This window comes from Leptonychotes weddellii, chromosome 11 (genome assembly GCF_054177405.1).
Source record: "Leptonychotes weddellii isolate Sample4059 chromosome 11, ASM5417740v2, whole genome shotgun sequence".
Taxonomy (NCBI): domain Eukaryota; kingdom Metazoa; phylum Chordata; class Mammalia; order Carnivora; family Phocidae; genus Leptonychotes; species Leptonychotes weddellii.
Window position 1 is genome coordinate 2,071,644 of NC_138379.1, and position 63,004 is coordinate 2,134,647.

Consider the following 63,004-nt stretch of genomic DNA (forward strand, 5'->3'; position numbering starts at 1 on the left):
GACACCGTGGGGTGACGAGGCCTGCACTAAGGGTGTCCCCCTTGCTGTCATCTCAGGGGGTGAAATGGCACGAGGGTCCCCGCCTCAGCTGCTGGGCCCCACGTTCACCTCTCCTGGATCTCGTCTGTCACCACCCCCCGGGCCAAAGCTGGGGGGCTGCCAACAGGGTCGGGGAGAGCTGTCTGTGGGTCCGCACCATCAGCTCTGCCAGCTACCATCCTCGGAGGAGGGAGACAGGCCCCGGAGTCCCCAGGGCCATGTCGGCTCACAGAGCAGCTTTGACTGTTGGGTCTCTATTTCTGGATCCTCGCAGGTGGAGAACTGAATTTTCCTCCAGAGTAAACTGCTTCTTGGCTTTAGGAAAAGCACGCTGACGGTGTCTCGGAAACACCAGGAACGAGCCACGGTTCTGGGGCTGGGAAGCTAGAGATCGGGGCGCTGGCGTGCCCAGGTGAGGCCCTGGCAAGGGGCTCTCTGGGGCCTCTTTCATGAGGCCGGGAACCCTGCTCTTAGGGGTCACCTCCCCAAGGCCCCACCTCCTCATGCCATCACCTTGGGGGTTGGGATTTCGACATCTGGTTTTGGGGGGACTCAGACATTCAGACCGCAGCAATGGGCTTCTGGGTCTCTGAGGCCAAGGCTTTTTGGGAATGAGCAGTAAATGGCTTTGCTTCCCTGTGTAAAAGGCTGTCTTCAGGTTGGCTTAGGTCACGAAATAATGGGCCTCCGGGGCTGTGGGGACGAATGGTTGTTTTGCTCCTGGGTCTGCGGGGGGCCCTGGATTCCAGCAATGGACGCCACCTTATGGGGGCAGCCTTTGGGGAAGGAGAGAGATGTGTCATTCCCTCTGCTTGGGCCCACACCTTCGGCGCAGCCTGATTCGTTTTTAGCGGGCCTTTTGCTGTCACTGTGGGAAGGTGAGGGAAAGGTCTACCCACAGGCCCAGAACCCATGGCAGTGCCCCTGGGAACGGTTGCCTCAGACAGGAAGGCTGTGTGTTGTCTGGGGACCCACCATCCACTCTCCATGCTTCTCTAACACCTCCTGGTCCTCTGTGGGGGCCCTGTGCTGTAGCTAACTGGTTCAGGGATGGGCGTATGACTCAGCAGGAAAACACACACACTCATTTCCTGCTGGGTTTACACCGGGGATTTCGCAGGGCTGGGGCCGTAGCGCCCCGATGTGGAGCATGAAGGGAGCCAGCAGAGACAGAGGAGCTGAGCAGGGCAGGGGGAGGAGAGAACCAAGTTCTAAGGACACGTGCACACCCTGGATCCAGTCAGACCTGAAGCCGTCACAAGCCCTGCACTGTCCCACATGTTAACCAATAAATTCCTTTCCTTGCTTACAAGTTTCTTTTCTTGGGTAAGGCTTTTGGGCAGGGGGAGCAGCACAGACCCCAAACTGACTGTGCCCCTTCCCCAGGGATGGGGGGACTGTGAGTGTGGCCAATCCCATCTCAACTTCACTCTGCACCAGGGAGGCTGCAATCCCCTGGGGCTTAGCCCCCGAGAGAGGATCCTAGGAATTGAGGGGGGCTTAGGAGGGGATGAAAGAGGAGGCTCCTCATCCCCACCACATACACAGACTCCGCTCCCAGAAATCACATTCTCTTTATTTGAGCCTTTTTCTAAGGACCGAGAATGAACAGATCCCTGTCCCGTGACATATGAAACAAGATGTAGGCATGCTGCTCCAGGCAGGGGTGGCTGGGCCCCGCTCACGGTCACTGGTGAGGCCCACGTCACACACGGGACCCTCGCGGGAGGGGCCCTCTGGGCAGGAGCTGGCGTCAGTCCACACCATCCAGGTCCTGACGGCCTCTGCTCTCGAGCTGGAGAACCTGACGGACAAGTCACATGAATGTCTACGCTGTCGAAACACACCGGTTCGCACCGAGCGAGGGTGGCGGTCACGGGACTGGATGAGCAGCCCGTGAAGCAGTCCCCACGACGCTCAAGGATGCGGGAAGGATGCAGAGCACGTGCGCTGGTCGAGTCTGGGAGGACGTGCCTCAGCACATCACGGCCGTCCCTGCTAGACGCAGAGACCACAGCAGACTGTATCTCTGCCTACGTGTGTCTTCCGAGAGGTCTGCATCTGCACGGCCTCCGAACCCCACTCCTGATTTGGGGGAACCCATCGCTGAGTGCAGGTGGGGGAGCCAAGCCCTGCCTCTCACTGATTCCTCGTCTGGAGGGGGGCTGTCCTGGGCACCCTCAGAAGCCAGCAGTGTCCCCGCACTCTGCCCACCGGATGTCCATGACACAGACCCCACCCCAGACGCCATCCCCGGGAACATCTGCAGACAAAGCCTGCTGTCCCTGGGGGCGACCCCTCCCCCGAGAACCGCGGCCCGGATGCGTCGTCTGACTGGGGGTCCGTCCTCCAGAGCCACGTGATCTACAGAGATGCCCTCCTCGGCCAGCAGACGGACGGAGCGCCCGTCCGTCCCGCCGTGATCGCCGGCGCAACACTGCGCGCAGCCCAGCTCATCACGGTCAGTGTACCGAGGGCCCCCCACTGGCCGGCTTCCCTCCCACGGGCGGTGACTACCTGCGCCAGGAAGGGCGGGCCCACGTGCCCTGGGCCCTGGCTCCAGCCCGTGGCCTTGGGAAGGGAAGGCGGGACTTGCTTTTTACACTGAACTTGCTAATCCTTCCTCCGCTGCATTATTAACTAGCAAAGGCAAGGCAAGGCGGGAGCTGGAGAAGACGAGAGCCCGTCTGGATCCTGGATGGTGTGGACGGGCCCCGCGTGCACACGGCTGCTCGGTGAGTAACACGGCACAAAGGGGACGCACTTGGCCCCTCACAGACACGAGGACGTAAACGCCATCGCTGCCAGCAGAAAGCTTTCCGGTCCTCGGCGGAAGCGAGCCAGTGTTTCCCCAATAGACGCCGGGCGCGGGGAAGAGCCGCCTGCGCCCCACTTACCACATCCTCTATGCACCGAAACTGCCAGGGCCAGCCGGCGCGGTACAGAAACGGCCTCAGGTCGAACCTGTTGTCGTCAGGGCTGTAGCTCTCCGCGTGGTACGCGGGCGTGAGCGTGGTCATTTTGTGTCTGTTCGCGGCGTACTTGGAGAAAAAGCGCCTCACTCCATCAGCCACCTGGTGGGCGAGGACACGCGGGGCTGAGGCCCGCGTCACCCAGCGCAGCTGCCGGCCCCCAGCCTCCCCCAGGGCAGCAGCGGACGGATGTGCGCCTGGGGCGGCTGGCTGGGCCGTCCCGCGTGGGCTCCCGCCCCAGCGCCCCAGGATGCCGCATCGGCGGACCCGAGTGGGGCGCACAGGAAGACGCACGGCATGAGGCTTCCAGGCGGACCTGTGGGGACCACCATGTGAGCCCCAATGGGCCCGACCGCGAGCCGGACAGCGGGCAGGGGCCCCACTCGGAGGAGCCGGTGACAGGGCGCCACCGTTCCAGGCCAGGGCACACTGACTCGCTCCCGGCAGCCAGACTATCCCCACGGGCACTGTGTCTGTGGCCCCCTCTGCCGAGCACCACACGCGCCGTACCTGCCGCGGGGAACACACGTCTCTCCACATGGTGACGAGTTTGCAGAACATGCTGTAGGGCCCGGCCTTGGTGATCTTCCGGAGCCTGCCGTAGACGGACAGCTCCGCGTACGTCATGCCCATGTCCGCCTGCGGAGAGGAAGAGGCAGCAGGCCAGCGCTGGAGGAGAGCTTGCGTCCCCAGTGCCCACGGACCTGAGACCCGGGGGGGGGCAGGTCCCCACGGGGCCACGAGCAGGGGCACGGGCTCGCTCCCACTCACCGCCCGGTGCCACGGAGCCAGCATTAGGAGAAAGGACCAGCCTGGTTTTGAGGGCTGTGACGGACCGAGCTCTGTCCATGCTCCAAGCCCCAGAACCCGCAAACTGTGGGTTTATTTGGGAAAATAAAGGTCTTTGTGGATGTAAGTAAGTGAAGGATCTTGAAATGAGACGGCCCTGGATGTGGGGGCTTTTAGACGAGACGGAACAGAACACACGGGGAGAAGCCACGTGAAGACAGGTTGGGGGGCACGGCCGAAGCCGAGGAAGCCCCAGAAGCTGGACGAAGGACCCTGCCCTGGAGCCTCCCGCCAGGAGCGTGGCCTGCAGACGACCTGATTTCGGCCTCTGGGCCTGCAGAACAGCGAGAGGGTATGGGCCTCTCGTTTAAGGCGCCGGCCTGTGGGTTTGGCTCCAGCAGCCCCAGGAGGCCGAAGCCAGGACCAAGGCCAGGCAGGGCCCCCCTGAGACTGGCCCTGCGCCCTGCCCCAGGGAGCCCGCTGTCCCTAAGGACAGACAACTCAGCACAGACACCCGGGTCACGCTGGCCACGGAATGCCCCAGGCCGGCTCGAAAGAGCCAGCCTCACACTGAGGCTCACGCAAGCCCCTCTGCATTTCTCAGTATTCGCTCTCATCCCCCCTCAACTCCCACTGTGCCCCAGAATGTAGAGCCAGAGCCTGATGAGAGAGACCGACGGCGACGCTGACGTTTCGCGGCACGGCAGACAGCCTCACCTCCAACCAGGATCTGCCTATGACCAGGCCCTCCTCCCTGCTCCCCACTGCCCACCCCGGCCTTCCCTCAGGCCTCAGCTCCAATGTCACCTCCTTGGGGTGGCCTGTCCTGACCCCTATCGGAGGGACACGGTCACCTTCGGGTCACCCGGGTCAGTGTGTGGGCAGCACTAGGAGCCACCTGGGGCCCTCGTGGTTACTTCCCGCTTGTGTGACCCGGGGACTCACATAAAAAGGGCAGGACCGGCTGGCTCACTGCTGAGCCCCAGTGCTTAGTGGGTTGTGCCATGGACCTGCTTTACCGCTTTCCTCTGCGTGAGGTGAATATTTTGCAGTGCAACATTTAATTCCCTAGCTTCAACAATAATAGTTGGAAGTTTAATACCTCACTTTCAAAAATGCACAAAACTGGACCAAAAAACCAACAAGAGGAGAGAAAACTCAAAACCTACAAACCGACTAGACCTAACCGATCTCTCTAGAACATTCCATGCACAACTGCAGAGCAAACATTCTCCTCGAGGCTCACGAAACGCTGTCCAGGACAGACCAGATGCCAGGCCATAAAACTGGCCTCCGTGAGTTTCAGACCACACACTCTCAAGTAACCGACAGGTGAGAAAAGAAATCACGAGGAAAATTAGAACATGCCCGGAGATGCACAAAAATGAAGACGTGGCATCTCTGTGTGGGGCCCAGGGGTGTGGCGGTAAGGGAGGAATTTTTTAAAAAAGAAGACCTCACTTTCCACCTTATGCCAAGCGGGGAGAAGTGCAAACTGACCCTCGAACACACGGCAGGGATGAGAAAGAGAGGACAGAAAGGAGCTGCAGAAAGTCAGGTGCTTCTAGACACAGGCAACGAGCCACCCAGAGAGGAAACTTGGAAAACAATTCCATTTACGGGACAACAAAGATAACATGCTTAGAAATAAATAACAAAACAAGTGCATGCTCACGCTCTGAAAGCTATAAAACACTGAAACAGTAAGAAGCCCGAAGCAAAGACGGAGACATGCCACGTCCAGGCCTCAGAATACCTCACATTCTCAGGGGGCAACATCTGCCAAATCAAGCTACGGACTCAGTGCACCTGCCGTGGAAATCCCAGCTGGTGCTGTGTGCGGCAGAAAATTACACCTGATCTCAAAATTCATACAGAAATTCCGAGGGCCCAGAACAGCCAAAATTACGTTGAGAGAGAGTGACGAAGTTGGAGGACTCCCACTTGCCGATATCAAAACTTCCTACCAAGCTGTGGTGACCGAGTGCGTGAGGTATCGGGACAGGGACGGACACGCAGGTCAGCAGAACAGAGTCCGGAAATGGATCCACACACTTACGGTCAACTGATTTCCACCAGGATGGCGAGACACTCCGCGGGAGAACGGTCTCTTCAACAAGACGACCAAGCGGGATCCCTTCCTCACACCACACACACAAACTACCCCAACCAGGTTGCGGCCTTAAACGTAAGACTAAATCTACAGGGGCACCTGGGTGGCTCAGTTGGTTAAGCGACTGCCTTCGGCTCAGGTCATGATCCTGGAGTTCCAGGATCGAGTCCCGCATCAGGCTCCCTGTTCAGCGGGGAGTCTGCTTCTCCCTCTGACCCTCCTCCCTCTCATGCTCTCTGTCTCTCATTCTCTCTCTCTCAAATAAATAAATAAAATCTTTAAAAAAAAAAGATATTTAAAAAAAAAAAAAAAAGACTAAATCTACAAACTCTTGGGATGAGCACGAGTAAATCTCTGTGACCAAAGGCGCTGGTGGCAGGACGGTCAGTTGTCACAGACTCTGCAACGGCTCACGGCCACTCCAGCCTCGACCAGGGAAGCTGCACACCACAGCCTACGGCCCCGGTCGGCCCTCATCGCTTGCAGGCCGGCATGGGACGCCGGGGTCAAGAGTGGTTCTTCTGAGGCCGCGCCCCTGCCACCTGCAAGAGACTTGCCCCACTCACCCCTCCGCCCGGGGGTCAGCCTCAAGAAGGCCGAATCGAAATGTCAAAGGTCAGCAGCGGGACAGGCCCTGAGCCCTGGGCTCCCTGGTTGCTCGGGGCAGAAAGGAGGTCGTGGAAGAGCCCGGCACAGACGTGAGGAAGCAGGGAGGTGGGGAACGGTCACAAAGCCACCAGCACTACCTCGTCTGTCTGGGACACCTGTCCATCGGTCAAGGGTTCCAGCTCTGCGGTGGCCGGTGCTGCCAGGATGCTGCGGCCAAGACACACGGAGGTCAGCCGTGGGCGCTGCTACAGAGCTCATGAGCGTGCGGGGAAGCCCCAAACCAACTGCCCAGGCGCAACGGCCGGCCTCCAGCAACGCCCCTGTCGACCCCGAGCTGGGGCCGGCGGGGCTGGGCTTTCCTGGGGAGACGGACGTGGATGTCGGGGGACTTCGTGACCTGGGGCAGGAACTGACGGCGCCCAAAACGGCAGGTGCTACCCCACGGGCAGGTCAGGCGTCCTTGTGGGGCCGTCCTGGGTGCCGCGGGCCACCTGGGGGCACCTACCCACTGGGTGCCGTGAGCACGGTGCTGCCATCACCAACGGGGTCTAAAGACATCGCCCCAAATCCCTGTGGGGCCCGGGGAGCGCCGGCGTGAAGGGGGCCACCGGGTCACGGCACCCCAGTGCCCGCTCAAGGGCGGGACCATTTCCATCAGGCAGGAGGGAGCTGTGGAAGGGGGCGATGCTGGGTGCAGCCGTGGTCTCGCGGGCGGCACTCACCCCTGCAGGGCGGGGAGCTGGAAGCGCTCCAGGCAGAACTGGATGAACATCTTCAGGTCCGTCTTGCTGATGCCGCCGATGGGGTTGATGTCCGCACTGGAGCAGTCGTACTTGGTCAGGTAGCCGAGGAGACTGTGGGGCGAGAACACGGGATTTCCACGTGGCTAACCTGAGGGGCTGCAGATCCTGCCTGGGGTCCGGGCCCTCGTCAACACCCGGAGCCAGAGCTCGGCCAGCTGGAGGGTCTCGGAGACGCCCAGCACAGCCGGAGCCGTACGCAAAGGGGCGGAGGCGGCAGATGACCAAGGGGAGGTACTTGGCCCGAGAAGGCGTGGGAGTCGGGAGACAGACCTGGGAACGCCCGGCGTCCAGCCGGGAGCGGCGAGTCTGAAGGCCAGGGCTGGCAGAACAGGGGGCTGAGGGCTGAGCCCATGGCAGCCGGGCCACCTCTCCACAGCTGTGTGCTCCCCCTCCCAGACACCTCCTGCGGGGGGGCCGAAGAGTGGCCCCCAAACACACCCACATCCTCTACCCAGATCCTGTGAACATGGGACCCCAAGGGCAAATGGGGCTGCAGACGGGATTAAGTTGAAGACCTTGAGGTGAGGTTCTCAACCTGGATTGTCAGGTGGCCCTAAATGCACTCACAAGCATCCTTACAGGTCTAGGAGGAAGGTGGGGGGCAGAGCCGGAGGGCGCCGTGAGCCGGGAGGAAGGCAGAAATGCTGCCCCGCGGGCTCTGCTGGGGGAGGGAGGAGCCCCGAGCTCCAGAAGGAACCAGCCCTGCCGACAACTTGAGTTTAACCCAGTGAGATCCCTACTGAACTGGGATCGCACAGAACGGCGAGAGGACACTGCTTGGGCCACTGACTCCCTGGTCGTTCGCTACCCACACCATCCAGGGGACGCCTTCCTCTACACCCACCTCTGGACGACAGTTCTCCACCCACATCCCCAGGCCCCCCACCACCCCCACCCTCCCACAAGGTGATTCCCGACCCCGCCACGTGCCCCTGAGCCCCTCGGTGGTGGCCTTCCAGGGCCCGGCCTCTGCCTGTGTCGCCCGGGCCCACACTCCAACACCAGCACCAAACAGCTGCTCGCTCTGCCTGATGTCCTGCGCCCGGTCTGGCTGAAAACACACCGTCCTGCGAGCACGGGGCCCCCTCCACCCGCACAACTGACCTCCTGCTGCTCGGGAGAAAGACCCAGCTCTCGTTCCTCCTCCAGACTCCTGCCACAGAGCAGGCCCTCGGGCGTAAGACCCCCAGGGCACCAAACAGAAGGGCAGGTAAACCTGGTGCCGCCTTGAGCAGGGCTCCTCCCATCCACCCCAAGGTGGGCACTCCACCGGTCCCCCTCCTGTTGAAGAGGCGGCTGAGTGGGGACAGGGACTGCTGGCCAGAGGGGACGATGGGCTCCAGCCCGCTCCGAGAAGCACCGGGAGCTGACCGTGTCCGGCTGGGATGGTCCGCTAACGGGCAGGTTCACAGGTTCCAAGAACCTGCCCCCTCCGCTCCCATGAGCACAGGTAACGCCCGACGGCCGCTGCCTTCCTGTCCTCCCTCAGCCCATGCGCCCCTGCCCCCCAAGCCGAACCTCTCGGGGCCGTGTCCACTCCCCTCCAGCTCTCTCTCGAGCTTCGCCGCCAGCTCCCTGCCCTGGCCTCTCCAGTAAAAAGCCGCCAGTCCTCCCCATACCCGAGCGACAAGCACCAGCCGCCCCAAAACAGGCCCTCTGCATGGCTCTGGGCGCCTGTCCTCCGGGTCCCACGCGCACCGGCTGCGTGCTCTTGTTGGCAGCTTCCTCATGTTGGAATCTGGGCCCCCTGACCCACTCCCTTCTCTGTAAACATTCAGTCCCACAGGCCCAGCTGCCCTCGTAGCTTTAAACGGCATTTCGCCATCTGCAGACTTCCAGATTTGGGGGTGCGGCTCACCCCGGGACTCCAGAATCCCCGTATGACTGCCCACCACACACCTCCACGGGCGTGTCTGGAAGACGTGTCAAAGCCGACATTCCCGACACTGGACCCTGACCTCCCCACCCGCTTCCTGCGCCTCCACATCCGGCCAAACACCAGTCCATCCTTCCGGTGGCTTGGGTCGGCCTGGGCATCCTCACCCCACGTCTGGTCCACCAGCAAATCCTGTTGGTTCTCCCTGTGATGCCAAAATACACCAGGAGCCAAGCATGCCTCGCCGCCCCCCCAGGCCGCGTGAACTGGTTGGTGCTGAGCACTGCTCTCCTTCTGGGACTGAAAGCCCGGTCCAGGCCAGGGGGACGGTGCCTGTGTGACCAGCCCCCGGAGCAACCCCTGGGCACGGAGTCTCTGACATGCTTCCCTGCTGTCACAGGTGTGGCCGGGGAAGGAAGCATATCAGTGACGCTTCCCTGGGAGATGATTCTGGAAGCCTGGGCCTGGTTTTCTCCATCTGCCTTCTGCTCTGCATCCTTTGGCTGTAATCAACCACAGCCATGAGTACCTCCCGATGCTCAGTCCGTCTCCCAGCGGATCACGGGACACGGGGGTGGCAGCTCATTCCTGCAGCCTCCACTGCACCAGGACCCGGGGTCTGTGGCTTACCTGGCCTCCGCCTCTCTCTCTGCCACCCTCACCCGGCTCCCATGTTCCACATGCATACGCAGCTGGACACGGCTGGCTGGAAAGCGCGACCCCACCTCCGGGGCGTCCTTAGGGCTGGCGCTGCCCGCCTGGTTCCCTGACCCGTCTCGCTTGCTCGCCACCACTCTCCTCAAATGCCCACCGCCCGCCCCGCACCCTCGCTCGGCTGGTGACTGCTTCCCGCCTCACGAGGGCAGTTGCAGCCCCGACCCTACACCTTCCCCCACCCACATCTGGGCTGTCTGCTCTGTGGCCTCCTGCTACTCCGTGGACACACTAGCTGGGCTCCCAGTAAAGCCGGCCTCTCGCCTGGCCGCCCGCTCCCACCTCCTTGTGATGGCAGGGCAGCTGTCCACCCACGTCCCCCTTCCTCATCAGCAACTGCTAGACCTCTCTCATCAAACCTTAAGAAAACACCTTTCCCTGTCTCACTGCTCCTGCCAGCTTCCACCCTGCACCTCCCCTCTCCTGCAGGTGAAACTTCTATAAAGAGCTGACCCGCGGTCCCCTCACCCACCACTTTCCTTCGACCTGTCCCAGCTGGGCTCCCAGGACCTCCCTCGGACAAGACGGGGCTTTGCAGACGAGGGACAACTGCTCTCTGTCCTGGTGAGCTCTCATCACAGGACATTTGCACAGACCGTTCTCCTCGCTGCATTTGCCCTCCTCCTTTATAAACCAACTTTTCAGACAGGCCTTCCCTGGCCACCCTACTTACAAGCCCAAATGCCCAAACTCTCCCCGCGCCTACCCTGGTTTTTTTCGTAGACTTTCCACTTCCTACACACGTGATTAGTTTTCCTATTACCTGTCTCCCTCCACTAGAATAAAATGGGAATTACTTTGCTGTTTTATTCACGGCACCAAGAAGACCGCCTGACACGTGGCACATGTTTTATCAATTCCTTGAGGAGGGAGCAAATCAGAACTCAACGGAACCAAAGTTAGGATGAGAAGTAACGTTTAAATGAGAACCAGCACGGCAGAGACTCAGACTGGAGGCTCTACCCTGGGATGTGAGCAACGGGTAGATCGTAGACGGGGACACAGTGAGGGACACTCGTCCCAGTGGGGACAGGAAACAAAGACAACAGAGGAAGCACAACTGAAAAGTTTCTGCGGCTGTAGACAGACTTTTATGTACCCGTAAGAGAGGCCCGGCAGCAAAAAGTGATGAAAACAGATGAATACGTAAATAGACGCCATAGAAAACCTTTAAGCACCCAGAAGCCCATTCCCACCCTGGAAAAAAAATCACTGTTATTTTTTGCTTAAATATTAAATCCCAGAAGACAATGGATAAGAATTATGATGAAAAATATTGCAATAAAACAATTATGGTAGCAGCACCGTATCAAAGATAAAAAGTCAAACTCGTGTTTAAAAGCAAACAGAACAAAATGCACCAATATTCTCAACTACATCAGGTTCAGGATATGCACTAGCCGTCACACCCCTCCTGAAAAATCCTTTCCTTACAGAAGCACCGGGGGTAACAAAAAAAAAAAAAAGCCATGGAAATTGACAAAGTGTGCGTAGAGAATGGGGAGATTTTTTTACCAGCTAATGGGTGCTAATTTCAAATCGTCATAAGTAGAAAGTAGAATCCAAAAGTCCAAAGTAACATTTAACAGAGAACACATTTGCAAATGTGCAAGGATGTAGAAAGATTTAAGACATTCATGATACACCTAGAAAGATGGATGGATGGACAGATGACAGATGAGTGGACAGACTGATGGACAGATGGGTGGGTGAGTGGGACAATGGATGGATGGATGGGTGGAGGGATGCGTGGGTAGGTGGGTGGGTGGATGGCTGGCGGGATGGATGGATGAGTGGATAGGTGAGTGGATGGACAGGTGGACGGAGGGATGGATGGGTGGACAGATGGATGGATAGACTGATGCATAGATGAATAGTTGAATAAATGACAGATACGTTTCTTGACCCCCGCTGCTAACAAGGCCCACCAGAGAGAAACGCAGAAACCAAGGCTGGAGGCGTCCTCCCAGCTTCCACTGCTCACCCTAACAGTCAGCTAAAATTTATCTAGAGAACGATAGGGAGGCTCTGAGTTTTTTCGACCAATATGAGAAAGTATTTCAAGTCCACATCAGAAATGAGGTATCCGCTTGGGAGCGAAACTGGACAGAGCAAGGACCTAGAACGCAGTGAAACTGCCCAGGAGAAAGAGATGGGTGAAGCCAAGCGAGGTGGGGTGGGGAGACAGATTCCAGACCCAGTGCAAAGGAAGAGCCCCAAGGCAGGTGCAGCTGGTCTGAGCTGGGCCGGTGGGCGGGGAGCCAGAAGGAAACAGTGTTGACCTGTCTCCACACCCGAGTCATCGGGAAGGTTTGGAGCAATGACGTCCTGTGGGTACCAGACGTGGCCTGTGCCACGGGGTGATGTGACCCCCACACCGTGTGTCTCGCAGATGCAGTGAGAACGGGTGGGGGTCTGGAAACACTGTCTCGGGGAGCACGCGCCCTTGGAGATCTGGGGCGCTCGGGAGCCAGGCACACGCACCTCTCGTCCACGTTGGCCGATCCGAGCACCAGCAGTCCACCGCGAGCGCCCCGGGCCCAGAGGCTCAGCTGAGCGAAGAGATAGGCCATGACCATCCTTAGCCGCGCCTGGGGGACACAACAGGAAATGTCACCCTGTGCTGGACATGGGAGGACACACACACACTGGCCCCCGCCCCCCGTACAGCTCCAGGGAAAGGGGCTCCAAGTAGCGTAGGAGCTTTCTAGCGTCCAGAGGAAGCAGGGTCCTCCGGGCCTGACAGCGGGCGGCACCGTATCCCAGATGGACGGACCCGGAGCCGGGGAGCCGAGAGAGCTCCGGGGCGGGATGGGGCTGCAAAGAAGTCTAGGCCCCTTTTTGCACCCCCTTCAGAGCCAGCGTTTCCGGAGCAGGGAAGGCCGCTGTGGCCAGAAGAAAAGGGAGAGATGGGACAGAGCGCAGCGGCTGGAGCCCAGGGTCCCTCTTCCCCTCCACCAACCAGCCGGCGTCTGGCTCCCCTGCGGCAGCCCCGGAGGTAGGGCGCGTGGAGCCACTCCCTGAAGATGCAGACCCCTCACACCTGCGTGTGCACCGCGTCTCCCCCACCACCTCTAACGCACACAAGCTTCCACCCACGCGGCACTCTCGGACACCCCTGCGCCCTCTAGCTCTTGCACACTCACACTCGGGTGCAGGCGCACCCTCAGCCTTGTCCACGAGGCCCCCGGGCTCCCTGTGGCTCCCGCGCGGGGACAAGGGCCTGGCTGGGAGGCTCACCTGCACGTTCTGCAGGGCCAGGTTCTCCCTGCTGCTTCCTCCGTGAACCGCGAACAGAGGCCTTTTACCCGTCACCAGGCTGAAGATGCCCATGACGGCCTTCACCGCTGGGTCGATGTTGAGACCGACGTGGTGGCTGCCAGGGAAAGGGCGGGGCGGGTGTGCACGGGGTGTGTGCGTGCACATGCACTAAAACACACGTAACCCCGAGTTCACCATCCCAGCCGCGTGAACGCGCACGCTCAGGGCGAGCTCACGGTGCTATGCAGCTGGCATCTCTGTCCGGTTCCGGAACGCGCCTGCACCCCAGGGAGCCCTGTGCCCGTCTGCACCCGCCCCGCTCTCTGTCCCTGCAGGGCCGCCTATCCTGGGCATTCCCGCGGGCCGTGATGCTTGGTGCCTGGCGGATTTCACCGAACATCACATTTTCCGGGGTTGTCACGAGGCAGCAGGTGACAGAGGTCCTTCCTTTCTGAGGCTGACTGATACCCCATTCTCGGCCCAGAGCTCATCTCGTCTACTCATCCGTCTGTCACCCGACAGCTTGAGCTGCTTCTGTGCTCGGGCTACTGCGTGAGCCTGGGCACAAATGTCTGTTTGAGCCCCTGTTTTCAGCTCCTTGGGGGACGCGGCCAGGAGCAGCACTGCTGGGGGGCTTTAGCTGAGCTCGGCACAGGCAACAGGCAGCTCCGCACTGTTCCCCAAGCAGCAGAAGAAACGAAGAGCCTGAATGGACCGAGGCGCCCCATCGGGAGAGAGGCCGCCCCTCCCCATTCCCCAGGTACAGGGAGCTGGCCGGGTGGGAGAGGGTGGCAGCCGGTACAGAGCCTGCACACTCCCCAGAGCGGTGAGTGGGGTCCCGGGCTCCCACACGGGGGGACCCACGAGCCCTGCTGGCCGGCGCCTGGGACGCAAGGATGATGGGAAGGAGGGGTGGCAATCAGACACAGCTAGGCTCTGGGGGGAATGGAAACAGTCTCCCTAAAACCTGGCTCACGAGAGACCGTAGCAACCTGCTCAACCCTGGACACGCATCTAAGCACGAGTGTCGGCTCGGGCGGGGCCTCGGGTGGCGCGGGTCCGGCCGCAGCAGCCCCCCCAGTGCCGGCCGCCTCCCCTACCTTCCGATCTGCCGGGCCAGCTCCCGGGCTCTGTCACATGTCTCCTGGGACGAGTTCTCACTGGCCATGTAGCAGGTGGTCAGCACACGCCCGCAGAGCTCCCGGGGGTCCTGGGGGGTGTAGCTGAGCTGGTCCACGATGGCCCGGACGTCAGCCAGCACTTCCTGGTCTGAAAACCACCAGACGGCGGGTAGCAGGTAGAGACCCCCGGCTGCACGCGGTGCTCAGAGCCCAGTCCCTCCCTTCGCCCGGGCAAGGTCTCCACCTACAGAGCCTTCCCCTCATGTTTCTGGCGGGCACGCTAAGGGGATGTTCGACACGGGGGAGGATCCTGACCCGGGTCTGCCTGAGCCCAAGGCCGGGGCCACACTGCCGGCGCCCAGCAGCGGGCAGAGGGCTTGATGGACACGGCCACGTGGGCCTGAGCCCCAGGAAGGGGCTTCAATGGCCTGCTGCCCCCAGGTCCTGCTGGGACATCTGAGCGCATCTGCAGAGCCTCCTTCACCCACGATGGCCAGGACCCGGGGCTCTCCTCAGCCCAGCCCCCACCCCCGGAGCCTTGCTCAGACCAGCGGACGCCACCTACTTCCGTGCTTCACGGCCTCGCAGACCTGGTGGCACATGGAGTAGACGAGGCAGGCGGTGGCTGTGCTGTCCACCCCGCCGCTCAGGGGCAAGAAAAACCCGGCCTGGAATGGGCCAACCAAAGGCAGGTGTGAGCAGAGCCTCAGAGAAGCAACGTGCCGCAAACTTAGCCCAGCTCCACCCACAGACGTGGGGGGAACAAAGATGCGCCACATATTTCAGACGGGTTTTCCAGAGGGAAGAGAGCCCTCCCGCTGTGAGGGGCAGTGAAGGGCATCTAGGTACCTGGGCATCTGCCCAGTACAGACGTCAGGTGCATGGGACCAGCGGGGGACGCCGTCTCGTCACTCTGAGTGTCATCAGACAGGGCTCCAAAGATGGAGCCAAACCTCCGTGTGCCCTTTGGCCTCTGCCTCATATAGACTAAGCTCCTGATGGAGGCAGCGTGAAGAAAAGAAAATCCCTAGGCTGCCATGGAATCAAACACAAACACTGGACATCTTACCTGTTGGCTGCGTCTCAGAAAGTCCCAGAGCCAGCACGCGGGTCCGAGGCTGGGGAGCAAGGGGACACGTGAGGCCTGGGAGCTGCTGACCTGGTCTGCAGTTTACCTGGGGGCAGGGGCCCAGGTAGGAGCAGCACCAGGGAGAACTGCCGGGGGGAGGGGCCCTCCCGATTCACCAAATCTCTATGTTAAGCGCTTCATGGGAATTAACGCATTTTTGTCTCCCAACGGCCCTGGGAGGTAGGTGATTATCTTTTGGCCCCATTTTGAAGCAGAAAAACTAAGACACAAAAAGGAAAGGACAGGCAGGGCCCCTGTGCCCAAGGCCCCGGCACCAGGACGCGGCAGGGCTGGCGAGGAAGCCAGGCCGACTGGCTGCGCCCCCCACGCCCTCAACCCCGATGCCGCACGGCCTCCTCCTCACTGAGCGGCCACCCCGGGCGGGTTCTGGGAACCAGCCGCCCGCGCTGCTCCGGCCCCCGCCCCCCGGCACGGCGCCCCGGGACCAGCACCACCCCTCCCTCCCTGTGGGCAGGGGCCGCCCACCTGATCTCCTCCGCGGGACTGTGGTACTTCCACTCGACGGGCTCTGACGGCGGCGCCAGCAGGTCCTCGTGGCACGAGAGGGCAAAGTCCACCTTCACGCGGGGGTAGGGGCTCACCTTGCTGGCCTGCTGACGGAGATTCGTGACAACATGACGCCCCCGCGGCGGCAAGCCCGTGGGAACGGGCGTCAGAGGCACAGTGGTGCTGTTGCTCCAAGCGGGACGGCTGGAGTCGGAAAGACAGACAGGACCCAGCGTTGGAAGCCTCGGACGTGGAGGGGCCTCTGCTGTGGACGGTCTGACAGTCCCTCACAGGTGCACGCACGGGGTGACCATGTGGCCCAGCAGCCCCCCTCCCAGGTGCACGCCCAAGAGAAACCGTCTGCACAAGAACTCGCACACACGTTCGGAGAGCATCATTCATCAGACAGAAAACAGACACGGTCCACGTGCCCTCAGCGGAGGCTGGATCATCACTGTGTAGCGTACCCGCTCCGTGGACCGGTCTTTGGCCGTAAAAAGGCACAAAGCCCTGACAGCTGCTGGACAGGGACCCTGCGGACGCTGTGCTGAGCGACACACGTAATTTCATCTACGTGCAACGCCCACAGCCCAGAGACTGAAGGCAGGCTGGTGGCTGTGCAGGGCGGGAGGGGGCTGCAGAGTGAGGCTAGCGGCTCTGGGTTTCTTTTGTGCTGACGTGCTGACGGCTGCATGAGCCCGTGAGGGTGCCCGAAACCACCGCACCACGGTGTGGCATGGGAATAACAGCTCAATGACGCGGTCAGTAAATACAGGATTTAAGAAGAGAGTCCTCGGGGCATTGTCAGGCACCTGCGTGTGCCTCTATGAACTCACCGCCAAGTTTCGAGATGAAACCTCCGCCCTGTAGCTTCGGACGTCCTCCAGATCCAACGTTGCGGTGAGGACTTCCTGGAGAAGGGGTTTCAAAGAGAAAGCGTGTTTCCTGTTTCCCCCATTTGCACGTGTGATTTGGCTGTTCTCATGGGTGTGCCAAATTGCACAGCGTCCGTCACGCCTTCTAAGGCAGGACTGGGGACCTGTGGGCTCCCAGGGGCCCAGGGAGAGGGCACGGCAGTGTTGTTGCTGACCCAAAGCCCTTCCCTCTCGCCGTTGCCACCAGAGCCTCCGGTGAACTCAGACACGTGGCAGCGGTGCCTCAATCGTGGCACAGGACCCGACTCTGCCAATGCACATCTGCCGCGGACTTCCGAGACAGCTTCTCCCCTCTTAAAAGGACTCTTGGGAGCAAGGGCCCCTTTTCTGCTTCACTTGTGGCTGTGTGGAGATGAGATGGCTGGAGCTGCTGCAGCCACCCTGTGACCAGGAGGAGAGGCAAGCCCAGATCCAAGCCCACACAGAGGAAGGCCGGGTTGGAGCATGGCAGAGAGGTGGAGCCAGAGCCCCGGCGATCCATGCGAGGGGCCTGGATGTGCTGCCTGTGTGATCGCAGTGACACGTCCCTGCCTTCACAACCAGATGAGACAGGAGTATTATGAGTAAAAAATACCACGAGATAGAAAAAGAATAAACTTTCGAAAAACAGCAAAAAAGAGAAGCTTCCAATTCATTTATATTATTCTATCTTCATGAAAAAATACTCCCAGTCAACTGATGTCACTAGAATATCGTGTCATTGCATGCAAGTTGGGGGCAGCGGGAGCTAGTCCTGTGCACCACCGCGTGACACAGGACACTCCTGCTAACAGGCCTGTGGGCATCTGCCGCTGTCAACACCGGGCCCGACCCAGGCTGGACACTTCCACAGAGAGAGAGAAAATAGAGCTCATCTGTCCTTTGGTCCTCCCGTCATTTCCCAAAGTGATGGGCCACCAAAGCCACCGTATTTTCCATGCGACAAACCCAAGGGAAGAGTGAGGCCACAAAACCAAAAACCAAAAACTATGGCATGAATCTTTTCATGAGAAGAAGACCCCATTCCACTTTTCCCCAAAACGGGTTAGCATCAACATAAACGCCCGACCCAGGCATCCACAGTGCCAGGCAGCCCACGAGGTTCGGAAGACCCCGAGGAGCGCGTCCTAGGGCACGGTCAGCAGCTCTGCTGCTCTGTGCAATGGCTCCGTGCGCCTCACGATTTCTTCTGATCATTTTGGGCGGATCACGGAGGACGTGGCAGGAGAGCATGGCCCGAGGACGGCGATGCCCTCTCTCCCTGAATGCTCGGACAAAATGAGGTAATTCCAGCCTGCGAGCCCCCTTGGGGAAACAGGTGGCAATGGTCCTCGGGTTTTCGTGTGCTTATGAATCACCTAGGTATATGCTTAAAATGCAGATCCCCAGGTAACCAACCCTGAGGCCTGGCTGGGGCCCAGAGCCTGCAGGGACCCACATGCCTGCTTCTCCTGGTGCAGGTGACCCCAGTCCACTGCCAATCAGTCCTGGGCAAGGTGCCCGCGGCTCTGACATGCGGCCCAGCGTCTGGGCCACATCGACCCGGCCTGAAGACAGCTAAGCATTCCAGGACGCGGGGGCAGGGTGGCGTCAGGCCGACAGCTGACACGCACGTGCCTGGACACGTGGGCAAGGGCAAGTGGGTCTCAAGTGGCCTCACCGAGCTCCCCTCTGCTCCACTGCTGTGGATGAGGCCCCCCACCAAACGCCCCTCCTCGCTGTGGGGACCGGTGCCTGCTTATTCCCCAGGCGGCTCCAGCTCCACGTCCTCCTGGGGGACCCAGGGGTCCCACGCTCTGCTGTCACCACCACCCCCCCCGGCGCGGTCACTCCCAGGGACGCGCGAGCTCACTCTTACCACGTCGTCCAGGGAGAACTGGGCCCCCTGCGCAAAAATGCGGCCGTTCATCGCGATCAGGGCGCAGCCGTCATAGTAGAGCCGGTCCCCGTCACAGCCCTTCTGATTGGCCAGCAGGTAGATCCCCCCGTTCTGGAAGACGTGAGTGGCAGCGGGACGTCACCTGCCCTTCCTCAGCCCTCCCGCCACACCATAAAGAGCTCCGCTGCAGGGAAACTGCCTGCACGCGGCGGGGGCCTGGGGGTGTGAGCCGGTGGCCACTGGCGGCACGAACCGGGTACCCTGCTCCAGAGGCAGGGATAGCAGCGCCTGCCTCCCTGGGGTGCGGCCAGGGTTAAATGAGGTCAGGCAGGTGGGGCCCCAGCAGAGGAGCCCATGCACATTTGCTGAGCACGGGCCCCAACTACGGGCACCGATGCCCACCACGCGTCCTTGCCGCCTGGGCTCCGGGGACCCAGGCGTGTGGGACGCGGCACTAGCCCGCAACATGCACGTTCCAGCATCGTGGCCCAACGCCTACCTTGGTGGTGGCCATGGTCACCAGATCCACCCTGGCGTGCGCTTTGCGCAGCACGTGGTGGCTGCCCGAGGCGTTGGTGAAGATCTCCACGCCGTCCAGACCCATGTCCACATGCGGGCTGTGGGCAGAGGCGGCTGACAGGAAGCGACGGGCTGTGCGCCCCGCCCTCCCAGCCCCGATGCCTCCACGGCCCAAGGCCTCGCCGCCAGGGCTGCCGCGCACAGGGGGCCAAGGCTGACCTGTGGGGTGTCCAGAGCTCCTCGCAGATCTCGCTCCCAATGCAGGTGTCCCAGGTGGCCAGCACTGCGTCTCCAAAGGGCACAGTCTCCTGCAGTCGGAGGACAAAGCGCACAAGATCCCTTGGCCATGCCCCGTCTGGGCTGCGTCCTGACCTCGCTGCCCTTCTCCTCCCAGCCCCAGCGTGGGAGCGTTCCCAGCCCAGGCGGCCCGGCACCAGAGGGAATCTCACTAGCCGGACGCTGTGCTCTGCATGGCTGCAGGGCTCACTGGGGCCGTGACAAACTGTCACTCTGCTCTTCAAGTTTCTGTTGGCACAAATCCCCACGGTCATCTTCGTTATTAAGAGTAAAGGGTCTCAGGGCGCCTGGGTGGCTCAGTTGTTAAGCATCTGCCTTTGGCTTGGGTCATGATCCCAGGGTCCTGGGATCGAGCCCCGCATTGGGCTCCCTGCTCTGCGGGAAGCCTGCTTCTCCCTCCCCCACTCCCCCTGCTTGTGTTCCCTCTCTCGCTGTGTCTCTCTCTGTCAAATAAATAAATAAAATCTTAAAAAAAAAAAAAAAGAGTAAATGGTTTCATTTAGCTGGCTGTCACACTTTGCACTTTTTTGCGTCACGCACACTCTCACCAGTCTGGCCAGGTGGTCCCACCCCTGTGCCTGGAAGGACCTGAGGATCATTTAAGAAACCTGAGCAAAGTCACCCAGCTCCCGAGCGGCAGGGCCAGAGTGCAAGTGTGTCCATCAGCAAGAACCACATTCACAAGCCACGCATGGTGGGAGCTCCCGGGCAGCGGCAGAGCCACCCTGGGCTGCCACACAGGTCTGAGGAGGCCCTGAGCCTACCAGGCGCTGACGGTCACGCGGGCGTGGGATGCTCCGGCGGGCACGCTGACGCTTCGGCACACGCCAGCCTGGTCCAACTTGGCTACCTCCCTTCATCCCAATGTTACAAAAGAGGCATCCCCTTGTTCAGCCAAAAAATAACCCCGAGGCCTGGAACACATCCTAGAACACTTGGCTCGGGCTCCCTGCGTGTGTGTGAGTTCGACACCCTTTACTCCTGATGGCGAGAGCCAGTGTAAACCTGGCCCTGTCTTCTCTGATGCGTCCTGCCCCGGACAAGGTCACTGTTCACTGTGGCTGTGAGGAGAGCCCTAACCCAGGACCCTCGCTGGCCGCCGTGGGACTGTGGGGCCCCTGCTCCCCTGGCAAACGTGAGCATGTGGGCATGGCTGGAATCCACACATCGTGAGAAAGCTCAGAGCAACAAGCTGGTAAACCACATATCCAGAGCCGTGCTCACTAACTACCCCAGGCCTGAACTGTCCACGTGCAGCGGGTCCTGGGCTGTCCTCGCCTTGTTCCTGGACATACCCCTGAACCTTAATCCCCAGTTACCGGGGCCTTCAATCAACTACCAGGCAAAACCCTTCCAACTGCAGACTCTGTCCCGTGTCAGCCTAGTGCGTCTCCACTGGGATGGATTTTAGGACATACTACGATCCCAGAAGAACGAAATGGGGAGCATCCTACTGTCAGGACTATCGCAGACACGTCTGTTTCAGACACAGACACGGAAACACACACACACACATACACACACACAGAGTCTGTTCTGGGTCATGACGATTTCAAAGTGTGCTCACTGCTGCAGTTCATGGTCAAATGAGTTTCCAGGTCACTTCAGAGGTGACCAGACCTGGCTGAGAGTCCCTGCCCAAACCTCAGCCATGCCCATCCCTGACTGTCCGCGCAGAAGGCGCCGAGCCCAAGCTGGCCTCTGGAAGGGCCTTGCTCACGAATCAAAGCTCGTACCAGAGACACAGTCCGGCTCCCGAGCAGAGGTAGCCTCCATCTGGGGGTAGGGCGGCCACTGTCCTCCAGGGAAAAGGCAGAGGAAACCACTGATGACCAAGAGGCAAAAGGAGCCAGAACCTGGTGGGAATCAGGGGAGAGGGACCCCTGCTCCAGCTCAGGTCCGTCCCTAAGGTCTAGCTGAATCCCTGCGAACCCCTCCACTGGAGAGACTCCGTAAATCGCCATGAACTACCTGGAGTGTAGTCATTAGGGGTACAGAGAACTTGGGGTTGTGGGCTCAACGGTGTCCCGCTCAGATTCCTATGTTGGAGCCCTGACTCCCAGCACCTCAGAACCTGACCGTATCTGGAGCTGGGGCCTTTACAGAGGTGATCGAGGTAACACGGGGTCACCGGGATGGGCTCCGATCCCATATGACCGGGGTCCTTATAAGAAAAGGACATCAGGACATAGACCTGCATGGAGGGACGACCCTGTGAGGACACAGGGAGAGCACGGCCGTCCACACACAAGGAGAGAGGCCTCAAGAGGACCCCGCCCTGCCCGCGCCTTGCATCTCAGGCATCGGCCTCTGGGACTGAAAGTTATCTGTTATTCAACAACATCCCCTCCATCTGAGGTGCTTTTTTATGGCAGCCTGAGCAAATTAATACACCTGGCAACCAGTATGGGAACTCAGGCAGAAACTAGAGAAGTCAGGGCCCCCCTAGAGCACCCCTCTGTGCCCCGGCTTCCAACCACCTGTGGGAAATGGATAGAGCAGGGTTCCAGCTGTCACCGCAGCAGCTTCCCGTAGGAAGAGGGTGGACGCGGCCCCCAGATCAGGCTGGACGATCACAGCTCTGAAGGCCGGGCCAGCCAGATCCAAAAGACACAACAGATGTCCAATGCTGGTTCTTCACAGACTCAATAGGCAGCCACGTAAAGTCTTCCTAAAGTTTTGTAACTAGAACCTCTCCCCCCGCCCAAACTTGGCTTCTTGGGTGGTCCCATGGCCCAGGCAGCAGTCCCAGCAAGAAAGAGCCCACTGGGTTGCCTGGGTGGCTCAGTCGTTGAGCGTCTGCCTTCGGCTCAGGTCATGATCCCGGGGTCCTGAGATCGAGCCCCACATCGGGCTCCCTGCTCAGCGGGAAGCCTGCTTCTCCCTCTCCCACTCCCCCTGCTTGTGTTCCCTCTCTCGCTGTGTCTCTCTGTCAAATAAATAAAATCTTTAAAAAAAAAAAAAAAGAGCGAGCCTGCTAAGGTGGGGTGGGGACCCCTCCCCCAGCTCCCCGGAGTACCCCAGCAGGTGAGCCGGAGAGGGGGAGGCACGAACAGGCAGAGCATCACTGACGTAAGAGAAAGGGGGCGCCCAGCATGCCCCAGGGTTCCAGCCTCCCTACTTGCACAGGAATCTCTCCCCTTGTTTGGTTTTATTCCTTCACCAGTCAGGGCGGGTTCTGGGGCCTTGACCCGAAGAGTCCTGCCCCACGTGGTGCACTGTTAGCCTAGAACAGTGACATGTGGCTGGAAAATGAGATCTACTCCCAGACACTCACCTGCTTTGTCACGTCCTGTATCATCCGGGGGAGAAAATACTCCTCTGTTTGCCTGGGGAGGGAAACACCACAGACTTGAAGATGAGCATCTCGGAAAGCAGGACAGATGGCATCCCAATGTGAGCAAATGCCAACCCGGGAGCTTCGAACCCACGAATAGGCAGAGGGCTGTCAGCTGCTCACACGTGCCTCAACTATCCCCTTCAGAGAAAGGGAAGCATGTAGGGTGAACAGAGAAAGCTCCGGTGCGCTTTCCTCGCGGACACCATGGCACCCAGGGGGCTCCGACCGACTCAGCTTCCCGCGCCTTGCTGTCCAGCACTCCTGAGACACGTCACAGGCATTCTCTCCAGGGTGGTCACGTTGCCCCAGGGAGAAATCTAGCTGGAACTCCTGATCAAAGTTTCTGAGTCCGAAAGATCACATTGCATTAACCCGATGCACAACTGCAAACCCATGTTATCACCGAGATGACAGAATTAGTCTCCCAACGGTACAAGACAGACAGAGTCTGATACACACTTCGGTACAAGGCCTCCCAGGGGGCTGCACGGATGGCTAGAATGTAAGAAATACACGGTTCACAGATCCGACCTCAAATAGGCTGTTACAAGATGCACTACTAAGACCTTTAATTACGTATATTTCTTTTTTCTTTCTGAGAAATTCACAAGAACCTTCCAGAATGACTTTAGCAGCTTTTACTTGAATAAATCGTTAACGCTCGGAAATTGGAGGGTGCTGCCTTCTCTCCTGCGCTAAGGACGGGGACGGGGACACTCGACCCTGCTGACCTCCGAGCCGCCCTGCCATCCCAGTGAGCTCTCTATCCACCATGGGCAGGTTTGCTCTCGTTACTGTGTCAAAATTCTCTTTAAAGGGAAGAACGCCCCCCACCCCAAGGTTTCTCCTTTCCTCTCCTTCCCCTCCACCCCCACCAAGACCCACTGAGTACCAGACCAAAGCAACACCACCAGGAGATGGTATGTGCTCCCCTCCATGTCCACTCTCTGCTCCAAGGCCAGCGAGCACCTCGTACGTGGCCGGTGAGCTTCTCCAGGGTTCATAAAGAGCCAAAATATCATGAGTAAAAGTCCCGCAGTGTAGCCTGTCATCCAAAGCGTGGCTCAGGCTGGTCCAACCTCCTCCCGTGGTCCCCACACCTGACTCCTCTGCATGGCCTAAGCCTTTCTCTAGCTGGATGCCCTTTCTTCCCAGCCAACATCCTCTGGAAAAAACCTAGCTGCGGATTCCTGCCAAGAAACCAGTTTTGGCCATGCTGATTACATGCCTTCTCCACCCCCAAGGAGCTACAAGAGCCCCTGTGATTCCTGTCTCGCTGTGCTTAAATCTGGGGGTACATCTAAGAACATAAGGAAAATGAGCAGATTCTTTTTTTTTTTTTTTTTAAAGATTTTATTTATTTGACAGAGAGAGACACAGCGAGAGAGGGAACACAAGCAGGGGGAGTGGGAGAGGGAGAAGCAGGCTTCCCGCTGACCAGGGAGCCTGATGCGGGGCTCGATCCCAGGACTCTGGGATCATGACCTGAGCCGAAGGCAGACGCTTAACGACTGAGCCACCCAGGTGCCCCAAATGAGCAGATTCTTAAGTTTCCTGCAGTCAAGAGCCAGGTTATTTTTTTCTGTTTTCTTAAGAGGCCTGAACCTGTCATGCGGTCATTACTAAGGTGGGGACAAAGTAACATGCCCAGTTATGGAAACCATACTGGCACAGCGCCCAGAGGGTAAAAATTTCTCGTTTCCACGGTGCCTAAGTGTGAGCCGGCTGCTCCGGCTCGGTGCCTGCCACCACCCCTTCCACAGGCACAATCATGCCAGCGACCGTCTGAAGGAGCCACCATGAGGCCCACACACCCACACGACAGAGACGAGAGATCCTAGACGCCCAGGAAATTCAGAGACAACGTGCCCAGTAAAAGATCTCAAAGAAGAGATGATCAGACAGTGGAAAAAGAAAAAGGGAGCCTGCACATGGTGAAAAGGATCTGAAAAACTGCAAACGTGCACAGATCTGAAGAACAGAGCCTCCCGTGAGCACGGCACAGAGGAAAGATTTAGGGGAATGAACCCCAAGAGAAAATACAGGTACGTGGGTAGAGAGCCGACGAAAGACCAGGACCCGTGATGCCCGACAGCAAAGGCTCCTGGACAAGAAGAACAAAGAACAAAAGCCTCTGAAAATGGGAAATAAGAAAATGTTCCCAAAATTAAAGTCCCAACAGTAGGAGCACCTGGGTGGCTCAGCTGGTTAAGCGTCTGCCTTCAGCTCAGGTCATGACCCCAGGGTCCTGGGATCGAGCCCCGCATCAGCTCCCTGTTCAGCAGGGAGTCTGCTTCTCCCCCTGCTCCTCCCCCTGCTCGTGCACTCTTGCTCTCTCTCAAATGAATAAATAAATAAGTCTTCAAAAAAATTAAAGTCCCGATGGTCAGGTCAAAACCACTGGGCACACATGGTTAGGACAGCAGAGGCCCAGCACGGACGAAGCTCTGCCCATGGAGGAACGGCCCCGCCGACAGCTTCGCACCCTTACGGCCGGCGGTCGGTGCACCTGCTCTCGGCCTCGATGTGACTCACACTGTCCCCACTCTCCACACCCTGCCGCTCGCTGTGGACGTCCCGCCTCACCCCTGCCTCATCCCTGTGAGGTGCCCACAGGCTCACGGCACACGGGGGGCGGGGGGCGCTATCCTTCACAAGACCCCTTGGAGTGGCGCCCTCGCCAGGACCTGGCGCTCTCCAACCTTTTAATTTTACCGCTCGGGTGGCACAGAAAGAAATCTCACCATGGTGCCTGTTCACATCGGCCTGGTTTCTAGCAATATCCAGCATCGATTCACATGTTTGTTTTTTGCTTCTATCAAATTTCTCCCTTGCTCTTTGTACCTTTATTTTTCTGTTTGAGTTTCTCTGAGTATTTTTTCTGTTTTTTATTGATTCAGGAGTCCTTTAAATCCCTGAGCAACAACCTTTGGGCATTCGACAAATATTTGCTGGGTCCCCACCACCTGCCAGCACTCTTCTCAGAACTAAGGAAACCACAAGGACATGGATGCCATGTTAACACCTGCCATGCGCTGTGCTCAGCGCTTTACACACAGACTCTGTCATCCCCACAACCACAGCCCTGCGGGATCACTGCCGTGACTGTCCCCAAGGCAGAGAGAGATCGGGTCGCTCTGCTGGCCCGAAGTGGCCCAGCTGAGTGGCAGAGGCAGGCTCGACCTCCCAACTCCAGAGACACCTGCTCTGTAAGGGCTGCAAACTAACCCCTGTGTGGTTCAGTCAAGGAGGGCACTCAAATAAAGTGCTTTACATAAGAAAGCATGAGAAAACGAGAAAGAGCTCTCAAAACGAAAAATAAGATAGCTAAATGTAAATTTCAGTAGAGCAGGGAGTAAGATGATGGAATCTTCTAGAATGTGGGAAAGAAAAGATAAGATGACTAGAGGAAATGGTCCAGGAAATCGAACCCCCAAGCAAGAGGTGTTCCAGAAACAGAAAATAGAACAGAAACTCGCCCAGAAAGGACAGGACAACCTTTCCCAAGACTAAGGGACCAGGGTCTCCGGGTCACAAGGGCCACAAGAGGGCTTCACACAAGGGCCCAAAGACCCACACCAAGGCCCATATAACAAAATTTTAAAAGACCAAAGATAGTAAGAAGCTTCTCCATGTGCCCAGGAGAAAAGAAAAGAATCACGTGAGAGCTAAAAAGACTCTGAGTAGCACCAGACTTCTCCCCAGCAAGAGCACAAGCCAAAGGCAATCCTACACACGATACATTTAAAACTATGCAGAAAAGTTATTTTTAATCTAGGATTTTTTTCTTTTAATTCTGCAGAACTATTCATCACGTGTAAGAGTCCAATAAAGACATCTGCACGCAGGCAAAATGTTAAAAAATTCACCTTTAATGGATCGTTGCTTAGAAAGTATGATATCATGATTTACCTTAAGAAATATATTTGGTCTTCCTGGCACTGAGCTCTTAAAGCCCTTGGATTTTCCGGAGATAAGAGCCATACAGGTGTTTTTACATTAATGGTGTCAGTGGGAAAGGCCCTCTGGTTGCCAGGGGAGCCAAGCCAGGGATCAGGAAGTTGGAGCTTTTGGACCCACCTCCAGACCTGGGGAGGGAGCCAGACTGGGGGTTGAGTTCAGTGGCCAAAGGCCAATGATTTCATGAATCATGCCTTGTAATGAAGCCTCCAGAAAACTTCCAAGAATGAGGTTTGGGGAGTTCTTGGGTTGGTGACCGCATGGAGATCCGGGGAGAACAGTACACCCCCAGAGCCCGCCCTGTGCATCTCTCCCACTTGGTTCTCTTGATTATATCCTCTTAGAGTAAACCGTGATCTAGAAGTCAACCTCGGAGGGAGTGGTAGGAACCTATGGAATATACTAGAAGCCACATGCCAGCAAATGAGCAACTCGTCAGAGACAGTGATGCAGGGGGCTGGTCAGCCCAGGACGGCGAGAAGTCCCACAGAACTGTGCAGGAAGGGGGTGGCGAAAGTACAGAAAACCCCGAAGTTTTCCTACATACAGCTATGCAGCGTCTCAAGATACAATGTCGGAAGCTGCACCTGCTACAGCCACAGTACCACATAAACGTCAGGAACCCCGGCGAGAACAGCGGACAGGTTTCTCACCCAGGGGTGACCATGCCCCCAGGGGACATTTGCCAAAGTCAGGAGACATCCAAGGCTGTCACAAACAGACTACCTACGGGGGAGGCCAGGGAGGCTGCCGCACCCCTTGCCATGCAGAGGACAGCCCGAGGCCGCGGTGGATACCCCGGCGTACAGGATGACTCCGGACATGAGACGTCCGATGGGCCACGGTCGATGAGCTTTCCGTAATCAATCGGCCGTACTGTAACCAGCAGCCTCAAGACAGCTGTACCTAAAATGGCAGGCACTTGCCCCCAGATTCTCTCGTATCTCCCCCAGGATGCAGACCACGACTCTGCCCAGGGAAGACATGAAACAAGCATCCACAGAGTGGCCACAACCTGTGCTTCCCTGCTCGGGGCGCCGGGGACTCACCGGTTCCGTGACCACGGGGTGAACCAGCGCAGTTCCCGGTAGTTGCCTTCGTTGGCCAAGGCCATTTTGGGTCTGATGAGCAGGATTCTCCTGCAGGGAGGAAAACAGGACGGCTCTTGAGATGAACACCCGTTAACAAGGGGCGGCCCACAGGTCCACCCTCCCCTGACGGTGGACGATGACTGAGCCGCCAAGACCCAGCAGGTGTGCTGAGCTGTGCGGGCAGCTGACGTCCGGGGTCCGCCAAGACAGCAGGACACACTACCCTCCGTCGAACGGCAGCAGCCCACCCTGCGGTCTCTCTCCTTCTAATACCCGAAGGTGAGCGTGGTGGGCAGAGGCCAGGAGAAGCAGTGATGCCTGGGTCACCTGCCCGTATGTGGGCCCTCCCTAAGGACCAGACATTGCCGGAAGCTGCCTCTTAGCACACGGCTCCCAGGGAGCATGCGGTTCCCAGGGCGCATGCGGTTCCCAGAGAGCATGCCGCAGGGCAGCAGAGCCTGGGGGAGGCGGCGCGCGGGGCACTCTCTCCCGGCCACCACCTACCTGTTAAGAAATATCACCCTGCAGTTGTAGCGGACATTCCGGTGCATGACAGGCCTGCGGAGAGAGGGGGCACACACGTGTCTGAGAACAGCAAAATCCTATGTTCGTTTTAGTACGAAGCCTCCTCGAGCCCTGGAGGAGAAGCAGAAGGCTCCCCAGTAGCTTTCTCAGAGGGTTTCTGCCCTGAGATAGGCTCTAAAGCGGGAGAGACTCTTCCAGTGGAGCGTAATCATTCCCTCTCAGGGCTCTTCCTCTCTCCTGGAACATTCTCAGACCTTCCAGTGGCTGCCCCCCCCCCATCTGCACGTAGCCCTGTCACCGTGTCACCTCTCCGTCCCCTACTGGCCTTAAGCACCAGCCCCTGCGCCTTCCTGGTTCTCCTTCAGAGCACCTCCTGACCTGTGGCCTGCGCCCCTTCCATTTGCCCACCACTCTGTCTGGACCCCTCCCACAGATACTGTGCTTCACATCTCCCCACTCATGTCCTCCCCCTCTGCAGGAAGCGGGGCACTCTGCTAGGGGGAAGCTGGCCAGGTATCAAGGACATCATGATATTATTATTGTTTTGTTTAGAAGCTTATAGGTCCAAATAAATGTTAGATGTGAAAAGAAAATATCTTTATAAATATGAGTCTTAATATCTTAAGAGTAAAACGTATAAAAATAAAAATAGTATTATAGGGCGCCTGGGTGGCTGAGTCGGTTGAGTGTCTGATGCTTGATTTCGGCTTGGGTCATGATCTTGGGGTTGTGAGATCGGGCCCCACGCCCGACTCCCAGCTCAGCGAGGCATCTGCTTCTCTCCCTGTCCCTCTGCCCCTCCTCCTTCTCCCTCTCTCAAATAAACAAATAAATCTTTTTAAAAAGTAGGATTATAAACTCTAAGCCAAGAGAAGAAAGTGGAGCACAGAAAAGCACCAAAGCCAAGGGAAACCCATAGGGAGACAACAGGGCCCGAGCAGGACTATGCCCCTGTGGCAGCTGAATCAGGAAGCGCAGGGACGTCCACGTCCTAATTCCTGGAGCCCGAGGAATTGTAATGTAAGCCCCCTCACATGACGACAGGGGCTTTGCACACCCTGAGATGGGGAGATTATCCTGGACTACCTGGGCCGCCCAACGTAGTCACCAGGTCCTTACATGAGGGAGGCGGGGGTCAGAGCAGGAGCAGAGGTGTGGGAGACCACTGCTGGCTCTGAAGGTGGACCAGGGGTCCTGAGGGATGCAGGGGCCTCGCCAAGCAGGACTGCCCCCCAAGAGCCTCCAGGACCCAGCCTGGCTGATCTGAACCATTTTTCAGACTTCTGATGTCCACAAACATAAGACAAAAAACTTGTGTTGCTTTTGTGTTTTACGTTTGTGGTCATTTGTCACAGCAGCGATAGGAAACATCCAGAATCATGATAAACGTGAACAAACTGGGTTAAAAATCCTGTCTGTGACCTGTACCTCTGAAATAAATAATACATTATATGTTAAAAAAAAAAAATAGCAGGAGGGGAAGAATGAAGGGGGAGAAATCGGAGGGAGAAACGAACCATGAGAGACGATGGACTCTGAGAAACAATCTGAGGGTTCTAGAGGAGAGGGGGGTGGGGGGGTGGGTTAGCCCGGTGATGGGTATTGAGGAGGGCACGTTCTGCATGGAGCACTGGGTGTTATACGCAAACAATGAATCACGGAACCCTACATCGAAAACTAATGATGTAATGTATGGGGATTAACATAACATAATAAGGGCGCCTGGGTGGCTCAGTTGGTTAAGCGACGGCCTTCGGCTCAGGTCATGATCCTGGAGTCCCGGGATCGAGTCCCGCATCGGGCTCCCTGCTCGGCGGGGAGTCTGCTTCTCCCTCTGACCCTCCCCCATCTCGTGCTCTCTCTCTGTCTCTCATTCTCTGTCTCAAATAAATAAATAAAATCTTTAAAAAAAAAAAAAAATAACATAATAAAATTGAAAAAAAGAAGAAGAAGAAAAAAAAAACCCGTCTGTGAGCTGCTGAAAGGAGGCCCCAGTAAACACGGGTCACAGGAGGTGGAAGGAAGTGGTGGGCACACGCAAGGCTGCGCTAAGAGGAAAGCAAACAGGGCTCTGCTTCCGTCAGGCAGAACCGACCTGAAGATTTAAACAGGAAGGACACATGAGCCCACTGAGGGGCTCTGGCTTTGCAAGGACGGCACACACAGTAGCGGAATCCCACCCGTACGACCCGCGCCTGGGGACCCGCGCGCTACGTGCCCGCGCCATACGGAACCTGCCCCCTACGTACCCGCACCGTATACACCTGCTCCTCTGGACCCCACCCCTACGTACCCACGCCACATACAACTGCACCATCCGGAACCATATGGCCTGCGTGTTGATGTGGAGTGATGTGGCCTCATCCCAAGACTTACCATTAAGTGAAGAAAGTTCCATATGTGTGACGGGGTGAACACCATGCTCCCACGGTGCACAGTGTGCTCCCACACGGGCAGGAGCTTCTCGGGGAACCTGTAAAAGCTGCTTCCTAGAGCTGCCTCCGTTGGGGGACCTAGGGGTCTACAGGCTGGGGGGCGTACAAAACCCGCTTTGCAACATAAGGCCTTTTGTATCTTTGAAGTGTGCAGATCCCGAATCCCTGAAGGTAGGCCAGCTCGCACCCTGAACCTCCCTTGTTTTCTGAGCTTGCCTTCCCAGATGTGCGTGTTAGCACTTACAGTCCCACGTCGCAGATGATATCCTGAGTGACCGGAGAGTCCAGAAGGGCGGCCAGGACTTGGAGTGAATGCAAGAGGGTGTCCGATTCGTAGTAATGATCCCAACACCCGTAGCCACTGCAGAGGAAGGGAGCAGGCAGGTGAGCCCTGGAGACGCACTGGGGGAGTGGGGAGGGGCGGCAGGGGCCCACGGGCCAATGGGGTCGGAACATGCAGGGCTGCAACCAGCGATTCCACTGTGCAACCGGAGTTAGGATCACTGCTACAAAAGAGGATGCATTTCCCCAAAAATGAAGAAACCTCTGGCCCCAGGCTCTTTTTTCCTAGCTTTAAGTTACAATGAGAAATTCTCTCTTGTGTCAACATGTCTGCCTGTGGATGTTTTTTTAACTTTTAATGCAGCCAAAATCACATTGATCTACAAAGCCGAACCCACAGGAACACGTTCCTCAGACAAGGAAGATCATTAATATCATTCCATTATCACTCACAGAGTGACTCCTACTTCTTGCTATGGTTTGTGCTGGTAGCAGGCTGGATGGTGTCCCCCAAAAAGCTGTGTCCACCTCCTAACCTCCAGAGCCCGTGAATGTGACCGTACTGGGGAAAGGGTCTTTACAGAGGTTATTAAGGATCTAAAGATGAGATGAGCCTGAATGACCTAGGCAGGTGCTGAATCGAACAGGAGGAGGAGAAGACATGGAGGGGAGCGGTGTAAAGACAGAGATAGGCGGGACGCGGCCACAGGACAAGGGGTGGGAGCGGAAGCTGGAGGAGGCAGGAAGGATCCTCCCCTGGAGCTTTTGGAGGAAGCTTCTGGCCTCCGGAACTGTGAGAGAGTCAGTTCCAGCTGTTTGAGGCCACCCAGCTTGTCGATCCTGTAACTAACATCCTCCGCCTTATAAAATGACGGGTCCAGATTTGGGGGCCAGGTGTGGGGAGAGCACAGGACAAAGAAAGGAGTAAGAACCTAACCTGGAGGTGTCTGGACAGCGATTATGCCAGGGGGACTGGGCTGCTGAGGGCAACCCTGCAGTGGGAAGAACAGACAAAATACAAACACTGAGCCAGGACCTCAGGGGTAGAGATCATTTACACACCCCAGGACCCCAGGGGCAGAGGAGTGTCTTGAAGAGCAGGTTAAGTGAGGGTGCAAATGCTCTTGGCTACCACGGGAGACACAGCCCGAGCTGAAGTTGAGATTCCAAAGACAGAAGTCCAGCTCTCGAGGAAAAGGACAGGAGTGGCCTCAAGGGCGAATACAAAGACACCTGGGAGGTGAGACTTTCTGTTTACACAAAGCCCAGAATCTAAGGCAGGGACATGGCCTGAGGAGGAACTTCTGATCCCACAAATGGCCAGGACCTGTAAACACGTGGGAACCCAGAGGGCAGCTGACATCTGTCACAAAAGAACCGTAGCTCATAAGACACTTGCACGCAGCGACCACTTGCTTATTTCTGAATAAGGGACAAGGAGGAACTGGCTTCCCGATCACTTCGAACAGGCAGAGTGGAAGTGATCACTCACACTCACTTGTGGAGAGATGCCGAGACCAGTAAGTGAAACGTGCTTGTGACCAAACATGAGAGGGAGGGCCTGGGGAGGGTGGTGGCCAGCAGAAGCGGCTTGGACATCAGTCCAACTGCCGAGTCCTTGCTCCTCTAGTGACCCGACATGGGGCTCCAGGCTGGCCCAGCCTGGCTGGGCACTCTTGCTCAGAGGCATCAAGCAAGCCTACTCGCGGGCTTTCGATGCCCCTCAACAGGCCCGCCCATCTGCACCTCTCCATACCCACCCCCCTTCCCAGCGTTTCCACTGCGGGGAGCTGATGCGGATCCCTCCACCTGCCTGCCCTGTGGGGTCTGTGTGTTCTGCTCTCACCATATTTCCAGTTCTGGTCCCAGCCTGTATCTTGCTCCTTTGCGTTTGGCAATTTCAATACCTGAGAGAGAGAGAGAGAGAGAGAGGGGAACAATTTCAGCACCTACAACATGGTCAGAGGCAGATAAAACACTGCTGTAATAGGCGTGATAAAAAGCCAAACCACAAACAAAAGCACTCAGTGATCTCCCTGACCCCATGCAGCCAAGGACAGGCTCTCCCACAGACCCTGCTTACACCGGAGGGAAATAAGACACAGGGCCTGCAGGGCTGACCTTAGCACCTGGGAGGAAGCAGCCACACCCTGGTAGTTCATTAACGGGCAGATATGGAAGACCGTGTGCAGGGAGAGGGCAGGACTCGAAGGACCACAGCCTACAGCAGCACTGGAAACCTCTGGTTTGGGGCAGCGGGGCCCAATGTGCACCTGCGGAGGAGAGGCCACCTGAACAGAGACTCAGCTCTGGCCACCGACCGCCTCGCTCCAATTAGATATGCTCTGCACTCTGATAAGATGAAAGCAGATTGAGGTTGAAAAAAAGAGGTTGAAGGTCTGGGGCACATGGCTGAAAAGATGCCCTCTCTAGCATCCTCCTGTTCTTACTGCAAACACTCTTGCAGGGAGCAGCTCAGAACAAGACGGCCTGGGGTGAGCACACCTGCAGGGTTGCCCAGGACAGCCCCACTCTAGCTATAGGTCTGAGTAATTGGACCTTTCATGCTCACAGATGGGCTGGTGCCAAGGCTCACTATATGGGGCCCCCCCCCACAACAACCACACCCTAGTCTCTAAGATTGCAGGCTCACCCCTTACTCTGCTTCCCTCTAGGGGCTGGCTTCTCGCAAAGTCTACCCATCAGGACAGTCTCTAGGCACCAGACACAGTAACAGCACTCCCGTCTGTCTTAAAGTCTGACTTGCTTCAAGCTCATGTGCTCCTTGCTTGCTGACCTAAGTCCCTGGGTCTGTAACAGAACTAACCTACTGTCCTTGAGATTTGCAGACCACTGGGCTCACGGAGTGAAGGACCTGACTCTCCCAGATGATGAGCCCTGACAGCATTCGAGAACAGCTGAGGGGGCGGGATGCTAGCGAGTCCGTTCAGGGTCATGTCCACATCTAACTGCCATCTGGGCACCTGCTTCTCCTGCATGCAGCCCCTCTCCCTCTTCCTGCACCATCCCTTTTGAAACCCTCGGGCTCCCCCTGGATGGGAAAGATGGACTTTGACACGTTAGTTCAACATCTTCCCAGGTTGCCTGGTTCCTGAATAAAGCAAGTTTTTCTTTACTCCCCATCACTTGTGTTGATGGCAAGCTGCCGAAACTGAGTTAGGAACCAGTTCTCTGTCTGGTAACAAGACCACCTTTCGTGGGACACTTCTTCACAACATCTTCGCTGGTGGTTGACCACCCTCTTCCTTAAATGCCTCTAAACATGGACAACTCAGCCCTTCTCAGGCATCTCAGCCCTAACTAAGCCACACTGGACCCCGGAGGTGTCTGAGGACAGGTAAGCCTCAGTCTCTCATCTCCATCTCTGCCTCTGCAGCCACGCTTTTCCTACCACGAGTGTATACCATGGGTACCCCCAGGAACGGTAAACCACCCCCAATTCGGGGGGGGCCTGGGCACTTACGGGGGCATCATTATGCATCATCTTATCCGTCCCCACCAATTCGGGGGGGGCCTGGGCACTTACGGGGGGGTCATTATGCATCATCTTATCTGTCCCCCCAATTCAGGGGGGGCCTGGGCACTTACGGGGGGTCATTATGCATCATCTTATCTGTCCCCAAGCCCAGGGCTGCGACTTTCCACAGACCAAGGTTGTGTGTACCTCACAAGCAAGCAGGCCCGGCAGGCCTGGACCTTCGCCAACCCCCACCCCATAACCCTGTCACTCCGGCCCCACTTGCCCCACCCCGTCCCCCCTCACACCCTGTCCCCCTCGGAACCCCGCTCCCCCCCACCCCGACCTCCCCACACCCAGTCCCACCAGCCTGTCCTACCCTGTCCTCCCACTCCTCCCACTGCCCCCACCCCGCCGCCCCGAGACTCACTCTTTAAAATCCTCTGCAAATTACCCTCGAAGTCCAGGGCCCATTGGTTGAGCGCGCAGGTGGCCACGGTCACCTTCCGGCCCATCCTGGCCGCACTGGCCTGGCCTCTTCCGGGTCGTCCCGCGGGGTCTGGCCGGGGTTGGACAGCTGAGCCGCGGCGACAGGCCCCGCCCACGCCCCGCCCACGCCCCGCCCGCGGAGTCGCGGCCGCTCCTGCGCAGGAAGGAGGCCCGTCCGCTCCGCCCCACCGCGAACCCCGGATGAGTTCCTGCAGCCCTGCGACCCACCGCAGGGGCCGGCGGCCGGTCCCCGGAGCGAGCGCAGCTCCACTATTTTATTCCACACCTCCCCACAAACTGCACCCAATCTGCTTCTTCAACTTGGCTGTTTCCCCTCGTAATGTTAGATACGTCGTTTTCATCCTTCTTCTGCAGTTGGGTGCTGCGTGAGCTCTCCATTCAGTGCCGGAGGGCGTGCTCAGCGCTGCGCCCGCACGCGCGCACGCGCTGGCTCTGTTTTCCTTTCCAAGAGCGGGCCTCTGTGCGGGCCGCGCCTCGTTTCCCTAGGCCTACAGGTCCCGCAGCCTGGCGGGGTGCAGTTATGCTCTTGCCACATTTCTTACCCGGAGCGCTCGTAACGATCTACTGCGGCAGGCTTTCGCTTTTTCTTAACACAGCTCATTCTTTCGTCCATTTAGGTAGGGTAGGAATCCAATTTTTTCCCGTATGAATAAGTAACTCTCACTGTCATTGAACAGTCCGTCTTTTTCTCCCGACTTGCGATGCTGCTTTTGTCATACACGTTTTCACATTTAAAATACTTTTTCCCCCATCTCTAAAGTAATGCTTGTTCATGATGGACAATTGGAAGAAGGAAAGGGAGGGGGAGGGGAGGGGAGGAGAGGGGAGGGAGGCTGGGGCAGTGCTCTAGATTAAGGCTAAGGAGCCGTGACACCTGACGCACAGAGTGGTTTCCCGATTGGATCCTGACTTTTAATAAACAGCTATAAAGGACATGAATGGGACGATGGGGGGAAAACTGAATATGAACAATATATTAGATAATAGCATTGGGTTGATACAAAATTTCCAAAGTGTAATGTATTTCATTTGGGTAATGTAAGAGATGGTTGCTGAAGTATTTAGGAAGAAGACATCACCTGCGGCTAATTAATGGTTCAGGGAAAAAAGTGGGGGATGGATACAGAGAGAGAGAGGGAGAGAAGGAAATTAAATGTGGGAAACTGTTAGCAGCTGCTGAATCTAGGTATATGGGTGCTCACTTTAGTATATATTCAACTGGTGTGTGTTGACATTTTTCAAAATAAAAAACTGCAGAAAAAACGTATCTCTGTGAGGGACACAGAGCTGTGCCAATCGGATCCCTATGCAAACAAGACCTTGTCCCAAATGTTGGGAGTGGGGCCAGCAGACACCTTCAATTGCCCACCCCTCCAGCGGCTGCTTGGGTTGTACAGCTGCCCTGCCCAATGTCATGGCCTTGCAAGGGTGGCCCTGTCCAGTAGCTGATCTCCGGAGGCAGGAGTATGTATGTGGCTTGGGCATTCCTGCCAAGCGGGACAACTGTCGTGGCTTCTTATCTGCCCCATGCTGTTGGCCCCTGCCGGGCTTGCATGGCAGTTCAACTTCTCTTTCTTTCCAGCGCTGCTGCTTCTTTCCCCTCTCATCTCTGCACAGGTGTGATCCTGACCCGAAACTCCATCTCCCTCACTTCTGGGGGAACCAGACCTGCCAGGCCTCCTAGCAGAGCCTTCCCTGACACCCCCAAATCAAACTGCTCTAATCCTCTGCACAGCACCTTCACCACCTGACACTCCACCTATTTGATTATTGTTTATTGATTATTGCTCTCCCCCCCGCCCCTAACAGTGGTGACCCCTAGGAGCAGGGATGTTGTCCGTTTTGTGGGTTGCTGTGGACCCAGGGCCTGACACATCAGATGCTCAGCAAGTGTTTGCTGCGCGCCTTGGAAGCCCCATTTGCATAAAGAGGAAACTGGAGCGCAGGGGAAGCAACTTGCCCGCCGCCACTGGGTGGATGGAGCGCCGGCCCTCGCGCGCTCCGCGGGGCTTAGCGTGGGTGCGGGGTGCTGCTCCGGCAGCCAGTCGTCCGCGGGGCGGGCCCTCGGCCGTCAATCCCGCGCCGCAGCGGCGCCGAGTGGCGCAGTTGGTGGTCCGGTATCAGCTCAGGGGGTGGGGCGAGGCGTGCGAGCAATCGCGGGGCGCAGGGACGCCGGCCGCTCAGGGCCCGCCTCCGATTGGTCGTCTATCGCATCACGTCATGCTGGGGGCGGAGCTTCGCGGCCTCTCTAGGCTGCCGGTTGGGCTGCAGGCCTGGAGTTGGGGACCCAGGTGGGTGCGCAGTCAGACGCTCAGGTGAGCTGGCGCGGTGCGCGCAGGTGAGGGGCGCCCAGGTGAGCCAGCGCGGTGCATGCAGGTGGGGGGCGCCTAGGTGAGCGGCCGGGGGTGATCTAGTCTCAGAAGCGCCCCGATCTGAGGACCGCTGCCCTCTTTGGCCCACCTGAGCCCTTCCTGCATCTCCTTAGGTAAAGAGAAAGGAACTGGGCCCCACCGGGCGCCACTTTGGGTGCCCAGATTTGAGAGACGGGCAGCGAGGGAGTGGGCTGCTCAGTGAAGCGTAAAAGACCTTTTGTGTACTCTTGGTAGGAGCAGAAAACGACGCGCTCTTTGTGAGCGCAATTTGACGAATTCCTTTTTAATAAAATGTGTGTTCTCTCAAAAAAATATATGGATGGTTGGGGAGGGGGAGCTGGAAACATGGGGCATGGAGAGGCCTGGTAGTGAAGTTCAGATAACTGTGATGATAACAGGTAATCTTTCTGAGGGCTGTGCCAGGTACTATTCGAATACGGAAACATTTCTTGGAACCTTATCTGAACAGCGCGGGGTCTGGTTTGGGAATTTGTGAATCCAAGAGTAGTAGGGACTGAAGAATACAGACCTGACAAAGTCAACCTGAGATGAAAAAGAATGATAAACATCAGAATCGGTGAGGGGTGGGCAGCTGCTCTTCTGGTTGTGAAGACAGTTCTAGAGGCCAGGTAAACCTACCTGTCCACCCAACATCTATCTTTAGGAGTTTATCCCCAGACATATTCAGACAGCTGTGTAAACATGCAGATGCAAGAACTCCCATTATGACTTGCTGTATATACATACAAAAACCAGAAACAATTAATGACTATCAGTAAGAAGATCAGATTAAGTCATGATGCACTAATACGGTGAGATACGTGGCAACTGTTAAAACGAATGGACTCAACATGGAAACAAGTCCCCTGGCATGTCACAGCAAAAGGGGCAGGAGGGAGATAAGTCTGTCATTAAAAAGATTACTTGAAAAGCTGTACACCCAAGCCTTAAACAGGGATGGGGATACAGGTGTTCTTTTCCTATTTTCCAGAAAACAGGCTTATGTAATAAAATAATTTAGCAATAATGAAAAGAGTTTTTAAACAGCTCTTGGAGTCCTAAGACCCACAATTCTGGGAACATTTGTGGCTGAATGGGGATCGGGAGGTCACCTGTGCATCCCCCCCCACCATTCCCAAAGCATGATGGGGCTGATCTTTGGGGTGATTCTTGGTTTACCTGCAGCTTCTCTACAACCCAGCCCGCCCCAGCCCCGCCCCCGACCCTGGACCTTCTGCAGTGGTCACTCCCTCAACTCACACGTACAGTTCACAAGCCTCACTTCCAAACGCAGGGGCTGCTTTGCAGATGTGTGGCCCCTCCAAGCTCTTGGCGCCAGGAGGCTGTGGACTGGCTTACCTTGAGAGGACTGAGGGCCCAGCAGGGACCCAGCAGAGCCACTCCTGGGGCGCTTTCCGAGGCCTTCAGAAGTAGGCATGTGCCCTAGGTGGAAATAAATGCCCACAGACGCTGAGCCCTGATTCTAAAGGGTAAGCTGCAGCTTTGACCGCGGCTCCAGGAGTCTGCTCTCCAAAAGCTGCAAATATATGCTCACTGTAACGCAAGTTTAGAAGTCAAATGTAGGGGTCCTTGCCTTTCTTCTTTCTCCAGTCCACCCCCAGAAGTCATTAACCTCCCTCCCCATGGGCCTGAGTGAGCAGAGAACGCACTCCACCTTGCTCACATCAACGTCCTCATCTGTAAAATGGACATCGTAATGCTCACTCTCCGGTGTCTGTGCGAGAACTCAGTAAGATATTGGGCACTTGGAACTCCGTAGATGCTCAGTACATAGCCACTGTCTGTAAAGGTTGAATCATCGAGGGATGGCCCCAACAGTATCTTGTGTTCTCATACCTTGCAATCCCCGCATCAAGGGGTGGAGCTCGATTCCCTTCCCCTTGAAAGGAGGTGGACTTGGGACTCCCTGTAGCTGATAGAATGTGCTGGAAGTGCTGTCACTTGTCTCCTCAGGCCCTCAGAAGGGGTGGTACAACTCTGTGGGGTCTGCTGGAACCCTTGCTGGTTCCCTGAACCTCTTTCCATGGCGCTGAGCCACCAGGCTGTGAGGACGACCTAGCTGGCCCAAAAGGAGAGACCTCATGAAGACAGCCGCTCTGGCACACCCCAACCTGTAACTGCCTAGCCAGTCTCCCCAGACTCTAACCACAGAAGCAATGAGAAAGGATGAAAAGACTGTTGTTTTAAGCCACCAGGTAGCAGTGTGGTTAGGTGCAGGGGGTAACCAGAACGCTCTGGGGCTGGCTTTGGGGATGCATGACCCTTAGACCTCTGTTAGTCTGAACCTCACCCTGATGCCCTGCATGAGCCCAGCTGAGCCTTCCTGAGGCCTGAGGGTGCTGAGGATCCTTTTGGCGATAGCTGGCTCTCTTTTAGGTGAACTCCAATGGGGTCAGGGAAGGCTCTGAGCACTTGGTGCCATGACCTCATTTCCTTGAGTAAGCAGGTGACAGCTGCTTGTGGATGAGGAAACAGGCCTAGCAGGTGGTCCCACAACTTGGATTCCAAGTGGGCAGCAGGAATCTGTGCTGCTGAGAACTCACAGCCTTGGTGGTGACCTTGGGGCCTCCAGGACGTTCCTTGTGCCAGCCCCCAGATGTCTCTGCCATGCTCCTGGGTGTCTAGAACATCCCCAAACTTGTAAAATTTCAATATGCCAAAAAGCTGCCAAGGGGCGTAAGTCATCTGTTGTGTGGGTCTCAGCCTGTAGATAGTGATACTGTGGTCTGGGAATGCCTGAAGCACCTTCTTGGGCTTGTATTACTGGGGCAACCCACTCCCTCCCAGGGCCATCATGGCTGGCCCAGCCCTAGTGGTCCTTATGATTGCAGGCGCGCCTCAGCAACAACCATTGGGGAGCTCCAACGAGCAAGGTTTATTACTCACAGGTCCTGGAGGCCACACAGAATGCTCAGAGACACAGTGAGGTCATGGGGAGAGAGGGTGTATGTGGGCCTGGGACTCTGCCTTCATGGGGGTCAAGGGTGGGGGCCTGGGGTTTCATGGGTTCACTCTTTATTGGCCATTTAAAGCATAAGAGTGGGAATAAGGGCACGGGAAGAAGGGAGGTCACTGCAGTGGTCAGCTCTCTTGGTCACCTAGGGCTTTCTGAAAGGGGACTTACAGGTGGGAGTGGCCTGGTTCCTTCTCTGGTTGTTTGGCTGGTAGCTGGGTTAAGCAGCTGGTGGTATGTTTATTTGAGATGGATGTCTTTGCCATGAATGCCTTGGCAATCAGAAGCTTAGGGTCAGGCACTTCTATGTCATCCTCAAACCCCCAGGGGCCATGTCCTTTTGGCTTCGGCCTGTGGAACTCAAAGACCAGTCGAGGGAGCTGATCAGGCTGTCAGAAAGCCTCATCCCCTCCCCTGGCTGGTCTTTATCCCCAGGTATGGGACACTAACTCTCCCTCACCCAGCTTTAACAACCACTGCAGATCCTCATATGTGTAGGCATTCATGACCCAAGACACTTAGGAAGGTCACTGGGTCCTGCGAGTCTGCAGAGAGCCAGGCTCCAAGCCCAGATCACTCTCACTGCTGCTCCATGTTCTTAGGCTCTCACTGGCTCCCAGAATGTACCAATGGAATGTGCTAACTCCGGGGGGCTTGATTCGGGCTGATGGCACAAATAAGCTTCTAGAAATGTTTCAGATGCATATGTGGCTGCTTGGTGTAAGTCTTCAAAGAAAATACCTTTCTGTTCATTGCTACTCATCAGGTCTGCATCTGCCTATGCTAAGGCTCATGTCCAAGGTGATGCTGCCATGAAGACTTGTGTTCAACCCCCCCATTATAATTAAGTACTTACTATTTGCCAGACACTGTGTGTGCTAGGCAAAGAAGCTGGGTGGTAATATTCCCTACCCCCTCCATGGGGTGTCTTCCGCTTTTGAACCCTGAGCTCTTGGGCTTGCACTTCTCACTTGGTTCCAACAGTGGGCCTTGAATAAATGCCTTTTGGGTCCTTAACTGCCTTCAATCCTGAAATGTCAGCTCCCTGAGCGTCTTCATCATTTTTGTGTCCCTGCAGGACTTTCTTAGTGGGTTGAGAAGGATCAAGTGGGCCTTTTGAATTAAGAAATTCCAGAGATTTTAGAGAGGCCCGTTCAAGAAGGAACACTTCCATTCTGCTGTGAAACCCCTAGACAAGACATTGGAGGTAAGCGTGTCTTAGCACTGTTGTTTGTGGGCATAGAAAGTGACTTTTTAGCTTTGAAAAAGTAAAGACAGCTGGTACATCAACTCCTGTCTGTGAGTCTTAGGAATAAAATAAAATACACCCCGAACACCTCCCTCTCCCCTGGCTACTTGTTTCCAAGGATGTAACTTACACATTTATTACAAGATTCAGTGCTCATGACAGAGGAGACTCCTGGGTGAATGAACTCTGTAATCTCAAAATATTTGTTTGGGCTTGTTTGAATCTGTAGAAGATACACTCTTTCCTTTCAGCAGCATTTTCTGTTTGGCTTTTTACACTGAGTTCTGAGCCTATACATTTCTGGCCCTTTTCCAGTTTTCTGCCATGTTCAGTGAAAGTGACTCCCACACACCAAGCTCTGTATTCTGTTTCGGGGCTGTAGAGATGGATGGTCCATAAGGAACTCTTCATCCTGCTTTGTACATCATAGGTAGACATTCCATAAACTTACCTGTGAAAATTAAATTAAGTGATGTGGCTACAGTTCTCACACTACAAATGAAAATGTCTTTTGTCACTGAAATTTTTTTTAATGAATGTACATTTGTGTTAAAGTAACTCATGTTCACATTTTTAAACAAGTCAGCGGCTTTTAAGACTTATATGTAGAATAAACAGTTCTCCACTTCATCCCATAGTCTTAATTCCCAGAAACAAATACTTTTCATTATTTTAGTTACTTTTGTATTGTTGTTTTTACCTGCTTATTTTTAAATAATTTACTTTTGTCACGCTCAGCTTTATGTATCCTTCTACACATCTAGTAGTCAGTCTATAGCCAGGTATTACACTGTTATGATGAAGTTACTATTATTTACTGTTAAGCCAAGTAATGTACTACAATTATGGTTTGGGGTTTTTTTCCCCCTTGTATGACTTTTTATTGTTCCTGGAGTTAATGGTTGCCTCACTTTCCATTCACAAGGTTTCTTTCTTTCTTTTTTCTTTTTTTCCATTTACTAAGGTTTCTATGCATCTTTCACTATTTTTTTTTCTGAATGCTGCAATACAGCTGTCATACGATCAATAATTTTTCACAGTCTAACACAATAAAATTCATCATTTCTATTCTCCCTCCCAACAAAGCCATTCATTTAGTACCAGTGTGGACTGGTTACTGTCTGGTGCACTGCACAGCTCTCATCCCCTTGTCCTTTCACTGGGCTTTCTTTCAGTAGCTCTCTTGGATCCTGTGTCGTCTCCTCTGAATAATAGTTAATCTGGGAATAGAATTCTAGGTTGCAAAACAGTTTTCCTCAGAGTTTTTAAAGTTTTCCATCATTGTCTTCTAAAATCCAACTTACTGCTAGTATGATTCTTGATTCTGGATTTTTCTCTAAAAGCTTTTAATATCATGTTTTCTTATCCTTGATATTTTGAAAACTTCACAATTAGAACTTGTTCTGGAAGTGTAGATGTCATTGCTTCCCCCATAGACAAGTTCAGTTATTCCCCCTTTTTTTGTAGAGTGATTATTTATTGAATGCACTGTATGTACCAGACTGTGTTCTAGGACTTGGTAGTAGAACAATAAATAGGACACATGATTCCTGCCCTTGGGGAGCTTACATTCTAATGGAGGGAGACAGACAATAGACATGCACTCAAATTAAAAAAAAAAAAAAGCATTCTACATGATGTAAAGAGTTATTAAGAAAATAAAGTAGCGGGGAGAGTGACTTGGCAGGGGGTCTGGGGTGCAGGCAATGTAAATTGGCTGACTGGCTTGTACATTGGTGCAAGATGAATGGCTATAGGGGAGAGGGAGAATGGAAATGATCAATTATTGTGTTAGAGTATCTAGAAAAATTGCTGAAATGTGTGATAGCTCTGTTAGAGTATTCAGAAAAAAAATTAGTGACATGCATAGAAACCTTAGCAAATGGAAAAAGTAGGCAATAATTAACTCCAGGAAAAATAAAAAGTCATACTAAGGAAGGGACATTTTACAAAAGATCTGAATGAGGAGACCTGCAAAGCATGTTCTAAGCAGAAATAACAGGTATCATGAATGAAATGAACCATATTCAAGGATCGTTAAAGATCCTATGTGCCTGGATTAGGAGGTATGAGGAGGGAGTGGGGAGGACAGGAGGCAGGAGCAGATTGCAAGAGGTTTCTGAAACATGGATGGCCTGGTTCACATGGTAAGAGGGCATTCTGCCACCATCTGAAGACTGAATCAAGAGACATAGGAGGGCCAGGTAGGAGGTTATTGCAGATTTCAGGAAGGAGAAACTGAAGCACAATCCGTCATCTCTTCCCTATCTGGAATCAGGACAAGGTAGTGAGTAGGCAAGTGAAAGAGGCCAGTCCTGCAGAGTCTATGAGCGGTGGCAGATGTGGCAGGGAGATGTGGTGGCTCTTCTTCATGGGATGATCTGAGCAGGATTATCTTCTTCCCTCAGGGCCCAATGGCTGCAAACTCCCTACATGATGCTTCCAAAACCAAGAGTCCAGACTGCATCACCAACAGCAGGGCCGCGGCTCAAGGACAGTGGGGCCGTGCCTGGTAAGAATCTTGGCAGTCTTCCCAGCTAGAAAATAAAGTGAGGTCTTAGAGGTTGCCAGCCTCTGGGATTTTAGAGACCTATTAAATTAAGTTTTTATCATCAAGACTAATGAAAGGTAACCAGTTTTCCATTTTATAAAGTAAGGAATTGAAGAAGAAATGAAACACTGACTAAAACAGGCTGGCCCTGGCGTTGAAGCTCACCATTGTCTCTGTCCTTCTTGGGCCAGAGAGTGTAGGGACTTGGGAGTGGGTGGGCAGCCCCCTTGCCCAGAACCGGGAAGCCTCTGGCCTTGTGGGTGACAGGCTCTGGGCTTTCTGTGGGTGCCCACGGATCTGTCAGCCTCCCTGCGGCTCGCGGTAGAGCACACACGTGGAATGGCTCTTCCAGGCAACGGGGAGGCCTCCGTGCTGAGAGCGAACAGCCGTCTCTGAGGCCCTGGCTACTTTGAACAACGGGACCCCTACAGACACAGAAAGCGTTGTCTGCGAGGTCCCAGGGCAGGCGGGCCCCGTGTGACCGTCTGCTGTCTGCTGTTGCAGGGAGGTGGACTGGTTTTCGCTGGCGAGCGTCATCTTTCTGCTGCTCTTCGCGCCCTTCATCGTGTACTACTTCATCATGGCGTGTGACCAGTATGCCTGCTCTCTGACAGCCCCCGTGCTGGATGTTGCCACCGGGCGTGCTCGGCTCTCAGACATCTGGGCCAAGACTCCATCTGTGACGAAGAAAGCAGCCCAGCTCTACACCCTGTGGGTCACGTTCCAGGTCAGCCCTCCCTGGCTAATGTCGTTGGGGCACAGCGGGCACCAAGCGCCCCTCTTGTTGGGATGGCCATTTGTCCGGGAAATGGAGCCCCAGCTTAGGTTGGCATTCTCCTTCCCAGGACCCTGCAGGGCATTACCTGGAGCCTGACCCACTTAGCTCTGTCTTCTGATAGAAGGCACCTGGCGGCATCACGGTGTCTGACCCACGTGCGGGGTGAGGCGCCCCGCAGTTTAGGACCATGCACAGCCCTGCAGGGACATGCGTAGTAGGATGGAGCAAGATGCTGTGGGAGGCTGTGAGGCAGGGCTGGCCCCGGGAAGCCCTGTGCCCAACAGGAAGCTTCCCTTGACAGCAGCCCATGGGAAGGAGCATTCCAGCCCCCAGAGGGATGCTCTCCGTTACAGGAGACACCACTCGGCAAAGCCACGGCCCGGGTCCCCAGCAGGTGGCTGCACGCTCCTGGCCAAGCGTTGCGACCCCGCTGGCCTTTGAGACCAGAAGGAGTTGACCAGGAAGGGGCTGTTTGCACCAAGAACCTGGTGAACAGGCAGGGTTGTTTATTATCTGAATCCAGGGAGACAGAACCGGGAGAAGCCCCCAGCTCCACCCCGGGTTTCCTCGCTGGAGGAAGGCTCCCACCTTTAGTAGCAGTTTCTTCTCAGAGTCCTAGCTTCTGGGCTCCAGGGTCCCTCTCATTTCCAGTCTCTTGGCCCCTTTGGGTGAAAAACGAGATGGGGCAGCATGAGTCACAATAGCCTAAGAGTAGAAACGTCAGTGGCCAAGTGGCTAAAACAAAGCCTAGTCCATCCCTGCGGTGGAACGTAACTCAGCCGTGACCAGGAGTGGGGACTCACGTGTGCTCTGGCAGGGATGGACCTTGAGAACATTTCCTGAGTGAAAGAAGCCACGCACAGAAGGCCACATGGTGCATGACTCCATTTATATGAAACGCCCGGAATAGAAAAAATAGAAAACGGGTTAATGGTTGTTGGGGGGCAGTAGGGGGAGGGGAACAGGGAGCGACTTCTAAATGGGGGTGGGGTTCCCTTTGGGGGTGATGGCCCTGTTCTGGAGCTGGATGGTGGTGGTTGCACGACCTTGTGAATGCACTAAGTGACCCGGGAAGGGTCTAAAAAGGCGGCGAATTGTATGGCATGTGAATTCTCTCACTTTTGAAAATGGCCCCAGAAACGTGCGTGGGAAGGATTCGTGGGCTGTCCCGGGGGGAGACTGCTTTGCTGCTTTAGGCAGTAATGAGCTTCCTGCTCGGGGCACCGCCGCCCTCAGAGCCCCACCAGGCCTGCGGTCAGGGCACCCAGAATCACGAACTCTTCCGGAAGGACTAACCGACCAAAAATCAGGATTTCTGCCATTCGTGTGGTGCTTTTGTGTGAGTCAGGTCAATGAACAAAGGCAAGGTTGGGTGAAGGAGCCAGGCCCTCCAGGCGGCGGGTCACTCAGCCTTCAATCTCCGCTGCAGGTGCTTTTGTACGTGGCGCTTCCTGACTTCTGCCATAAGTTCCTGCCGGGCTACGTGGGAGGCATTCAAGAGGGCGCCGTGACCCCCGCAGGTAACCCGAGCCCATGCGCATCCCTTCTCTTCTCCCTGCCTCATTGTCTCACGGGGCCCGTGTAGCCCTGTGCCGCTTCCACCCCTGAGTGTGCTCCCTGACAAAATGAAAGTGAACTTCGCTCGGGCAATGCTGCCGCCCCGGGCCCTGCTGGTGTCCAGGGCGGCCCGGGGCTGAGCCAGCCCGGAGGCTGAAGATCACGTTCTTCAGCAAACAGGGCACTGAGCGGCCCCGACCCCACAGCTGGATGATGTAATCAGGCTGCTGGAGCACCTCCCCACCGAGAACATGGCAGCGGCCACTTGCATCCAGGCCGGGGGACTGGGGGGCACTGCAGAGCTGCCTGCGGTCACCAAGAAGCCAGGAGGAGCCCTGCAGGTGGAATCGGCCCTGTCCCTGCCTGCAGAGGGCTCCCGGGGCAGCGGGAGGCTGGCGTGCTTCCCGACAGGTACTGTGGGGGCATCCTCACTCTCTAGCAGACTGCAGGCTGGTGGTCTGGCCTGTGCTCGGCCGAGGAGAATCAGAACCAGAGGACTAGTCTGTGCCCTTTGCCTCTTCCCAGGACCCTGAAAGCAGGAGCAGTTGATCCCGGAGCTAACAGCGTCACTCTGCTCCTGGCATTTTGACCGGGGGCCCAAGTTAGAGCAGAAGCTGACCAGCTTCAGGACTGCAACCTGGTGTTCCAGACAGGCCCGGAGCAGGCAGGGCCTGGGCCAGCTGCTCTTTCAGTCGGGAAAACACTTTGATTTTTGCGTCTTCCCTCCACAGGGGTTGTCAACAAGTATGAAATCAACGGCCTGCAAGCGTGGCTCATCACGCACCTTCTCTGGTTTGCAAACTCTCACTTCCTGTCCTGGTTCTCTCCCACCATCGTCTTCGACAACTGGATACCACTGCTCTGGTGTGCCAACATCCTCGGCTACGCTGTTTCCACCTTCGCCATGATCAAGGGCTACTTCTTCCCCACCAATGCCAAAGACTGGTACGTTCTTCAGCAGCTGGTCAAGCTAAAGTGGAATGTGGATGCTTCCACCCCTTTCTCTACGACCTTGGGATAGGAGGTCGTAAAGCTCTGAGGATTGAGAATCCTTGATGGAGATGCTTAACGGATCTCGTTTGATTCTGGGGAACATCCTTTCTAAATGTCTAGGGGGCTTCTTCTGCCTTAGGAAGAATGCAGTGGAGGATGGCCAAGTCCATCTTTGGCCGAGTCATCACCTGTAGGGCTGTCGTGGCAGGGGCCGCCCATTGCCTCTATCGCTGGCACATGAGTGTGGCCTGAAATGGTCTTAGTGAGGAGTCTTGTTATTTCAGTGGCTTTAATGTAAGAGCTTCCCAGGGAGAGCCCCACTGGCTGGTGGCTTCTCATGGAAGCTTTAGGTTAGATAGTTGTGAGCCCCCCAGCTAGCCATCTCCTCATCTAGCTCTTTATCCATCCACCCACCCTCCCACCCATCCATCCATCCATCTGACTCATCTATCTAACCCATCCACCCACCCACCCATCCTTCCATCTAACTCATTCACCCACCCATCCACCCTTCCATCTAACCCATTTATCCATCCATCCATCCATCCACCCATCTACCATTCATCTACCTACCTACCCACCCATTCATTTAACCCATCCACCAAACCAATCTACCCACCCATCCACTCACCCGCCCACCTGTTCATCCTTCTATCCATCCATCCATCCATCCACCCACCCATCCATCTGTCCATCCACCTACCTACCCACCCATCCACACACCTTCCCATCCACCCACCATGTAACCCATCCATCCATCCACCCATTCATCCATCTAACCCCATCCATCCTCCCATCCACCCACCTACACATCTATGCATCCATCCACCTAACTACCCACCCATCCATTTAACCCACCCATCCCCCCATCTTCCCATCCACCCATTCAACCCATCTATTCCATTCATTCCACCCACTCATCCACCTTTCCAACCCCCATTCTTCATCCCTGCCTCCCTCAATCCCTCCATCCATCTCTCCCTCCACCAACAGATGTTGATTGGGTTCCTCCTGTAGATGGGTGTAAGCGCTCATGAATAAGATTCTTGTGCTTGGGTCCTACATTTTATCTCAGATACATTTAGGGGCCCAAGTAAAGACAAAATGTGTTTCCTTTAACTCTTGCTCTTGGAAAATGTCTTTGGATGATGGTGCTTTGTGACTTGTGTGGTAATTAGGTAATGAGGCTGGTCTTCTGTGGCTCATGTGAGTCATTTTCAGTGCTTTATAATCAATCACCTGTTGTAGACTTTGTACATTTTGCTCTTTTTTAGTTACTATAACTGAGGGAAATGGACATGAAAATGTTTTTCTCATGAACACAGAAATCCCTGTGTGTCTATAATTTCTACCTGAGGAAGGTCTCCACATCAGTCATCTTGGCTGATTCTCTGGTCACCCCTGGAGAGGGCCTTGGGGTCAGGAACCAGGGCAATGGATGTCCAGCAGGGGTTCATGGTGGGCCCTGGAGTCGGGCACCTGGCTCTGAGCATGCTGCTTTTTCACTCACTCTCTACCCGGGCAAGATTTATAATTTCAATTGCGCGTGGGGGTCCGAGCACCCTGTGAATCACCTCCAGCCGCATGCAAACGAAGATCTTCATGCAGCGAGCCAGTTGTACGGCTCACCTGGGCCATGCCTCAGGGGACCTGGAGGAGGGTGGGGAGAAGCCTGGCTGTTCAAGGGAAGACTCCCCATCCAGCCTGGGAAGGAGCTCAGGGTGACTCTTGTGGAGCCGGAGCTGAGTGCCAAGTGAGAGCCAGCGAGGCCGTGGGAAACGGAGGGCCCGGCGTGTCGTCTGCCTGCTCCTCTGCAGCTGATGCCAGGGCCGGGCTCGGCACTGTGTCCACGCACGCACCGGCCCTGTGGTGTGAGACGCGCTCCCTGGCTAAATGTACGTGTTGTTTCTATTTTCAAGCAAATTCACAGGCAATTTCTTTTACAACTACATGATGGGCATTGAGTTTAACCCCCGAATTGGGAAGTGGTTTGACTTCAAGCTGTTCTTCAACGGACGCCCCGGGATCATCGCCTGGACCCTCATCAACCTGTCCTTTGCGGCCAAGCAGCGGGAGCTCTACGGCCAGGTGACCAACGCCATGGTCCTGGTCAACGTCCTGCAGGTAGCCTGTCTGCGGCCAAAGGGGTGCAGGTGCTGATGCTTGCCGGGGGCCAGGAAAACCTGGAGGCCAGATCGGTTTTGAGAAACCTTAGCCCGCTGCGTTTAGAAGGGAGTCGGCCCCCTTCCCGGGCATCTCTGGGGAGGGGGCGAATGAGCACGTGGGGACGGATCCTGTCACGGCAGGTCAGGTGCTGCGCTTGCCCTGGGGATTCATTTGGCCCAGGGCCTCTTTCCGTGGTCCTGGCCATATTCACAGTTTACGGTCTCTGAAGTGTTTTCCCCACACGGTCCCCGTGGCTCTCAGGTGGGGTGGAGGAACGGTGATTCATCTGCACCTTTTCCCCATCTGCGTAGAAGGACACCGGTCACTGGCCATGCTGGCCATGTCATGGCCACGTTATGGGTGTCTTGGTGCTGCAGGGGCAGCTGGGGGGGCACAGCCTGGGGGGCCCGCGGGTGAAGGGCCTTGGGGCCGGCGTGGACTCTGGCATGCAGGGCTCCTTCCCTGCGGGCCGTCCCGAGCCCTTCTGCTGGGAGCGGCCTTGCTCTTCTTGGAGCTCCACAGCCTTGGCATCACCTCCCGGGGCTTTGCTGGGTGCCCCACTTCTCTAGACTCTCTGAGGATAAGGGCCCCGTTCCCTACCCCCCAGCCCCGCCCCGTGTCCCAGGCGTGGCGGACACGTGGGAGCCGTCCAGTGGAGAAGGTGCCACCTCCTCATCTACAAGACTGTGGTTTTCGGGCCGGCCCCACGGGTGACCCCTGGTCGGTACACGGCTCTTGCTGTTTTGCAGGCCATCTACGTGCTGGACTTCTTCTGGAACGAAGCCTGGTACCTGAAAACCATCGACATCTGCCACGACCACTTTGGGTGGTACTTGGGCTGGGGGGACTGCGTCTGGCTGCCGTACCTGTACACCCTGCAGGTGAGGGGCCGGTGCGCGGGACGCGGCCCCACAGAACATTCGGCCATTTGGTCCCTGGGCACGCGCGGGGCTGCCCTCAGGAGCACATGCTGAGCGCTACAAAGGTGGTGTGCTTGGGGGCCCCTGGGGGCTGGAGGAGGGAGGCCGCTCCCTGTTTCCAGGAAGAAAGGAGGCTTGGTGGATTAGTCAGTTGGGCTCCGTGACATACAATAGACAGGGAGGGGAGCTGGGGCGACAGACACCCGAGATGCAGGTGCGGGAGGGTGGGGTCCTCCCGAGGCCTCTCTCCTCGTGTGTGGATGGCCATGCTGTCCCTGGGTCCTCCCGGGGTCGTCCCTCCGTGGGGGTCTGTGTCCTGATCTCCTCTTCCTATAAGGACCCCCGTCACACCGGATCAGGGCTCACCCCAGTGACCTCATTTTACCTTGATTACCCTCTAAAGACCCCATCTCCCGATATGGACCCATTCTGGGGTTGTGGGGGTTAGGGCTCCAATATATGAATTTGGGGGACACAGCTCAGCATGTGACACTTAAAGAAAAAGATGACATGGTGTAGACTTTGGGTAAGAAGGAGTGATTTGGCTGAACTGGGTAGATGGAAGGGGGTATTTATATTCCTATCAAATCTTAATGGTTGAAGGATGAGAGGTTTTCTCTCTTCCCTTTATTCCTTAAATACTTGATGAGGGTCTGCACGGCACCAGGCATGTGCTGGAGATGCGGGAGCAGAGGAGACGTGCGTGGGCTCTTACCCCCTCGGGCTCACGGCTGCTGCGAAAGGCCAGGAAACAGGCAACTTGGTGCAGGGAGGGGGTGCTGGGGGTAAGTGGGGGTGCCGGCTCCCGAGAGAGGGCTTGGGAGGAGCCCCCGACCTGTTTCAGACAGTTGGCAAATGCCTCCAGAGATAACCACAGCCGGGCTGAGAGCAGAGTGGGGAGGCTGGGGGTGAGAACATTCCAGACAGGTGGACTGACATCTGCTGAGTCTTACTGGTGAGAAAACTCGGGATGGGAGGACGACGGGCCAGGGCTCGGAGGGGAAGGCTCAGAGGGGGCTCAGAGTCCTCAGGAGAGTCCTGGCTTGCCCCACGAAATTCAGGTATCAAAGTGCTGGCCTGGGGAGCCACAGGGACCTGGGTTCACACCGGTTAGGGGAGGCGGCCTTGAGCACAACCCCAGACATCTCTGGAAAACTAGGGCAGCGCCCCCTCAGTCGGGGCTGGGCAGAGCTGCGGGGGCACCGAGCTCGGTCCTCATGCTGTCGGCAACTGCAGGCCCTCCCCCGGGTGTCCCGCGGCATGGGTGGGCGGCTAGTGGGGGCAGAGCGGGATCGGACCCCGGGCCATGCCCCCGTCTCCCTACAGGGCTTGTACCTGGTCTACCACCCGGTGCAGCTGGCCACCGCCCATGCCGTGGGCGTCCTGCTGCTTGGCCTGCTAGGCTACTACATTTTCCGGATGGCCAACCATCAGAAGGACCTGTTCCGCCGCACGGACGGCCGCTGCCTGATCTGGGGCAGGAAGCCCAAGGTCATCGAGTGCACGTACACGTCGGCTGACGGGCAGAAGCACCGCAGCAAGCTCCTGGTGTCGGGCTTCTGGGGCGTGGCCCGCCACCTCAACTACACGGGCGACCTGATGGGCAGCCTGGCGTACTGCCTGGCCTGTGGCGGGGGCCACCTGCTGCCCTATTTCTACCTCGTCTACATGGCCATCCTGCTGACCCACCGCTGTGTCCGGGATGAGCACCGCTGTGCCAACAAGTACGGCGGCAGCTGGGAGCGCTACACCGCGGCCGTGCCCCACCGCCTGCTGCCCGGGATCTTCTGAAGCCCCTCCCCCCCGAGAGAAGCCCCCAGGGTCCAGGAAGAGCACGAGAGCCGGCTCTGCTGGGGCTCCCCCCCCCCCCGCCCCGGGAGCTTCCGGTCCCTCATCGGAAATGGAAAGAGCGTGGCGCTTGGCGTGTCCTCCTCTTCCCTCGTCCCCGGGGGGGTCCTGAGGGTTTACGCCACCAGCAGGGACGACCAGTTCCCTCTGCGGTGCCCCGCGGGCAGCCCGTGATGCCCGCGTTTGTCCTGTGTGTTGGGAGCCCGAGCGGCCGGACGCACTGGTGTCCGACGTGGAACGGACACCTTCGGCTCGCTGTCACTTATCCTCACGACATAAGGGGGGACATGGATACAAGAGGTGCTGCAGTTACCAGCTTATTGCCTTGGCTCCAGATGTGCTCTTCCTCACCCACTCTGTGACTGTGGGCCAGACCCTGTAGACCTCTCTCCTTGGCTGCGCACCTGATGTTACATCGGAGGGACTCTGCACGGAGGAGGGGGCTTCTCTGTCTAGTTTCAGTGATGTTGCATTCCCTGCTGCTCACAACCGTGAGGGGACAGCCAAGGCGCGTGCCCACAGCACGCGGACGTCCCAGCACTGGCCGCGGCGCCCAGTGTCCGACCCCCAGGGATCCGGCCACCGGCCTCGGCCTGCCCGCCCTCTGCAGGGTTTCCTCCTGCTTGCCTGGCGGCTGCCCACGTTAGCTCCAACAACCCAGCACACCTGTGCGCCATCCGGGGGGCCTCCAACAAGAGCTGAATCCCAGCCTCGGGGAGGGGATGCCTTTCAGGTCAATTTTTTTACCCTGGGCATTTGCCCTCAACCCTAGGATTTTCTTGAAAGCTCTCTTTAAACATTACTGCCTTAGTAGATCTGATAATTCTTTATATTAAACTTCCCTGTTCAAACTTCTGTGTGGGTTCTGTCTCCTGATGGGGCCTGACCATACATAGGGGCTCGGTTTCTGGTACATAGAAGGGGTACCCCAGACGCATTTAATGAGCTGCTTGGCGCTGCCTCAGAGCTGTGGGTACTCAGCGGGGAGATTTCAGGGGCTGGTGCCAGCCTGGCCCCACCACCAGCCCTCTGGGGGCTATTGTTGCGTTGGGAGCGGGCGTCTATTCCATCCACCCAAGGAAGAAATCCCAGCCTGCCTGCCTGAAGGAGTGAACAGAGATGCTGGGCAGCAGGTGCTGGCCTTGCCTTCTGCCTGGAGAAAATGAACAGGAGGGGGCTACGGGCGGGGGGGCGGTTCGGTGCCGGGCAGGGTCTCCCCTGCTTCCAGTAGGACCTGGGTGAACGGGCAGGTGACCTCCCGAACAGCCCGGTGGACGAGAGCAAGCACGGGCCCCACCCAGGCTGGCTTGGAGGGTGGTTTGCCATGCTGCTGCTCACCCTGCCCGTTCATTCCAGCCCCCAGGCTGATGGGGTCCCAGGCATCTGTGTTTGTCGCAAGTCCCATGACTGATTTGAATACCGACCAGCCTGGGGAACCACTGTCCTGGAGGGCCCTGAGTGGAGTGGACCCCTCCTCCTCTCAGACATGGAGTGAATTCATTTCAACGATGCCGGAGTGTGCAGGTTGTGAGCTTTGGCCCTGGCTCCGCCGTTGAACAGCTGCGTGACCTAGATCAGGTGACTTAACCTCTCTGTGCCTTGGCTTTCCCATCTGAAAAGTAGGGGCAATCATTATTTTCCTGTCTTGCTTTGGGAGGGCTTCTCAGGCTGAATTTGTAGAAGAGTTCTGGGCTCAAACCTTGGGTCTGTCTCTGCCCACGAGCCCGGTGCTGTGTGTTTGTGTTAGCACTTCTGAGCTGGACTGCAGGTAGATCCTTCTGCAGCACGCTCAGCAAATGCGAGGCCGGACTTGCCCTCACTTTGTGCAGAAGAGGGCCCAGCTCTGGCAAGGCCAGGGTGAGCCCAGGAGCCCCACCTCCGTGCACAGTGAGATCGGATCATGGGGGCCTCTGTGAGGCGCTGGTTACAAAATATGGGAAATTCTCAGGGAAGTTGTGAAGCCACAGACCCTGGGCCTTCGGGAACACGGCCTGCCTTCTGCCTCCTCAGGAGAGGGGCTGCTTGGACCCCCAGAGCCAGGTGGGCTGGAGGCTCGTGGCCGGTGGAGAGTGGGGAGGTGGTGCCATGCTGGGAAAGGCTCCTTCTGTCCCTTGGGCCTGTCCAGGTGTCAGCCGCCTCCAGGACAGGGCTGGTGCAGGAGCCCATGGCCATGTTCAGAGGGGCCATTGCCCAGGAGGAGCTGAAACGTGGCACATCCCCCTCCCCACGGGGCCTCGGAAGACAATGGCCCCTCTCCCGGAACCCACCGCGCTGGTTCTAGCAGTGTATGGGGAAACGTTACCACCAGCCTGCTTTCTGATCTTTAGCCAGAGAGTGGTCCCTGTGAGCACTCGCTCTGCCCCCCAAGGGCTGGCAGGCTGCTGGCCCTGTTTCGGGAGGCTGATTGTGCCAAGAAACAGGCTCAGGGTTTAAAGCAACCCATTCCCAGTGACGCAACCAGCAAGAGGTAGAGGGATGTTGGTTTGCAATCCTGCTGTAACCAATGGCCACACGCTTGGGGGCTGACAACAGCACCAATTTATTTTCTCACGGTTCTGGAGTGAAGAACTCAAAACGAGTCTTAGGAGACTCAAGGCGTCAGTCAGCGGGGCCGTGCTCCCTGGGAGGCTCCTGGCGGGGGTGGGGGTGGTCCTGTTACTTCCTCCAGCTCCTGGTGCTCCCGGCATCCCCAGGCTCCTGGCCCGGTCCCTCCAGCCCCTGCCTCCTATCCTGCAGCTGAGTGTGTCCTGCCTCACGTGGCCATCTGCGATTACACGGGGCCACGTGAATCATCTGTGGCCTCAGGGTCATTGATGTAGTCATGCTGCCAATGTGCCTTGCGTCCTGTGAGGAGACATTCCTGGGTTCTGCAGATCAAGACGTGGACATCTTTGGGGGCCCCCTACTCAGGCACCCCATCCTCTGTCATGTCTTGCTCACTGTTTCTCCTTTATTCACTCCTAAGGCGATAATCCTGTTGTTAAATTAAACCCCATCGACAGAAGGAAGACACAGATTTCTAAGGAAGAAGTCTACCTGCAGTGTGCTCGTCAGACCAACGCTTGCTGTCTCTAACAGGTGAGATTAGGGAGATATTCTCAGAGACAAAGGTGAGCACACAGCCCGAACGGCCGCTAATAAAAAATGCGGGTGACCGAGGAAGATCTGAGAAACGGTTTTGTGTTTCTAGTGATTCAAGGGATAAAAGCTGACACCGTGCAATACTCTGTCATCTTAGTCCCACAGGCGGATTTCGGCAAAACACGGGTCCCGGTGCTGCCAAGGACAGGGACAGGCCAGCAGTCTCCCACACAGACAACGCAAGCTTCCTGGAGGGCAGTGTCGACACCCATGTTCAGAAACTCGAAGAGACAGATACTCTTTGAGCCGTGAAGTCAGCTCAGCAGATTCCTTAAGTTCTTTTTTGTGGCGGTGTCTTCTTTTTCAGTTTGGAACGCTGTCTCCTGTCTCCTCATCTTGTCCGACTAGCTGTGCTTGCTTCTGTGTATCAGGGAGGTCAGCCACAGGAAGGTCGTGGCCTGCCGTGGAAGGCGTCCCGTGGGTCTCAGAAGCACCAGCAGCAGGTGCCGCAGGGCTGTTCCCTGCCTGGGCTCGCGGGTCCTCCTTTGGTGCCCGGGCCTCCCTTGCTGCAGGGGCGCTGAGGGGCCAGAGCCGCCGTGGAAGGGTGGCTGCTGGGGCGGGCAGGCTGGACAGGACAGGTCTGCAGGGGAACACCAGGGCAGGCCGAGCCGTGCTGGCAAGGGAGGTGGGCACGGTGAGAACAGGCACCTTCCCGCGGCCGCTGTGCTGAAGGCGGACGAGAAAATGCTGCCCGCGCCCACGTTTCTGCTCCCAGAGCAAGTTCCCACAGATCCCCGCGCCTCCAGCGCGCGTCCGAAAATGAGTCGTAAACAGATGTCCTTCCTGAATGGCCCGAGCGCCTTTTCAGCCTGCTGACTCTGTGCTGGGTCTTGGACCGAGTGACATAGCATGCTAGCCTTCTAAGGCTGGGTCTTACATTCCTGGAGCCCTCCGGCTCTCCCAGAGAGCAGTCCCGCTGATTTTCAAAGCCAGACGTTATGGGGGCTCATCTTCCCCAGATCCCCAGCGGGGTGCCCAGAGTGGAGCTTGAACCCTTCGAGGGAGGACCTCAATGCTGAGACATCCCCTGCCCGCGGGTCCCCGTGCTGAGGGTTTGGTTGCTAAGAGCCTGCATCTCTGCCCCCACTAGGCTTCTGGAAGTGGCTTCCTCTGCATTTCTTTCACTGTGGCTGAGCTGTTCTGCTGGCCGTCGGGTTCCTCCTGGAGAGACTCGCTCTACACATGTAGGTTGCTGCAGCTTCAGCGCATCCGTGGGAGGGGGTGAGCTCAGCGTCTTCCTCCTCCACCACCTTCCCACTCAGCCTGGAACTTACAGTTAATAAGAAGTTAGTAAGAAAGTTTTCGATGAAATGCGTGCAGGGAAGACATAGATGCACCCAGGTACTAACGCTGCTGAGAGCCGTGTGGTGGGGCGCTGGATTGATCTCATTGTTGGTCTCTCTGTATCTGTATTCAATATTAGTTTTCGGGAAGCCCTCGGCAGGGTTGCATCACAGGAATGCTGCGTGTGGCTGGGACAGAGAGGAAAGGGAATTCGGGGAGGGGGTCTGGTTTCCGCCCAAGAGACGTGCTGCCAGCAGCCCATGGGGCTTGGCTTCTGTGCTGCTGTGCACGGGCAGAAAGCTGCTCCAGGAACAGAGGCCCAGGCGTGGGTTTGTCTGCTTCTTGCATCTCCCTTTCCTACCTGTAGGAAGGTTCTGTTGGAAGTGGGTCAGGAGGAGAAAGGCCAGCCCACGACGCAGTATCGTGGAGTAGAACATTGCATACAAAATTAAGAAGTGAGTCCAGCGTGACCAGGGGACCTATGAGAATGTGCCCAACATCATTAGTCATCAGAAAAGTGCAAATACAACCCCCGTGAGCCAGGTCACCGCCCCCAGAAGCAAAGATTCCAGGGGCCTAGAGACCGCGCACTGGTGTGTGTGGGGAGCAGGGGCCCGTCCTCACGTGGGAGGGGGTGCAGGGGGTCCGGTCCCTGGGGAAAGCGTCTGGCAGCATCTCTCAGAGCCAAGCGTACATGTGCTCCGCGAGCCATCGGCGCACTCCTGCTCTGGATTGCTCTCCCGGGGACAAAAGTTTTATGCTCCCCAAAGACACACACAAAAGCGATCACGGCGGCACTGTTCATGAACAGGAAAAATACAATTGGAAACAACCCAGGTGTCTGTCAACAGTGGAAGGGACGAGCCGAGGCTCAGCCAGGCAACAGAAGAGTGCCCGAGAGCGGAGAGAAGCCACACACCCACAGAGCCGCCTAGACGTGATGACGCCCACCGTGCAGGAAGCCAGACTCCAGGGCATATGCCGTATGGTTCCATCTCCTTGAACTCCAAGGACAGGCTAGACTTACTGCACAGGCGACGGAAGAGCGGAGACCTCCAGGGCCGGGCAGCGGGGTGCTCGACGTGGAAGGGCAGCACCTTCCGGGGACTGGGATGCTCTGTGCCTTGATCTGATTGCACAGGTGTGGGCCAGCATAGAACTCACGGCCCGGCACTTTATCTTTTCATGAAGAAAGGGGAGAAGCCGGGCGCACCTCCACTCGGGCCAGCGGAGGAGGGGGCAGCTGTGTGCTGGAACCCCCACGAGAAAGGCTGGGCAGGGGGCAGCAGCCGCAGCTGCTTTCTGTGCAGACGCTCTGGGTGCAGAGGGAGCCGGCAGCAGGACAGAGGGTCCCCGCGCAGACGGACGGAAGGGTGGCCCAGACCCGTGCTCCGATGGTGTGCACCACTTCCTCCAAGTCCTTTCCGTGACGCATGCCGTCCTCACGCCAACCCCAGGAGAGCCGCCGGATGCTCGGCGTTCCTGCCTCTCCCGTGGGAGGACATGCCGCTCTGAGTCTGAGTGCTTTTGTCCAGGCCATGGCGAGAGGTGAGAGCGGGGTTCGGAGCCGTGCCTCCCGCGCCAGCCTCTTCTGTCCTTGGCTTGTCCAGGCCAGGACACTGGGCCCTCTTCCAGCGTGTCACCTTCCCCTGCCCAGCAGTCAGGCTCTCCGTCCAGCTCCCAGGGTTCTCCATCCCAGGCGGAGGCCGCTAGGGGTCAGGCTGGCGACTGGGGTTCCTGCTGTCCTACGGCAGGACGGCTTCCCGGAGGCCACCAGCTGCAGAGCAACCAGGAGAGGACGCAGGGACAGTAGGAAGGCGGACATAACAGCCGAAGGTGGTGTGCGGGGCCGTGTCAGGCTGGGACTGCTGTCCGGGGGCAGGGCCACGGCCAGGAGCGCATCACAGCACAGTGCCATTGTGGTGCGTCATGATGGCCTGGGACGCCAGGGCAAGCTTCCCTGACACCGGCCCGGCGTCCTCGGCTGAGAAGGCAGGCAGCTTCATACCTTTCCCAAGAGGTGCTTGTGTGTTTGTTAATGGTGTGATCTAGGAGGTGACCGGGGAGCCCGATTGGGCGGAGCACCTGTTCCCCAGTGAAGGGGGGCAGGGAGGCCGGTGGGGGGGCACGGTGCTGGCTTTCGTGCAGCTCTTTGTTTGAGCAGCTCTGGTGTGGCCGTGATGCCTTCACTGCTTCATTAAGGTCTATTGGACTCTTCTCCGTTTTTCGATAGGAAGAGAAAAATGTCACTGAGCCCAACCGACAGCTGCTGAACAAACGCAAAACCCCATGAGACTCGGGCCCACAGATGCCACACCTCTTCCCAGGGAACGCAAAGGTAAGAGGGAGGACGGTCGCTCCCAGGGCTTCGGAAAATCCCAAGCTAGGTGCACTTTGGGAGTTACATTTCTCTTGTTTGAAAATTAATGGTTTTGTGTTTTCTACCGACGCTTCTTTCCACCTTCTTCCTCCAGCTTTTAAAAAAGACTTCCTGGGGCCCCTGGGTGGCTCCGTCAGTGAAGCATCCGACTCTTGATCTGAGCTCAGGTCTTGAGCTCAGGGTCGTGAGTTTAAGCCCCACACTGGGCTCCATGCTAGGTGTGGAGCTTGCTTAAAAAAAAAAACACAAAAAAACCCCCCAAAATACTTCTTTCCGGGTGGGAACTGAACCAAATGACTTTTGTACTTCTGCGGCCCCATTCACTCTAAAGTCATTTGGGATTGGAAATTTCTGTAGGTGTGTGCGCAGGTCCCAGAGTCGGGGGCTCCCAGCAGGACACTTGGGACAGTGGCTGGGCATCTGTCACCATGACTAACACGGACCAACAAGCCCATGCGGACACTAGGGTTCAGTGACAGATGCGGCTCGCACCGCAGTGGCCCCTGGAAAATGAAACTACGTTGGAATTTCCTCCCAAAGACACATTTGAAATTCACAAGCGTTTGCCATTTGTGCCAGGGACGGCCAGGGCAGCCCTCTGGAGGCGAGGGGATCCCTTGAGGCCTAAGCCCTCGATGGGGTGGATTTTGCCAATATGTGCTTCCCTCTCCCCTCCTATGGGCACTGGGCCGGGCCGGAATTGAAACCTCACCATCTGACACGCTGCACAGAAGATGAATTTCGCCTCCTGCAACATCCAGACATGCCTGTGGTGGTGGAAGCGGGGGCAGCAGAGAGGGGGAGTCTGTGCCCGGGGAGGGGGGCGAACCTTCGGTCTGGACCCTGGGCTTGGGGGTCGATGCCCTGAAACAGTGAGTGAGGAGCTGCCTTGGGTGGAAAATGCTGGTAACTGGTACGACTCTCATCCGAACTGAAAATTCCAGAGCTCTCCAAATTTGAAAATACTGGGAATCTTTTCCGGCCAGAAATAACGGCTGGCACACAGTAGGTCTGCAGCAAATTTTTCGAATGAATGGATCGATGGGCAGTGACATCCACATGGGAAGCGTCCTTCCAGGCTGACCGCAGCCCACTGTTTCAGGTATCTCTGTTGACCCACTCAACCAGGAGCAGGCGAGCTTTTTCTGAAAAGAGCAGCTAGAAAATCCTTTAGGCTTCGTGGGTGGTAGAATCTCTGTCAACTACCCAACTCTGCCATCGTAGTGAGAAAGCAACCGCAGACTGTATGTCAACAAGGGGGCGTGGCTGTGTCCCAATAAAACTTTATTTACTGAAACAGAGAGTGAAGCCCGATTTGGCCCGTGGGCCATAGCACGTGGACCCCTGCACTACACAGCCTCGTGGCTTCTACAGGACGGAGACCACGTCCTTGTACTCTCTCAGGACCCAGAACTGGATCTTTTCGTTAAATACAACTGGATTAAAACTGCCTCTCCCGTTTACCACTGTACTTAAAACAAATTTAAAAATATTCCTAAGTGATGTGATGAGCAGTAGGTGTTATACGCAGCTAATGAATCATTGGACATTACATCAAAAACTAATGATGTACTGTATGTTGGCTAATTGAATTTAAATTAAAGGAAAGAAAGAAGATGTTAGTTGAAAGACAGTGTCTATAAAGTGTTCTTTCTTACAGTTAAGTATATGGAACTTTCCTTAGGCGTCCACACATATATTTGAAAACGCTTCTATTTTAATAAAACAAGATGTTAATTGAAAAAAAATATTCGTCGGGGCGCCTGGGTGGCTCAGTCGGTTAAGCGGCTGCCTTCGGCTCAGGTCATGATCCCAAGGTCCTGGGATCGAGCCCCGCATCGGGCTCCCTGCTCAGCGGGAAGCCTGCTTCTCCCTCTCCCACTCCCCCTACTTGTGTTCCCTCTCTCCTGTCTCTCTCTCTGTCAGATAAATAAATAAAATCTTTAAAAAAAAAAGAAAAAAATATTCGTCAAGTGACTATGTATTGTTTTAGGGCTAAACTGAAAAGCGGAAAATACGAACTTCGCTTCAGAAGGGATAGCACGTGAAACTGTTACCTTTCTGGATCTTGGACTTGAGAGCCAGATCCGTGAGAACTGTGGGCTGGTGAGCAGCCACCAGGGGACACCCAGGGCACACAGGAAATCGGGCTGCTTGGCACGAAGAAACAAAGAAGAAACGAAGAAATGAAGAAACGAAGGGTAAAATCTAGAGTCTCAGAGGCATGCCCCGTCCCGGTTGGGTTATGTGTGATCTGGGGCCAGCACCTGGGATCCTGGGTGGTTGAGACTGAGCTAGAAGCTTTCTTCTGACACTACACTCCCTGGAAAGCTGTGGGGCTGGCATGTATTACTCCTGCAAATAAACGTGTCATTTAAAAAATTTTTTTTAAGATTTTATTTACTTATTTGAGAGAGAGAGAAAGAGAAGGTGAGTGGTGGGGAGGGGCAGAGGGAGAGGGAGAAGCAAACACCTCACGGAGCAGGGAGCCTGATGATGCAAGGCTCGATCCCACGACCCTGGGATCATGACCTGAGCCGAAGGCAGGTGCTTAACGGACTGAGCCACTCAGGCGCCCCTGAACACATCATTTTAAATGTCAGCCTGAGGTCCTCTGGACTAGACCAAGAAGCTCGACGTCCTAGGGGAACAAGCCGATGACCCTTCAGGCCACATTATTTAAATAATTGATCAACATTTGTTTAGGGGACAGGATGCGTGCTGAGAGGGGCACATGGTGGGGCTGAGCCTCACCGGGGTCTCCCCTAAATTCAGCTCTGGCCCCAGCATGCATACCCCATGAAGTCCTCCAGATAAGGGGGCATCTTTCTCCTCATAGGGCAGCTTGTCATCCCTCTGTTGTTATCAAACACACCCCTTGGCTCAAATGAACATATAACCCTACGGAAGAATCTGGAATACTATATAGTGGTTAAAAACTAACCCCGGTGGCTCCTGGGTGGCCCCATTGGTTGAACGTCCCACTCTTGGTTTCGGCTCAGATCTGATCTCCGGCCTGTGGGATCGAGCCCTGCATGGGAGTCAGGCTTCATGGTTCAGATGGGAGACATGACATCTGACAGCGTGATGGTGGAGATGGGGTCCAGGAACGCAGTGGCGTAGAGCCGAAGACTCCCTGAGACATACTGGATCCGGCGGGACACCCACGCACTGGGGGGCTCAGATGTGCCGGGACCCCCGGCTGGTGGGAACCTCACCTACTTCCCCACACTGGCTGGAACTGCCTTCGGACCTGTGGGACCACTAGCCTCGGGTCTTTGGTTCTTTCGACGTGAAAACTGGGAAAAATCTAGACAAACCGAGACAAGTTGGTTACTTCATGCAGACTTTGTTACTGAAATATGCGGGCTTGGGTTTGTTCTGACTGATTTTGTACCACGAAAGCACTCCAAGCCTCTTGTATGCCTTTTATAAATGGTCCGTTCATTCCGGAGGGTTCCGGGGAAGGTTCGACTTCAGTCTCCTCAGCCACCAGGTCACTCCCGTGACACCTCTGTTCAGTCAGGCTCCTGGGGGCTGCAGGTTTTGCTGGGTGATTCTGAGCTAGTCCCGAATCTTGCTGAGGGCAGATTAAATTAGGGCAATAAGGGAATTACGGCTTTCCAAG

At 56.5% G+C, this 63,004-nt stretch overlaps 2 protein-coding genes across 12 annotated transcripts; one reads left to right on the forward strand and one right to left on the reverse strand.

Moving 5' to 3' along the window:
- Positions 1 to 1,594: 1,594 nt before the first annotated feature.
- Positions 1,595 to 35,264, reverse strand: NADSYN1 (NAD synthetase 1). Of its 8 annotated transcripts, none has more exons than XM_081797606.1 (22): positions 35,084 to 35,264; positions 33,022 to 33,082; positions 31,138 to 31,254; positions 28,438 to 28,491; positions 27,892 to 27,981; positions 22,820 to 22,871; positions 21,279 to 21,398; positions 19,465 to 19,553; positions 19,226 to 19,343; positions 18,706 to 18,837; positions 16,770 to 16,844; positions 15,913 to 16,037; positions 15,367 to 15,415; positions 14,863 to 14,965; positions 14,277 to 14,445; positions 13,156 to 13,291; positions 12,400 to 12,506; positions 7,245 to 7,376; positions 6,660 to 6,729; positions 3,522 to 3,650; positions 2,937 to 3,113; positions 1,595 to 1,843 (listed from the first exon to the last, which is right to left on the reverse strand). In XM_081797606.1, the coding sequence occupies exons 1-22, from the start codon at positions 35,166 to 35,168 to the stop codon at positions 1,793 to 1,795; spliced, it is 2,241 nt and encodes a 746-aa protein (XP_081653732.1). In that variant the 5' UTR covers positions 35,169 to 35,264; the 3' UTR covers positions 1,595 to 1,792. The 8 variants fall into 8 exon arrangements, 5 of the variants coding, with proteins under 5 accessions (XP_081653732.1, XP_081653733.1, XP_081653735.1 ...); XM_081797607.1 differs by having other exon boundaries at positions 35,108 to 35,259; XM_081797609.1 differs by lacking the exon at positions 35,084 to 35,264 and adding an exon at positions 33,297 to 33,494.
- A 2,121-nt stretch (positions 35,265 to 37,385) lies between these two features.
- On the forward strand, positions 37,386 to 53,426 carry DHCR7 (7-dehydrocholesterol reductase). Of its 4 annotated transcripts, none has more exons than XM_081797617.1 (9): positions 37,386 to 37,501; positions 41,588 to 41,716; positions 44,167 to 44,270; positions 44,814 to 45,036; positions 46,517 to 46,607; positions 47,376 to 47,589; positions 49,557 to 49,761; positions 50,553 to 50,684; positions 52,050 to 53,426. In XM_081797617.1, the coding sequence occupies exons 3-9, from the start codon at positions 44,173 to 44,175 to the stop codon at positions 52,512 to 52,514; spliced, it is 1,428 nt and encodes a 475-aa protein (XP_081653743.1). In that variant the 5' UTR covers positions 37,386 to 37,501; positions 41,588 to 41,716; positions 44,167 to 44,172; the 3' UTR covers positions 52,515 to 53,426. The 4 variants fall into 4 exon arrangements, with proteins under 4 accessions (XP_081653743.1, XP_081653742.1, XP_081653744.1 ...); XM_081797616.1 differs by having other exon boundaries at positions 37,386 to 37,478; XM_081797618.1 differs by having other exon boundaries at positions 37,393 to 37,454.
- Positions 53,427 to 63,004: the final 9,578 nt, after the last annotated feature.

Excerpts from the sequence above, each read along its gene's own strand:
- NADSYN1 (XM_081797606.1), bottom strand. The coding sequence starts at position 35,168 with ATGGGCCGGAAGGTGACCGTGGCCACCTGCGCGCTCAACCAATGGGCC. Across the intron at positions 31,255-33,021 it reads GGACCAGAACTGGAAATATG|TGGCTACGGGTGTTGGGATC; the intron begins GTGAGAGCAGAA and ends CTTCCTCTGCAG. Across the intron at positions 13,292-14,276 it reads CTGGCCCGGCAGATCGGAAG|CCACCACGTCGGTCTCAACA; the intron begins GTAGGGGAGGCG and ends TTTCCCTGGCAG.
- DHCR7 (XM_081797617.1), top strand. The coding sequence starts at position 44,173 with ATGGCTGCAAACTCCCTACATGATGCTTCCAAAACCAAGAGTCCAGAC. Across the intron at positions 46,608-47,375 it reads GGGCGCCGTGACCCCCGCAG|GGGTTGTCAACAAGTATGAA; the intron begins GTAACCCGAGCC and ends TTCCCTCCACAG. Across the intron at positions 50,685-52,049 it reads CGTACCTGTACACCCTGCAG|GGCTTGTACCTGGTCTACCA; the intron begins GTGAGGGGCCGG and ends GTCTCCCTACAG.